Source organism: Phodopus roborovskii, unplaced genomic scaffold (assembly GCF_943737965.1).
Source record: "Phodopus roborovskii unplaced genomic scaffold, PHOROB, whole genome shotgun sequence".
In the NCBI taxonomy this organism is placed as follows: Eukaryota; Metazoa; Chordata; class Mammalia; order Rodentia; family Cricetidae; genus Phodopus; species Phodopus roborovskii.
The window spans coordinates 5,882,796-5,954,063 of NW_026126541.1; the positions used below are offsets into that span (position 1 = coordinate 5,882,796).

Below are 71,268 nucleotides of genomic sequence, written 5' to 3' on the forward strand. Positions count from 1 at the left end.
GTGACCCCTAAGATGCTCAGTGTAGCTGCCCCCATAGAGAATGGGCTATTGAGCTCTGAGCTTCACTCCCTGGTTAGGAAATCCCCACCAGTTGAGGCCAAGGAGACACCCAACCCCCCACCCCGCCCCCGTGCAGCATCATTAAATTATAACAAGCCCTAAAACTGGCTCCAGAAGCTGGGTCTGCCTCTTCTCATGCTCTCAAGCTTGCGATTGGCTGATCAAGCTCAGCCTAGCAGGCCTTATCTCTGGCTGGTTATTATTTGATGAAAGGGCCTCCTCTTCCTTCTGCTATTGCAAAACTAGCCTGGGAGTGTTGGCTGCTGCCTGCGGTGCTTTTCTGGGGTTACTGCCCTGCACCCAAAGGCCTCCGGCCTCCAGCCACACAAATAGTCCCCTGGAGGAGCTTTTTCATCACCCACGCTCAAGGCTGTCTTCTTCTGAAGCCGTCTGGGACAGCTTTGCTAGTCAACTGACTGGAAATAATTCCTCAAACACCACATCAAGGATACAGGTACCTGAGCAACTGGGAACATGGGGGCCAGTTTCTTGGTACAATGGCTTTGAACATGGGGATAGGATGAGTCTGGGAAGGAAATGAAGTGGAACACAGAACAAGTAGATAAGGGTGGACAAAGCGAGTCTAGGAAGAGAGAGCTGGGAGTCGTGGCACTCTGTGGAAAAGCATCACGCTTGGGCAGCAGATGTCTGCAGCTTGGGTGACTGAAGTGCAGGGGTGTTGCTAATATAGCTGTTGCATGAGTTTGTCTGTACCCCAAAGAAATTCTTCTTGAGGTCTGCATACCCTTTAGACATCTGCCATCTGTCACCCTGGCTCAGGGGAAAACCCAATTGCTTTCACTTGAAGCATCCTTCAATCCGAGGTGCAGTTGGGACATGACCTTCAAGTGTGCTGCTGAGGGATAAGAATCCAAGTCCTTGTATCCATACTCAGGGGAAATAAAAGAACAAAGGAGACGCTCTGAGCTTAGCATTTGGTGTCCGACTTAGCTTCCCAGTTTGACGGAGATCTGTGTGGGATGCGCCACCACTGTCCCAATGGTGTTTTCTGAGCTGGTGTCTGGCCTAGTGCTCTGTGATTGACACATCTCCTACAGATGAGAGCTGGGCTCCAGGGGGGACAGAAGACACATGCGGGGACCTGTTATGTCAGACGTGGAGGTGGCTAAGGAGGAGAGGATATGGTGTTAAACAAAGAAAGCCCTTTTACTTTAGTGGTTGAATGGGAAAGAATTCTCTCATGCTACTATGGGGTTTTTGGTTGTTTCTTTGCTTGAGACAGGGTCTCATCGCTGGCTGGCCTCAGACTCACAGAGATCTGCTTGCCTCTGCCTCCCGAGTGCTGGGATTCAAGGCGTGTGTCACCGTGCCCAGCTACTTTGGGTTTCTTAAGTCTATCCCCAGTGCCCACCCGCAAGTCACAGGGTAGGGACTAACCACACAGATAGCCTTTCTTGGTCACTATCTTTATTCCCAGGTGTGTCTCTCCCATTGTCACAGTTCTTAAATGTTTGGATACAGACTGTCTCTGCTCTGCTGTCCGTGGTGGAAGGGAAGGAGAGGATAGCTATGTTGCGTAGACTTCTATTCAGATGGAGGTCTGTCCTTGCCCTCTGCTCTGTGGGTTCCTAGCAGCTGCTTTTGTGGGCCCCGGTGGCCTTTCTTGGAACAACAGTCAGGTCTGGGGGTGCTCACCAGAGTGAACCCTACTCTTGTTCACTTAAGGGGCAGGTGGGGTGGAGGACAAAGGCTTTATTGCCTACATCTCTGCTGTTCGGGGAACATTTCCTCTTCCCATGGCCTGGCTGACCTGGGTTTGCTCGCTCCGCTGGCCTCCTTCGGTCCTTCCCTTCTCTGTCTTGCTAAAGGGACGACACTCAAGCCCTGTGATCCTCCAGACACAGACCGCATCACATTTAGTACCCCAAAGCACCCTTGCTCTGCCAGTGATCGTGGGTCAGGCCAAGTTAAAGGGCTACTATGTCGGCTTCTGTCTGTTGGGTGTGTCCACCCAACAAGTCGGGAGTCGATGAACTTCCTTTCCTGGACTTCTCCAGGTTGTCTTGTGAGTGCTAGTTTCTGATCTATGGCTGGTGCCAGATGGACAGCTCTGCCCCCACATCGAGCGGGCTTAGCATGGTAGCCAGGCCCCGGGGCTCCACAGTTACTGACACGCGGCATTCTTACCGCTCATAACATCTGACACGGACGGAGAAGCTTCTGTGTGCTGCACACTGCACACACCTCACTTCAAGTGCTGTGTAATTGACTGACTCAGTCTTCAGAACGAACAAGCCGGGGACGGAATGTGCCAAGGCATTGCGGGCGTGAGCAGACTGTAAGTTAAGGAATGTGCCTAAGTTTGTACAGTCGGTGTAGATTACAGAGTCCATGTCTTCACAGCGCAGTGACATGGAGCAGAGGAAGGAAACAGCACACGATGACAGCAGGCAGAGCGCGGCAAGGGCCCTGCGTGTCCCCTGAGACCCTTTCATGCCTGTGAGCTGAGGGCACCGAGTGTGTGTCAGCGTGTGAGCTTGGCTGTGAGATGGTGTTTCCGTGGGTGCAGGCCTCCAAATGAAATGCTTTCGGGGGGCCAAGCTTCCCCCTCTGTCAAGATCTGCCTCCCCCATTAGCCACCCTCCTGCTTACCCATCCCAGCATCGCACTTCCTTCTACAGACCGGGGGAGATTTCACACCGGGCTTTGAAGCAAACTAGCCAGCAATGCGAAAGAAGGCTCTGTGTCTCCTGCACTGTGCTTTGTCTTGGAGAATCTCATTTATCTCCTGCAGAGAGTGGGGTGCCATCACCCTGCCACTCTGTGCTTCAGCACGGGTGGGGTGCCGTCGCCCTGTGCTGTCACCCTGGACTTGAGCATGGCCACTGACAAGAGCTGGAGCTCGGACCACACATCAGGCAGGTCTAGACGCAGCCTGGAACTTTGTCACCCAACGTGAGCATTCGTTGGACCCTTGGCTTTGGGCTCATGGAACTCTACTGCCTGGCCTCTGGAATCTGCCTGCCAGGCAGATAATCTGGCCCTGTCTCCCTCCCTGTCACTGGAGGATTCTCCACATAGAGGGTCCTCAGCCTTCCCTTTCTTCCTAGGGCCTGGGATCTAGCACCTGCTTAGGCCACTAATATTTGTGGCCCTTACTATTACCTAAAACAACCCCCTCTGAATTGCCCCCCTCAGTCTTAAAGGGACCAGGCTCCCCCTCCTCTACTTTCAAAGAATGTTCTTTGTGTATTTGCTTTTATGTGAAGGGCCTCAACTTAAGAAGCTGCTCTGGTTAGGTTAATCTTATTAGAATCATAGTAAGATACATTGGAAGTAACTGAATCTTATGTTTCTCGTTTGCATTTAAACCTTAGTTTCCCTGTCTGTAAAATGAGCACAATATTTTGTTCATGAAATGATATTATGCTCTGTGCTTACCGTGTTTTTTGTACATGGAAAAAGAGTGGAGAGTAAAAGGAGTTGACCTTGCAGACCCTAGGGTTAAATGGGGCATGGAGTATTAAAAGCAGCATTAAATGAACAGGCCATTTATAACTGTGGCGAGGACAAAGGACTGGACCTAGAAGGGAGTGGGAACCAGTCAGGAAAGGGCTATTTGGCATTTGCACACCTTACTTCAGGGGACCTGCATGGGCCAGGGACCTGCTCGGTTTGGGGCTCAGAGTCTGTGAACAGAGGACAAAGCTTGGCTGAGTGTTCATGGTGACATCCCAGATACTCTTGACCCTTATCCAAGCATACAGCAAGAGAGAGCCATGTGAGTCTCTCCTGGCACCTTTCCGTCCCATTTCTCTGATGTTCAGGCTGTTCCAGAAGGAGGGACTGGTCCACTTCATCTCCAGGAAGTCCCTCTCCAGCATCTATTCCTACCTCCCAGCTGCAGTGGCAAGTACTTCCTTTTTACCCCATCCCAGGGGCTATGTTCCTCTTTCACCCCAAGTCCTACAGGTGCAGCTTGGGTGATAAACCCACCCAGAGTGCTGCTCTCTGCTGGGGGAGTTCTGAGAACAGGAGCCTTGGGGGTGACCTGGGAACTGAAGATCTGGAGATGAGCTCTTAGTCTCTCCCTTGAGAGTCCATGCATGTCCCAAAGCTGCCCATTTGGGCCGCCCCAGGGGAACCATGTGCCTGCGCCCACCATCTTTTATGAACTCGGGCCAGGACGTTAGAGACAGTACTTATAAAAGTTGGTTAGCTTATTTTCTAGACAAGCCCAATGGCTAGGGAGGGGTTGGGAGGTGAGCAACAAGGAGACTGCTAGCATTAGGCCCCTGCACAATGGTGAAGGAAGCTTCTTTAACTCCCTCCCACCTTTCCTTTTAAGGTCTGCCCCCATGGTCTCTGGCAGCATACCCTCTTCCTTTCCTTACCAGAGCCTTGCCTTTATCAGTCTGTGAGCCAATCCCTGCCCATTGCTTCCTGGGTATAAGGTGAAAAGGGACCTCCCAGGGGCCGGGATGTTTTAGCCAAAGATGCCCCAAGGAAACAATCGCTGGGTGGATGGACCAGGGCTGTGATTTGAGGCGCAGGACACTCTGCACTTGTATTCTGGGTTTTTAAAGTCCTCATTGGATGGGGCACTCTGAGGACTGGATGCTGAGAAAGCAACAAAGATGCGATGTGGAGAAACATTACACCAAGAGTATTTCCAAAGGCATTTCACCAGTACATAATACTCCAAGGCAACCCGCGCGCCTCTCCCTGCACTCAGGGGGGTCCATTGTCAACATTCGCTTCCCAGAACCTGATCACCCCACATCAGTGACATCCAGCTCTTCAATTGCCTGCAGCATGACACCTGGGGTTCTGGGTGTCATGCTGGGTGTGATAATGAAAGTACTCAGTCACCAGTCCTGGGGCCTCAGCAGAAGACCCTGCTGCAGCAGCTGCAACAGCCCTGGGTTCCTGCTTTCCTACCCACCGTGCAGCCTCACTGCACTTGATTAGGAAACTTAGCTTTGTCTCCATCCAGAATGGGGGTGTGGCTTCAAGTCTCCTGCCACAAACCAAGGCAGTCAACCCCCCCAAACCAAAGCAACAACAAAAATCCTAAAACAAACAAACAAAAACCCTAACCAAGCTAAACAAAACAAACCAATCCCATGAGCTGCTCCACCTGAGTCTTGAAAGGCCAGGGCATTCTTTTCCCTGTGGCCACAAACCTGACTTCTCTTCGGGGGTAGGTGACTATGGATGGGAACTCTTGACCACTGCTGCCAACACTGTGTATTTTGAATCAATTCCAGATAGCAACTTGGAAGAACTAGGGCCTGGGGAATTGGGAACTTTAGCCTTGCCCATAGAAAGTGGAGGACGAGGCCTCAGCAGAAGGCTGGCTCCCTCTCCCCTGGAGATGCCCCTCAGGGACTTGCAGCAGACGCTGACATTTCGTTTACAAGCACCTTGCAGCAGTCCCCTCAAATCCCATGCAATTATCTCGTTCACTGATATCTTGTTTGTGGCTTAGGGTGAGCCAGCCGAACAGGGTGGGGGTACCCCCAGACCAGGCAGCCGAGCGGCACCCGTAGATAAGCATCACGCTCCGTCCTTCCTACATTGTTTCTTCAGAACCCCTTTGGAAGGCCAGCATTCCTGAGCCACCTCTAATTAGTCCTGGACTCAGCAACAAGGCAGAGTCACCCCACTTAAGGAAGCCACAGCACAGAAGAGGGGACAGGTTATTAACAGGAACCGGGATGTGACATAGTTGTGTGTGTGTGTGTGTGTGTGTGTGAGAGAGTGTGTGTGTTACAATGTGCATGTGTAGATGTGTAGACCAGAGCACAACCTCAGATGTTGTTCAGGCTGTATCCACCTAGTTTCTGAGGCGGAGTCTTTCGTTAGGACATAGGGATTGCTAATTAGGCAAGACTGGCTGGACAGTGAACTTCAAGGACCCACCCGTCTCTGCCACCCTGGTGGCAGAATTACAAGTGAGACCCACCATACCCAGCTTTTGACTTGAGTGCTGCCGATAGACCTCAGGCCCTCATGAGGTGGCAATATTCTACTGACAGCTGTATCCCAACCCCAACTTCCCCTAATTGTAGGTTTTAATACAGGTATACATATTCAATTTAAGGACTCTGTCTTTCTGAGAGTCTGTCTTTCATGCTTGTTGGAGTAGGAAAACATTCTCTCTCTCTTTTTTTTTTATAGACCACGGTGCTTGTCCCTTGACCAATGTCCAAACCCACGCAGAGCCACTGGGGTGTATCTCACAGTGTCTGAGTCACAAACTGTCTGAATGGCAGGGACACAGTTGAATTTTATCACTTCCTAAGATGCTCAGCCAGTTGTGGCAGTCAGACCTTAAATAGAATATACTGTGTTCTTAGTGTCCCAGGCTCCTGTATGTTTAATGCCTTGAGTATCTGCTTTCTGGGCCAAACTCATGAAATTCTAAAAGGGATTTATCCATCTCAGACAGCAGTTGCAATGGAAATAAAAGCCATTGGCTCACTGTGTTAGCAGGCTGCTCAATGTTTCATTGGTTTCAAGATAAAAGGGGTTGTGTTAACCTAGGTTATCACTTCCTTTTAGATGTGCTTAGTCTATTGTAAACGCTGCCAGGACCCTGGCCTAGGCTCCTCTGTCCACCTGCTGGGTTTGGGGAGTCATGGGATCACTAGATCTACTCTGGGTACACAAGGGGTCAGAAGGCATATGGCTACCTTGATATTTTCAGAATAGTCAAGAGCATTGGCAACCCCCTCAGCAGGTAACTCAAATTCCAGTAATCACAGTAGTAGTGTCCAAGTAATTGGGTTTCTGGGTTTGATGTTTAAAATAAGCAGGTCTCGCTCAGCTTAGGTGTCGATCTGTAAGGTGGGTTTGGCCACATCCAACTGCACAGAAAAAGCTCATGCTCGACAGATTGCTGCCTGGAGTGAGCCTAGTGCATCATATCAATAGAAGCTTTCATTTCCCTGTCTGCCACGTTTCTTAGGGACTCAACACATCTCTTTGCATGTACCATAGCGCAAAAAAAAAAAAAAAAAAAAAAAAAAAAAAAAAAAGTTCACACTGTTGGGGATAATGCTAATGTAATTGACTAACTAATCTATTTTAGAGACAACTACTTTCTGGACGTTTCTACCTTAATCTATGTGACCCTTGACTGCTACTATTTTTAACTTGCCCGATTAGCTATTAAAAGTTTTCTTTGACTTCATCACTGTGGCTGATCAGCACACAAGCCCAGGAAGGTGTGGGAGTGTGGAGAGCAAGGATCAGCAACAGCCGGCAGGTCAGTGTGGATGCTGGGTTGCTGTCTTCTGGAACCTTCCTTGGATGCTTATTCCCGAGTTGTCCAGACTGGAGCGTGGTGGAAGGCATCAGTGGAGTTCTCACTGTGGTCTCCATCAACCAGTGTGTGTGCAGAGCAAGGGTCTGTCTTCATTTATTTATTTTTGTAGTTAAGAAATTCTAGCATCTCTATACTTTGAAAACTTCACACATGTGTACAATGTATCTTGAGCATAACCCCCATACACCTTCCTGCTGACCATCTCCCTCCCCAACACAACTATCTCCATACCAACTGCATGTCTTTTCAAAATAATCTATAACCCTTGAGTCCTGCTAGAGCCTCCCATATGCAAGTGGGTGTGGGGTCATCATCTTTTGGGATCCTACCCAGAGGAAAGTGATTTACCCTGCCCCGGTCACCAACAGGAGCTCCTCCTGGCTGAGTGCTGGAATTTCAATTAATTAATTAACTAATTAATTTTGAGACAGGGTCTCATTATGTATCTCTGGTTGCTCTGGAACTCATTTGTGCAGTAGAAGAATGGCTTAGAACTCACAGAGATCTGCCACGCATGCAAATGATGAGGGGCCAAGTCAGGGAGCCTCAGGGTACAGATGCACGAGCCTGTGTGCTTCTCTCTCCATTGTGGGCTCCCGAGACCTTCTGGAGAAAGAAGCTCTTGCCAGAATAAGCTCTCACTCCAACCTCAGTAGTGCCAACTACCACTTGGCTCATCTTGGGGAACTCAGGTCTTCCAGAATCTCAACTGTCCATCAGAACTGAGAAGCCCCGGGCAGGGTCCATCCTAGCTTGGAAAACTGTGAAATAATATTACATATGGAGAGCACACACACAGGCGATACCATGGTCCTGTTGGTACCAACTACTGAATGGAAATCCAGTGTCAGTAAAATGTACCATTTTTCTTTATTGAAAAAAAGTTTCATACAATACATATTCTGACCATGCCCCCCCCTTCCCCAACTTTTCTCAGGTCCCCTCCACCCCTCTGCCTCCGTGCCGACCTCTAGGCCTTTATATTAATGTGGTGGATTGGATGAGAACGGCCCCCATGGACTCACGTTTGAATACTTGGTCCCATTTGGTAGAATTTTTTTTAGGTGGGATTAGGAGGGGGTCACTGGGTTAGAGGATCAGGCTTTGAGGGTTCAAAAGACCCTGCAGTTTCCAGTCATCTCTTCTGCCTCATGGTTGAGGTCAAGATGAGTGACCTTTGCCCCGTCATCACGGACTCTGAACAACAGAAAAGTAACTAAGACAACTACCTGCAGGGATAAAGACTTGACAAACATGGAGAAAAGCTCAGGAGAAGTGGATGAAAAGGTAAGCGACAGGACTTGGGACTCGGGACTCGGGACTGATCAGAAAAGGAGCCCTGGGCTCTGAGCGGAGATCAGCAGCTGGCACAGCTGACTTCTCTCTCACCCATTCCTTCCCCCTTGCAGAGGCTGCTTTCTTGTTCAAATGTTGAAAGCCTGTGTTTAGGAAACTGTACAAAAGTTGAGGAAAATAAAGCCAAGAGCCACACTCACATGTAGTCTATGGAGAGCTTGCTTTGTTGTAGTGGGAGAATTCCTTCAGGGTTAGGAAAATTATTGCTTCCTCTACTATGTCTCTAATTACATAGGGTTAACCTAGGGAGGGAATCTAATTCTCCATCTTAGCAGGGAGAAGAGACTAAGTACTACACATGCTCACATACACAGAGACACACTGACACATACACAGGCACACACACCCACACATATAAATGTCACATATGCATGCCACACAAATACACCACGCACAGAAATACACATATCACAATACATTATAAATGCATACTACCTGCCTCATACACATATAGACTATGCATACCATGTGGAAGTCATAAATATCACCTTATACACAGGACATATATCACACACACATCGTATTTATACACATACACACCGCATACCACATATATATCACATGTGCCATCATACTACTTACACACCACACATCATTTATATACCATGTACACACAATACATATCACACATATCACATACACCACATACCACATACACACCACATATATACCATATACACAACATGAATACGCTATACATGCACCATACACACCACATCCGCACCACCATACACACCATGTACATATCACACGTGTACACCACATATATACCACAGATGAATCCAACACATTTCACACACACATAGACCACACACACACACACAAGCACATGCACACGCATATATTACAAAATATGCACATTCTTCCCCAGCACTGCCCACTCCCTTTCTGCATGCCACATGTACTTTATGCGTACATGTGAATGTGCACGTTCAATCTCATACATTAGTTGCCTCTCAGAGCAGAGTGCCCAGGGACAGGCCCTTTAGATCCCATCCCACAGCTGTGTTGCCTATGCACAGCCAGCACTGTAAAACTCATCCTTTGTCCCTCGCTCACGCCATCTCAACACAGAGCCAAAGGACTGGCAGATGTGTCTGTGCTTGCTGTAAAGCTGACACTCAGGGCTGAGGCCAAACAACCAAACACAAACAACACTCATCTTGTCAGTGAGATGGCAAGAGATCGCTCTGGGCTGGCTCAGAGCTACGGTCCTCACTTTACCTGTGACCTGTCGTCTATCACTCCTAAGTCTGCTTGCTGGGAAAACTCCAAAATGTCCAGGCTTGGTTGGGAAAGGCAGCATTTAGCACAGTGACTTCATGCATGCTTTCCTTCGATGGATGGTGACTCCTGGTGAGGATGTGCACGCGGGTGTTTGTGGGTGTTGGCAGGTGAGTCATGTCTCACTACAATATGAATGAATCCTTGGTCAAAGGATGTAAGCCGCGCTAACCTCCACTGTGATCCTAAAGGTGAAGACCATAGTCAAGTACAGTCAAGGGTTCAGCACAGCCCTGTTTCCCGTCAGAGCCCCGCCTCTGTTTAACCTTCCCGGCTGACGTTTACCTGTCTGCTGTCTTCCCTGTCTGGAGAGACTCGCCGGGCACAGACCACGTGCTTACTGCCTTTCTTACACCCCGTCTGCTCCTGTCTCTGTCTCTCTCTCCTCTCCCTGTGTGTGTACATGTGTAGTCTATGTGTTCACGAGTATGAGCAGGAGCATGTGCATAGCTGAGTGGAAGGTCAGGTGTTTTTCTCTATTGTTCTTCACCTTGATGTTTGAGACAAGGTCTTCTCCTAAACTTGAGTTTGCCAATTCAGCCAGACTGGTTGGCCGGCACAGGCCAGGAATCCTCTCCCCACCTTCACGGCACTGGGACTGCAGGCGTGTGTTACTGTGCCATGCTTTTCATGGGCACCTGGGATTGAACTCAGGTCACCGCGTTTGTGTGGCAAGCCGAGACAGCACATTGCCCACTGAGCCACCTCCCAAGTGTCTTCCACCATTTCCTTCAGTTTCTTTCTAGAATTGCATAGAATGAGGTCTTCAGAAGGGATGGTTAGTCGTAGCCCATGGGCCACTTCCTGCCCACCGCCTGCTTGGTAAATAAAGTTGTGCTGGCACACAGCCCCATTGATTTGATCATGTATTTTCTGTGGATTGGTTAGCAAAGCCCAAAATACTGACGAGTTAGCTCATTAAAAAAAATAATGACTTATAGTGTTGGTGTTGGAGTCAGTCATGCTGGTATTCAAATAGAGTTTTGGTTTCTTGTTAGCTGTGACATTGGGGAAGGGCTCTGTGAAACCGGCATCCACTCAATGGGGATAAGAGACTGCTTTGGGAGCTCAGGAGGGAATTGAGTGAGACTGTTTATAGAAACCCACACCATGTGCCTCGCATTAAGTTAGTGCTCTCATGGCCATTCACTCCCACATCAAGCAAGCAAGCGTGAGCGCGGATGAGCAGGCATCCTTCTGCACGGCAAATGTGTCTCAGACTGTATGGCTAATACACCTATAAACTAAAGTTAATTTCAGACAGTGGTAAGTGCTGTAAACAAAACAGAGCGACATAGAATAAAGTGGCAAGCCTGGGTCAGACAGTGCAAATGGAGCCAAGAGCTGAAAGTAAGGATGAATCGGCAATTCAAAACACTCAAGAAAGCCTGTTCCTGGCAGGAGGAACCAGAAACAGAGGCCCTGAGCTTAGACTGGTTCCAGAAGAAAGAGGTGGCCGCGGGGACTCTGGCTTTGAGGGAGAGAAGGGTGGCAAAGGGCAGAAGCAGGTGAGAGCCTGTGCCCCCCGGTGAAGGGGTTCAGCTCAGAATCAGGGAAATCTGTGACAGGGACGGACAGAGTGAAGCTGGCCTGCGGGCGCATTCTTCATCCTCTGTAGCAAGTACGATGCTGGCAGTGGTCACCACTGGAATGAGCATAGGGATGGGCAGGGGGCCTCCTCCCAGGCCCTGCCTCCTGCTGTGAAAATCTGCTCAAACCACCTTGCTGAGCTCAGCCATCTCCTGGGGCCCTAACTCACCTGAGAAATCTTTAGGCTCAGGCCAGTAGCTCTTTAAAATCGCCCATTTTCAAAGATCAAAGTGCTTCTCTAGGTAGAGCACTTAAGGGACTAATCAGTGAATGTAAGCTCAAGGCTTCCAGTAGTTTCCAGCAACAGAAGACCACCAGATAAGCATTCATGGCCCTGGTCCCCATAATTAGCATTTCTCTTTTGTCTGAACCCTGGGCGGGCGTGAAGGGCCTGCGTGATGACGATATTTTACCTGTTTGAGGCTTAGTGAAAGCCTCAGATACCATCAGTCACCCCAGCTGCCCCCACAACTGCTAATAATAGCCACACAGTAGCCACAGCGAGGAAGCGCAACTGTATACTCCACTTGGAAGTGACGGTACACTTTTAGATTGCCTACTGTATCCGTTACTCTTCTTGTTGCCATGACACAATGCCTCACAGGCTCGCAGGGACAGGGGCTGTGTAGGTTCACAGTTCACCCTGAGGGGGCAGCGGTGGTGTTTGGGGGGCTCAGTCCGGGTGACAGCGGTGCTGGCACAGCCCAGTCATGTGTCGGTGGATCAGGAAATAGAAGTCTCAGTGGCAGAAAGAGGCTGGGCTAGACATCTGAAGGCCCCTCCGGTGGCTTACATCTAACAGCTAGCCCCTCTGTGCCAGTGGTCCCAGAACATTCCGCAAAGCACCGCCAGCTGGGATCAAGCGTTTGAATACACGACCCTTGTAAACGGAGGCAGAGCTTTCAATTCATGGACCGCACAGTCTCAAATAACCGCAAAGAGACTTAATAATAATTATAAATGCTCAGCTGAGACCTCAGGCTTATTACTAAATAGCCATTACATTTCAGTTAATCCACTTCTATTAATCTATGCATTGCCACATGGCCGTGGCTTCTACCAGTCTACTGGCACGTTGTTTCTTGCGCAGCTGCTTGCATCTCTTTCTTTTTCCACTGCTCCTCATCCAAGTCCTCGGTGTAATTGTTCCTCCTGACCCTATCCTGCCTGGCTATTGATCAAACAGCCTTTATTATCCACCAATGAGAGCAACAAATATTCACAGTGCATGGAAGGGTTATCCCACAGCAGACCCTACCTTCTGACTTAGATAACGCCTCTTCTTCTTTTTTTTTTATCATCTCCATCCTTGTCTCCATCACCTTCATCACCCTCAAAGTAACCCTTTACTGAAGTATGAACAGTGAGCATTTTGTCACAAAACCCACGGCAGGCTAACTTAACAAAAAAAAAGAGATCTATATATTCAAAGTTCTGGAGGTGTAAGGTTGAGGGGCCACATATGGTGATGACATTCTTGCTGACAGAGTCCTGTGGTATCACATGGCCAGAAACACGGAGGCTATGTGTGTATCTGTAATTCCTCCCTACTTCTTATAAAACTGTCAGGGTCAAAGCGTGGGCTCCCTTCTTGCTGCCGTATAACCCCATTCACTTCTCAGAGGCCCTACTTCTTTGATCTAGCTACCTATTTATTTATTCTTATTTTACATATCGATCCCAGTTCCCTCCCACCTCATCCCCCCCAACACTCCACAGGGAGGGATCAAGAAAATCTGTCAAGTCATTTGGAGTAGGGCCTAGGCCCTCCCTCCTGGAAAGGCCCTACTTCTAAATATCACACTTGGACTAAGTTCCTGTTCTTATTGCCTTTCACATGTGACTCTGCTGATTAAGCTTCTCTGTGAGCGCTGGGGTGATGGTAGCTCAGTAGCAAAGCACTTGCCCAGCATGTACAAGGGCCTGGGTTCAACCCAGCATAGGTCCTCCCTACCACACAGACACACACAGACACACACAGACACACACAGACACACACAGACACACACAGACACACAGAAACAAACACACACACACACACACACACACACGTGCATGCATGCACGTGCACCATATCTTATATTAGAAGTATTGTGCAAATGTGTGTTTCAAGAAAACACATCTTTGTTTCATACATGTAGCTTTCTGGTTTATTTATTCTTTCATTCATTTATTTACTTATTTGCTTGTTTATTTTTAATTTCAATGCAGAGCCTCGTGTAGCCCAGGCTGGCCTCAAGCTGAGACTGGCCTTGAACTGCTGATCCCCCTGGTCCCACCTCCTAAGTGCTGGGTCTCTGGAATGTATCACCATACCCAACATGTGGCAGTTTTGGTTGTGAGTGTTTAAAATCTACTCTCTCAGCAGCTTTCAGATATAGCATTTCCTATTACCTGTCTCCTCTGCCAGCCTGGGTCACTACTGTTATACTCGCTGCTTCTTTGAACCCAACATGGTCATAGTCTGATGGGAGATGCCATTCTGTAAATATGTTTCTCTTATTGGTCAATGAATAAAGCACTGTTGGCCAATAGGAAAGCAAGATAGGCGGGACTAGAGGGATTCTGGGAGTTGTAGTAGGAGATGCAAGGTATAGAGTCTTGAAAAAGGAAGAGGTCCAGACCCTCTCTCCAGTAAGATAAGACCATGTGGAAATACTTAGGTTAATAGAAATGGGTTAATAAGCCAATAGGAACGCTAGTAACAGGCCAACAGCTTTATATCGAATACAGTGTCTCTATGTGTTATTTGGGGCTGGTGCAGCTGTGGGACCAGGCTGGTGGGAAAACTGCTCATAACAATAGTCAATGTCAACTTGAAGTTATAGAGTATTTGATTTTCAATGCCTGGCTTATAATGCTTACTATAGTACATTCCAGGTTTACCACTGTCTTCACAAATCATGGGATTTATTTTCTTTTTTTTGTTTTTCAAAGCTGACTAGTTTTCTTTGTGTATATGTGTTTTATATATCCATCCATCAGTAGATGTTTAGGTTTATCCCATATTTTGGCTATCGTGAATAATGATCTAATAAACTCTCTTCAACACACTGATTTCATTTTCTGTTGATTTACAGCCAGAAGTGGGGTGGGTCATATCGTAGTCCTGTTTTTAAAAACTTAAAGGAACCTAACACTGTTTTGTATGATAGTCATACTATAGGCACATATTCTTAAGTACAGGGCCCACGGATGACCTTAGAAATTACTGTGAACTGGCTGAGAAGAAATGAAAGCATTGACACACTTAGTTTTCCAGAGGAAATGCCTGAAGTTCCATCATTACTTTCATGTCACAAAGTTAGGAATTACTGCTTTACAAACTCTGTCAATAGTACAGTTACCAACCCCCTCAAACGAAGCCTCTAAGTTTATAATCAGAAAAGGGAAATGGTCTGGGTTTGAAGACGGGGAAGCTTATAGTTGACAGTTGTGATCCCTGAAAGCGACTGGGACTGATTCCTGGGTCACTTTTCCAGCTCGCTTGAAGGTACACACGGTACATTTTAACTCTAAACCAGTGTCACAGTATAAAGTCAGCATTACTATAAGCTGTGTTGTGTGGATGCAAACAAGGGGGAGGGGGAGGGAAGCTTGACAGTTATATGATAGAAAGATGATAGAGAAAATGAAAAGCAAATGCATAATTGCATTTACATCAGCATTCCTTTATAAAATATGGATATGTGACTGGTCAGGCTTAAGTATGTGTTCATAATAATTATGCTTTTGGACATGTCTGAGCAGTAGCTATACCTTGCTGTAATCCCAAAGCACATTCCTAACTAATAACAGGATACATATATGTGCCACCATGGTTTTAGGATAATAAAAGTTTGCCTGTCACATGTTGAGGGCGGGCAATTGATTGTTCTGCTTAATTACGGTTTGTCTGAGAGTCACTCTGGCTAAATACATAGGGTTAATTAGATACACAGGACACTTTATTTTAGGTACTACGATCACTATTTAAAATTCACATAGTGTATATGGGCATGCCCCAACTCTGCAGAGCTAAGAATCGAGGAAGTCTTATCTCTGAGAAGCTAAAATTCCCTTCATTCCAGCATTTGATCAATTGCCGAGGCCTTAGATAATCATTAATTCTTGGTGTAGGTTGTATTTGTTTAGTAGTTAATGAGCAAGTGTCCTAGAGATTTAGGTGGACTACTCTTAAGCACTTCAAACTTTTATTATCCTAAAACCAGGGGTTCTCAACTTGTGCTATGAGACCCCTTTGGCAAAATGTTGTCTCCAAAAATATTTATGCTACGATTCACAACAGTAGCAATGTCGCAACAGAAATAATTTTGTGGTTGGACGGGGGAGTCACTACAACATGAGGAACTGTATTAAAGGGTCAGGCATTAGGAGGTTGAGAGCCACTGTTCTGGTCCATGGCCCTCAGCCCCTCACCTTGTGTAGTTGCTCACTTATGGGGACCTAGCACCTTCTCTCTTTTGTACTTACATTGCTCCTTTAACCCTGACCCCAATGTGGGTGGGGGTGTGGAGCGGACTGAAACCCATCGTCATTCCCCCTTGTAAGAAGCACAGTGTGCTCAGGGAAGGGCAGCTGTGTCTTGAGGAACTGAAAGAACTTGTATGAGTTGTTTTTCTGTTGCTGAGACGAAACGCCAGAGCTGAGGCAGCTTACAGAAGAAAGCGTTTGTTTGGGATTGCCATTCCAGGGGGATACGGGGTCCATCACGGTAGGGATGACAGCCAGAGCAGGGAGCTGAGAGCTCGAATCCTCAACCACAGCCGTGACACTGAGTGAGTGAGCTGGAAGTGACAAAAGGCTCGTTACCCGTGAGGGGCTTCCTCTAGCAAGGCTGCAGCTGCTAAGATGCCCAAAATGATGCCACCATTTGGGGACACAATGTGCACACGCCCAAGACTGTGCGGCCATTTCTAGTTCAAATTAACACTAGAGGCCAAGGTGGCTAAATTCAGAGAAAGGTAGGGAGTTAGGTAAAGGCAAACTTTGACAGGCAGTGGAGAATCTGTTGAAGACATTCAAGACAGTGAATAGGAGGTAACTGAACACATTTTAATCAGTTGCAGCAGGGACAAGTGTTTGACATGGCCTGTGGCCTGTGCTGTGGTTTTCAATTTTGTTTAAGGGACTAGAGAAGTTCCTTTGGAGGGATTCTGGTCTCCTGAGCTTCCTCTGGGAGAGCAGATGCCTAGTCCCCCTTCTGCATCTTACTTTCTCCAGGTAGCTTACACAGTACCGTTCCAGAACAAAAGACAAGGCCTAGTTACCAGGCTATGTATGAATAATATGAATAATGGGCACATGTTCTGGAGTCAGACAGCTAAATTCATGTGAGGGTTCTGCCACTTAACTAAATTCACTTGGCCTTCTAGCCTGTGGGGTTGTGGGAAGGACAGGTCCCCCATTTCCCTTTTTGACATCAGATCATTTCCTGCCTTTCTCCCTGCTCTTCCTCATGAGGAAATGATGGGCTAGGCTTCCCTGAAGCTTGTATTTTGCTCATAGGAAGGCCAGCCAGTGTTCAGGGTGCTGGGAGGGAAAGGCAGGCTCTGGTCATCTTACTGGGCAGTGTCTCTGTTCGTCCTACTGGGCAGTGTCTCCTCTTGGCAGTCTGCTTCCTGTGTCCCAGGTGGCTGTCTCTTCAGACTTTGGGAGCGTGGTGATTTGTGTTCCTGTTAATCTCTGGGTTGCCTCCCACAGCAATTCCAGGTCTTTCTAAGCTGTTCTCTGTGTGGAAGTCCCCACTCTTGAGCCCCCTGGCACGGACTGTTTTCCTGGTTTCTCCTTGTCTGAGAGTCTAGCTTGATACAGTGCCTACGGTGTGCTCAGAACTGTGCTTGGCATGTAGCAAGTGCTGGATAAAGAGAGCCTACAAAATGAACCTACTGCCCACTGGTTCCCGCCTGCACTGCCAACTTGCCCCAGGCAGGCTCCTGGGAACACCGAAGCTCCTGAGCCTCTGCCCACTCCCTCCAGATTGCTTGCCTCTTTAGACTTGTCTGTTGGCTCTTACCTAATCTAACAAGGTGGGGGAGATGCAAACTCCACGGCATTCATATCACATGTCCTGATTGTACTTGTAAGTTTTCAAACTTTCTGCGGCTTACTGCACCGTGCTTTACCCGGCTCTGACTTTCTTCCAGCCCTCTCCTGTGACTCCATTCTACTTCAACCTCATTGGCCTTGGCTCAGCTCGCCAGCTCTGTCTTCACTCTGGGCTCTGGAATGTCTCTTTGGCTCCTGGTCAGCTATCCTCTGTGATCCTTCTACTGGGAGGTCATTTTCACCCCGGGTAAGTGTGCAGCCCTCTACCCAGAAACGCTCTCTGAACGATGCTAGGGTTTCTGGCTCCCCTGGGTTCTCAGCTCTGTGATATTCATTATGTGAATTTAGATGAGGCAGAGTATGGTATAGAAGGTAAGCAAAGGTGATTCTAGTACAGGCGGCATTCTCAAGGCTGAGAGTGAACAATGACCAGAGAGACCATCGAGGAAGGAAAGGCTCTCCCTGGGGTGCGGGGTGGTGGTGGTGGACGATGGTCACAGATGCTTGTTTAGGAAAATGCTTTCATTCCACAAGAGTAGGCACTGGCCATATTAACCCTTATGTTGACCCATTTGTTTAGATAGACTCTCTCCATTTCTTGAAGTTTCAGGAATAGGTATCTTCCCAAATGGTGTTTTTCTATCCAGGTCATTGGCAGGTTGACAGGCCCATTTGTACTAGCTTTTCTTTCTTTTCTTTTCTTGAGATAGGGTTTCAGCTGTGTAACTAAGGGTGACAGTGAGTTCCCCAGTCCTTCCGCCTCTACCTCCTGAGTGCTGAGGGCACATAATGATCTTTCAGCCTACTACCATCTAGTTAGAGACCTACCATGGCCGTCACAAGGCTGCTCTCCTCACCGTCCTGTGACAGGGACTCATGATATCCCATATTTCATCTTTCCTATCATATTTGTTCATTGCCTCTCATCCTTCTTCCCAGCTCTGTGTGTCCAGGTCTATTATCCTCTCCTCTTACCAGGACCAGAGCCATGGCCGGCATTTTCATTTGTCTACACCAACACTCAGCAAGACGACCGCTACAAAACAGACTCCGAGTGGGGTCTGCGTGAGTGTACGTTGACTAACCCGTCTTTAAGCCATTCCTCAGACTTCAGCAGTGTTCATCTTTAGCAGTCTGCCCCTGTCCCTTACCTGGGTATACAGGCTGCATGAGGAACCATGCAAAACCCCTGACTCACTTTTGCTGGGTCTTTGCAATCCTTGCCTGGGCCCTGAATGGTTCTCAGAACTCCATTCCTTCTGTGACAAGCTCCACCCTCTGGGCCTTCCCCAAGGCTCCAAAGACTCGCTTCACCATCAAGGGCCTGCTGCCTCCAGCACTCTGCACTGTGAGAGGGATCTCCCAACTGAATGACCGTTAGGTCTCTCAACTCTGTCCCCCTCTTCAGTGTCTGGGCTATGCGGAATTCTGACCCTTGCAGACAACTTTTCTCTCTCACTGTTTCTGGCTGAACAGTTTCTAGATGAACTTCCAGTGAGAAGCTAAAGCTCTCTTGAGTTCATCTTGTCAAGAGACCAGGCAGGCGGCTTCTCATTCTCTTCACGGTCTATCACAGACTGCAACTGCTTGGCCTCCCTGACAGGAAAATGTAGGAAAGCCTGGTTACACTTCAGAGCAGAGGAAATATCATTCATTCCACAAGAGTGAGCTAGCTTGGCTCTTTAAAGACATACTAGCTAATTTGTCTAATACCTAATTGCTCACCCTGCCCACCTACATATAGACAGTTTCTCTTTTAAAGCTAATTTGCTACCCCGAGGCATAGCTAGTGGCTTGGAATCCACTAGTTTCTGCCTTGTTTTCTTCCAGAAAAGTTTAGCCTTGTCCCTCTCCCTCACGCTATCAGCTAGGCACCAGACTATGCCAGGACAGGGCTCCCTGAAGTCTGATAATTTCTGGTGGACTTCAGGGCTACCCTGTTGCTTCAACGAACCCAAAGCTATTATGTAGACACAGCCGTTTTCAGCCAACACTGTCCTTAACATGGAAATCCTCCTTTGAGTTTATTTGGAGCTTAATCCATGTGTCCATTCACTGCTGAAGCAACTTCCGGTGAAAGTGAGGTCCTAGGAGTGTGCTCAGAGGGAGGCAAGAATGTTCAGTCCCCTGTGGCCTGAGGGCATTTCTGAAACATGGAGTCCTCTCCTTTCACCGCTACCCCTCAGCCTGTTACCAAGGCCCATCTCCAAAGCCCTTCTCTTTATTTGTTTATTCTTTCCGGTGGTTGAGTCACCCCTGCAGCAAGAACCGGGCGTGCGCATGTGCGTGGCACTGTTAAAGTCAAAGCAGATGCGCCTCTGCCTGAGAGGTACGGAATTCTGTCAAATCTCAGTGCTTCAAGTAGGTGGGGATCCGACACAGTCGAGACTGTTCGATCCAGGGGTAGGCAGGGAAGCAGGAATGCCCGCGGTGTCCCTTTAACTGGGAGAGCAAAGCTGGGCAGTCCTCACAGCTGCTTTTCTCTTAGGTCACATTGCCCCCCCCCACTAAGTCACGTGACCATCTTGGCTGCAGCAACAGTTGCAATATTCGGGAATGAGATTATCATAATTGGCTTAGACACCTTGTGTCATTCTTTTCTCAGAGCCTGGCAAAAGATCGCCATGAACAAAATCAGAGGGAAAGGACAGATAGATGTTAGACCAGCAGCTCTCTCAGGGAGAGCAACTAGCTCTCCACAAGCCAGAGCTAAAGCGGAGCTTTGAATCTTTTGGGGAGCAATGACTGACAGGAGTTGAGTAAGTACACCAAACTCTAGAGAGAAGAGAGAGCACTGTCTTGTTAAAGCTATATTTACAGTGGAGTTCCTGGCATAAAGGAGAGGCTCTGTAAATATTTATTGAATACTTGAATGCCCCAAAGGATCCTGGAGGAAAGTACATGGAGAGAGAGAGAGAGAGAGAGAGAGAGAGAGAGAGAGAGAGAGAGAGAGAGAGAGAGAGAGAGAGAGAGAAATAGGTTTCTTCATCTTCAACTGATTTCTTCCACTAGAATTTTCTAGAATAATTGTTATATTTTAGACAAGGGGTGCATGCTTACTGCATGATTGGATTTTGAAAACTCAGCTAATACCATTCTCTTTTGGAGAAGTGTACATTTGAAGGTGGACGGGCAATAAATGGAACAAATGTACTCAGGTTCCTTTTGATCACCAGGGGAAGCATTTGGGAGAGGAACCGTTACATGGGCAGTGTAAATATTTGAAAAAATATAGAGCTTAGTGTGAGAAAGGCTTGAGTTCTGGTCCCTTCTCCATTACCTCCTGTCTTTGTGGGGTTGGACTCCCTGTTAGTTATACATGCTATAAACTCCACAGTATATTATTTTTATTTTCGTTGTAAGTAGTTACCTTTTAAAGAGACTTTAATAAGAACATTCCTCGGGGGTCCTTAAGGTCTTGCAATTCCTTTGTGTAGATTCAGGTTTCAATATGTAGCATTTTCCTGTCTTTTTTTTTTTTTTTTTTTAACCAGTAACATTTCTTATAGCCTGGGCCTTCTAGAGATGAATCTTCCAGTGTTTCCCTTTCCCCTTTCCTTCAGGGACACCAGCGGCAAGCGCCTCAGGTCCCTGGTGTCCTGCTCATTATTTATTTCCATTTCCTCACTGCTGCATTCTGCATAGTTCTGACCAAGTGTTTTAAAGTAATTCATTTTATTCTTCAGTAACAATTAACCTGCTCTTAATTCATCACAAGTGTGCATATTTATGCTTTTAAAAATCTCGATGGTTTATTTTAGTTTTTTTGAGATAGGGTCTCTTGAAGCATTGAACTCACCTTGTAGTGGAGGATGATTTAGAACTCTGATCCTTTGCCTCTACTCCCTAAGTGCTGGAATTAAAGGTCTATGTCACCGCACCTGCTCTTATGTGGCACTATCTACGGAATACATGACTTCACGCATGCTCCCTAGGCAAGCAATCCACCAACTGAGCTGCGTCCGCTCTCCCAGCCTAGATTTGGATTAAATTCTCTCCCATGCCTCTAGTCTCCACTCTAGCTGCTTTTAACCTACTACCTCCGGGCGTCTCGGATTTATGGGTTTTCCCATTTCTGTTATTCAGAGCTCTTCTCTGCTTCTCCTTCCCTCCCTTTTTTTTCAACCTAATAATTTCAATTTGACAAAACTGAGAATTTTGCTCTGAGGTACAGAGTATTTTCTATTCCCTGTAAGTATTCTTGGCTTTTTTATTTTTTTGGCAGTTGACTAGGGGGTTGTGGGTACAGCTGGAATTTAAGATTTGTTAAATAGGACCATAATAGACTTTATTGTAGGGCTAGTTTTGCTCTGCTGCTGAGGTGAGATCATTTATATCATGAATTCAGACTCTGTGAAGATGAGGCATCTTAGAGTCTTGAATGACCACAAGTTAGTCCCCTAACTTGTGCAAGCCACAGCAAGTGTTCTTTCCTGCCTTCATATGCTTATGTGTTCTTCCCTGTACCCGGACAGCTTCCGGACATGTGCAGGCTAACGAGCCAAAGACTGGACTGAAGCCTTCAGCTCTTCATGGCTCCCTGTACCACGTACCTTTCTCCTCTCTGGCTCTCTGCTCCAGCTCCCACCCTCACAGTCTCTGAGGGTGTCCCTTTTGTACTAAAGCCTGATACCTTTCTAGGTGATGCAGCAGCACAATTATAGGGCTTAGCTCATTTGCTTCTCAACCCCTGGGCCTGTCCATCTCAGGTACATGATGCTTGATGGATGAATGTCATTTTTTTTTTTTTTTTAAATGCCTGCCTGTTTGGCTTTTGTTGTGTTAAAGGAGGCAGTGAATTCACTCATTGCTCCATCTTGACTGGCTGAACCGGTTACTGTTGATAGAATAGATTGCTTAGGGTGTCACCTGTTTCCAAAACAGTTTTCATTAGTAACCCTGACTTCTTGGTATGGCAGCCAACATTTACAGACACAGTCACCCTTGTGCAAGAGTCCACACAACCGAGTTTTATGTAAGAACACTTTCCCCTCTGGCTTACATTTTAGGGTTCCTCTGGTGTTAGTCTTTCTACTTCATGTTGTTTTCTTTTTCTCTCTCTAAGGCTTTTCCTTTTTCTCTTTTTTCTTTCTTCCTTCCATGTTTTGTTGTTAGGGTCCAGTATCCTATGCACAAAATTTCACGTTTTGGGATAAGAATTACTCTTTGTAATCATATACAGCATTCCAGGACTTTAGTGAAGTGTGTTTGCTTCTTGCTCAGGTACACACGGGACTAAATAAAGGCAGGGTCTTTGACTTCAAGGAGGCCTATATGGCTTCTTCTACGAATACCCACTTCCACTCTCTGGGGTTGTTTTCCAACAGGGAACATTTGCTTCTTAGGATGGGTTATAAAGAGAAGTAGGAAGTTCCAGTTAAGAAACTCCTGTTTCCCTTGTCCCTCAGCTTCCAGTGTTTATGGGGAGCTCATTATAGCATGGCACCGAGCGTTGACTAGGACTCTGGTGCAAGGCCCTGCCTGCCTTCATGAGTTTGTAACCTTGTGGAATCCTGACACAGATTGATAAGGACCTGAGGCATGGTCCCAGTGTTAACCTTTGAGATGTCACCAGAGAATTCGATGAATAAGAACAGGAGTGGACAGGGAAAGCCTGAAGAACCAGTTTAGGGACTAAGGAGTAGTGGGAGGAGTAGCATTGCATGCCCCAGGACCAGGGTAGGGACAAGTGCTGGCAGAGAGTGGCAAGAGAGAGGCCTCACTCACTGTTTGTAGGCCTGATGTGCTGGGCCCAGGAGTTTCAATACTAGGAGCTCTGGGTAAGTTAAGTTTTTATTGGGTTATTCTTGCACAAAGATTTACTGGAGCATTCGACGTGGACAAGAACCAATCAATAGCAGCTATCCAAGGACAGAGGCCATGTCTTAATCATCTCCACGCTCCCAGATTCTGGCTCATATTTAATTGTGTTGAGTGGTATATCTTTTTCATTTTAATTGCAAATGCTTTTGGTAACCATCAGCCTTGTCCATAGCTTCGGCAAATATTGCAAAAGAGCCCCTTCCTGCCCACTGTTCTTTTGTTTAAATGGCTCAAGTGAGGCAGAGTTTGACCCGTACTTCTTCAAGCTGTTTTTAAAAAAGATATTTTTAATTGTAAATTTATATACAATAGTTTATACAAGCGTACACACATATATAGGAAACAAAGTGCTTTAACGATTTATGAATACAATGCAAAGTAACTAAGTTGAGCTAATTAGCATTCCATTATTTCAAACACTTAGCAGTTTTTGTGTGAGGACATTTGAAATGTACATTTCAACACCCCTAGGAAGTCAAAACACGGCCATTTAGCACAATCACCGCATACACTGTTTTGCGAAATATACCTCAAAGGAAAAAGCCCGACTCTTCCTTCCTGGGCGGCTGGCTTTGTACCTTTCAAGCCTTACCTTATCATTTTTTTCCCCCTCCTTTGAGGCTCAGCCACTCACAGATAGTTCAGAACGCCGCCTTCCGCAACCCCCCTGCCTCCACATTCTTAATAAGTTCAGCTGACTCTCACACATCTCATAAAAGGGCAAGATCACGCTTAGGGACCTGAACCCACACAGCCCAGCCAGTCAGTCCAGGGCAGGGTCCGGCGCTGGTGCGAGCACCCAGGTCAACTGAGGTCACCCAAGGAAGGCGACAGACAGGCAGACAGACAGACAGACAGGCAGGCAGGCAGACAGACAGGCAGACAGACAGGCAGGCAGGCAGACAGACAGACAGACAGGCAGGCAGGCAGGCAGACAGACAGACAGACAGACAGGCAGACAGGCAGGCCGACCCACGCACGAAGCATGCAGCACGGGCGGTGTGGCCCTCAGGCTCACTGGCCACGCTGGGCGCCTCGCCTGCAGCCAGCCTTGCGCTTTCTGCAAGGCGCAGCGGCCAGCATCCCCCCCCCCCGCCCCCGGCATCACTGCCGCGCGCCGCCCGCGTCATCACGGCGCGCCGCTGCAGCAGGCACAGGGCTGGAGCGCTGGCAGCTGCGGGCGGGCGCCCAGGCGCGAGCTGCCGGGCGGGCGGAGCGTGGCGCGGGCTGCGGCTGCGGGGCGCCGCGGGGACAGGTGCGTGGGCACCGCTCTCCCGGGGCCGCCCGAGGCTTTGCAAGGGTCCCGGGGCGGGGAGGGCTCCGGGAAGGGTGGGCGCGCACGGCCGTGCCCGAGGGGACCCGGCTGCGGTGGCAGCGCCGGCCGGGCTGTGGTCCCCGATCCCCGGGGACACCGAGGCTGCAGGGCGCTCGGCGAGCAGCTGGCTCCGGGGGCCGCTGGCTGACAGCTGCCACGCGTGGAGGGACTGACGGGGCCCCCCGTGCTGCAGACCCCTGCCCTCCCTGCAGCCAGACAGGCGAGTCGGACGGTTTGCTGTCATTTTCCAGATGGGAAGAGCAAGGCGTAGCAGTTAACTAGCCGGTCCCGATTCACACGCGGCGTGTGCGTGTGCAGCCGGGGCTTTGAACTGCAGAGGGGCCTGCTCGCCCCCGTCCGGGTCCGACTGCCAGATTTTTGTTTTGTTTTGTGCACTGCTCTGCACAGCTCTCTGGACTCTTTCGGATTTTAGTTTCTTTTCTTTTTTTTCTCCTCGTCTTAGGGGGAAAAAAAAAATCTGCCTTGACCTCGGGTAAACCCTGTGGGGCGGGAGGAGCAAGGCGTGGACTTCTCTTGGCACTAACCTCCCTTTCCTCCTCGGGTCTCCTGTTTCTTTTTCCCAGGCAGCAGCGAGCTCCCCCTGTTGTGTGGCCATTCTGGACCGGAAGTTGGTAGCTGAGGGCCAATCTTTATGACCCAGAAGAGCTTTCCCCCCAGGTGAGATGCTTTAAGGGTCTCTTCTGTCAGCTGACTGTTAATGCAGATGCAGGCGATTTGAGGCTTAACAGTTGCTGTTGTAAAAAGTCCACGTGTTCCCTTTAGAGAGCGCTGTTTACTGAAGGTGCTCTAATGCTGGGTGAGAAGTAGCCTACAGATAAAATAATTTAACATTGCATGAGAAAGTTTTTTTAAAAAATTATAAAGAAACCCCATTCCTCATACATATAAAGTGTATTACACTAAGCAACCTTTGCTGCAGTTGGAGAGATGGGTCAGTGGTTAAGCATGCTTGCTGATCTTTCAGAAGACCAGAGTTTGGTTCCCAGCATCTGCTTCAAGTGCCTCACCTGTAACTCTAGCTGCAGGGGGTCTGGCCTCCTCAGGCATTCATATGCACATTCATGCACACACATTCATAAATAAATAATAATAGATGTATGTCTTCATTCTCTCAGGAATTACAGGGTTATTAGCCAAATGCAGTAATTTGTTGCATGCCGGCATTAAGCCTTTCGTTCTTAGAAGTGTCTCTTCATGGCCGCTTTTCTCAGGGATCTGAAGGGTACAGATGTATTCTTGGATGCTCAGGAAATACTGGTATACAAATGTTGAGTTTTTCCTCTGTGGCTAGGGTGGCTTAACAGAAACGTCAGGCCAGGTAAGCATTGTACTACCAACCTGGAGTTTTTAATGCAGCATCTAACTGAACTAGAAATCTGTCAGTTCAGTATATATCCTGATACTGACCAGAATCCTGCAGACAGCAAGCAGTATTTTCAGACTCAGCATTAAGTTTCTGGATGCTTCCTTGAGTGGTACCTCCTATTTCTTACAGTATATGATCTGGGACATCCACATTGTGACATGGACGAGTCTTCAGTGACGCTTGGTACAATAGACGTTTCCTACCTGCCCAGTTCATCAGAGTACAGCCTGGGCCGATGTAAACACACCAGTGAGGACTGGGTAAGCCTAAGAAAAGTCTTTGGAACGTTGACAAGAAAAATTGGATGGAAAATTTCAAAATAGTGATTATATTAAAAAGCAAATTCCTTGTCTGGAGGCATAAACAGTAGCCGTTGTTTTGGGTAGTATGCTCATAAACTCTTTTCCCTTCAGCATCTACTCCACAACTTAGGTTTTAGTTAGCATGGATTTTATAATGGAAATGAACTCTAAAATCATTAAAAAATGGGAAACTTGCTTATTAATTGAAAAAGCGTGCGTTTTCTTGTGTTACTATCTCAAATTACATGGAATGTTTAAAATACCTTGACACAAGTTTGTAACAGTATTTGGCTAATTTTAAGACTCATATCAGGGAGATGGGAATAATAAACAAACCCGAAGTTAAAGGGAAATCTGAGCACAGTGGGACAGGGTTTGTCTCCAGCCAAACTGTCTCTGCTTTAAGTCCCAGCCTTTCAGCGCCCCTGCTAAGAGAACGCCGTTAAGCACACTTGAGTGTTCTATAAAGTGTTGTAAGAGCGCCTGCTTGCGTGTCAGGCTTTCCTGCAAGGCTGATTGGAAGGGTGTGAGGCTGACTGAGCACAGGGATTCAGCAGTCTGATTCCCTATCCCACCGTCAGAAGTCCCTTTGACTTTTGAACTTCCGTTACTCTTCTTCTCTGTTTCTGTGAGGTCAGCATTTTCAGATGGCATGTGTAAGCCTTTGTGTGCCTGGCTATTGTTAACATAATGAACCCCAGGCTTCTTTGGGTTTCCTCCCTTTCTGTGGCTGAGTACTATTCCACTGGGTAATCTGTATGCCAGGTTTTTACCCATCGGCCCTCTGGTGAACATCAGAACAGTGATAAAACCTGAGAACGCTGTGTGAAGCCTGTTGCAACTGTTACAAACTATGTTTTTAGGGAATCAACTTTTCCTCATGTAACAAACTTTTTTCCAAGTGATGATTGTGGAACAAGGTTACTTTACCTAAGAACACCCAAGACACATATACTGCCCAAAGAAAGAAACAGCATAATTTTCTCTTTTATTTGAAGTATGTTAGTTTTAAGAGACGGAGAGGATGAGAACAATTCTCTGCCATTGAGACACAATTTCTGCCTTACATTTATCAGGGTGACTGTGGGTTCAAAACTACCTTCTTCAGATCTGCAACATTAAAATGGAAGGAGAGCCTCATGAGCCGGAAGAGACCCTTCGTGGGAAGGTGCTGCTACTCATGCACGCCACAGAGCTGGGTAAGAACTCTTCTGCCTACCACAGAGCCTTGTGGATTTTGTTGTTAGGTCTTAGTGGATTTGATTCCTTCAGAACCAAGACCCCTGCTTGTAAGTCAAAAGTTTCAGGTAAAGAAATGGACTTCATTCATTTACTCAGTAATATTGGTTTACAGTTGGGGGAGAGTAGGTTTTACTTTGAGTTAACATCCAAAGAGTTGATTGGATGCTCAATATCTGTTTGCGCTGACTTTTAGCCTAGGAGAATGCCCTTGGCTTTTGTTATTTTGTTGAGAAATAAACATGCCCACAGCTTCCTAATTCCCAGAGAAGAGCCGACTGGGTGAAAGGTGAGCCGCTAATGGCATTTGGTAGTGGGGTGAGTTAGCAATGGGAGAATTTCCTTCCCCACTGTTCTAAGGCAAAAGCTATATTTTGAAAGGTTGTGTTAGTTGCTAAGCTGTCCTTGGGATGGACCAAATATTTAGGAATCAGAAACCGTTGTGTACAGAGGTTGTTTATAATTTGTGTGAATTCTCCTCTGGAGGCTGTCTTGGCAGGAGGTGCATTTCTGAGCCTGGCATAAAGGAGTTTATTAACATTGGTGACATTTAGGCAGAGCCCGAGCAGTTCTAATTCAGGGTTCATGTCTGCTCAAGAATGGCTTGTTAGAGATGCTGCTTTTAAACAGTAAGTGCCTTCATGCAGGGATTTGTTACAACTGAAGGAGCATGAAGATTGCCAGCCCAGGAGCAAGGCCAGTTGAGATTTAGAGGTCAGTGGAAACAGAACTTTAAGTGGAAGGCCATGTGGCTTTTCTTTTTAGACTGACCTCTCACCTAATTCTAATTTTGAATGCAAGATAATACCTTAGCTCTAATTTTGAATGCAAGAGGATACCTTAACTGTAGTTTTACCCCAAACAGTATTACCACCTCAGTGCTACATTGTATTATCAGCCAGAGCTCCACACAAATTATTGGAGGTGGTGAGGCTATGGCCTGGGGTTGGGTGGCTATATTGTAACAGGCTGATGCTTTCTGTGTAGAGGTAGTAATGGATGGAACAACATTCATCTTGAATTTCTTCCATGCTCAGTTAAAATAATTTGTTAGTAAATTTTTTATAGTTCTTGATATTTGACAGCCATTCTTTGAAACCCTAGTGGTTTTTTTTTAAATTTTTTTTAATAAAGAATTTCATTGAAGTAATTTTTACATCTTATTGACACATGTTTTTGAATTTATTTCTTGGACTTTTACTGTTTTGCTCACATTGTTAAAGGGGTAGACTGTCTTTTCAAGGTCTCCTATAAAGAGAGTGACCAGTAAATGTACCTTTAGGTGACCATTAGATAGATGTTTTAGGGAATGGAAATGTCTGAATGCTCAAATTTTGGTGGCCTTAGTTTTCTTATCCATATAATGGGTAATTTTCATGTGTCTTGTGGACGGAGGGTTTAACTTAGCAGTAACTGGTATTCAGGATAATAGTTTGCATTTGAGTAATACTGCAATCTGTGACTTTGAGACTGAAGCTGATTGCTGGTCCTTGCTCTGTAGGGGAGGGGCTGGTGGTGGGGAAGGGTTACCATGGCCTTTGGTTTTAGGGTTTCACAGTTAAACCTGAGTGTGTGACTATCTTTAAAGTATGAAAAGTACTGTTTAATAAAACATGTATTTTCTTCACTCTAAGTTTTGAAGCAGCAATTCCTCCTGTTATGCTTGAATTTTGAATGTCTTCTGGAGTCATTACCGGGGTTGGCGACCACCAGTCCAGCTGTGAATTGATGTCTGCACTCATTTTGTCCTTACAGGAAAGGTTTTTCAACCCCAGTATCCCATCTCTGGGTTTGCGGAATGTTATTTACATCAACGAAACTCACACAAGGTAAAAAGACATTTTCTATCCTTCTAATAAGTGTTAGAAGTAAAAGTCTGTAACGCTAATTAGCTACGTTAAGGTGTACTCGAGGTTTCTAGAGTCGATAGAGTGTGAGCCTTTGAATCAAGCAAGTTCGTCTAAAGATTAGAAGCAGGACAGACAGACAGCCGCCGGAGGCCTGTCACGGCTACTGCTGCTCTGCTGTCGGGCTTACAGTGGGAAATTGAGTAGTGAGATATCCAAAAGATGAATGGCTTTGAGTCAATTAGCTTTTAATTCAATTTGAGACTCTGTGCTTGTCTTGGAAGGATGCTTTAATACAAAAAATAGCCCTTTGTGTTGGAGGAGATCTCCCAGTTTCCCGTCTGTAGCCTAACGCTGTGGCTCTAAGCTGTACACACCTCTGTCTACCTGCTCATACACAGCTGATGGCTCACGTCCCACTCGCTGTCTCTGTAATGATACTGAGAAAGTTACATTTTTCTTGTTTTTAAATTTGGATTACTATTCAGAAAGAAAGAAAAAAAAAAGGACAATTTAAGCATTGATAAACAATTTCCAAGTTTTAGTTTTACCTGAGAGTATACCAAAGCAATTATGAGTCAAAATGTCTGCATAGCATCCTGACCTCTAGGACCAAAGCTCTCTCTGTGGATGGGAAATCACCGTGGTGGGGTGTGCTGGAGGACTTGCTGAGAAGGTTGCGGGTGTGTTGCAGGCACCGGGGATGGCTGGCAAGACGTCTTTCTTACATCCTTTTTGTTCAAGAGCGGGATGTCCATAAGGGCATGTTTGCCACCAGTGTCACTGAAAACGTTCTGAACAGCAGCAGGTGAGTGGGACACTGCGGGTGAGCCGGGGACAGGCTGGGTGTGTGTCTGTAGATTTCTCTGCTTTTCTCTAGGGAAACGCTTGCATTTCTGAACAGTAAGCGTTAAGCCGCAAAGAGATGTGGAGGGAAGTCGGGAGAGGTGGGTGCGGTGAGGAGTGTGATGTAGGCGGATAGGCCTGTTTATGGACTGTGTCCTGAGTAGTCTTGCAGAGTTTGAAAGGCAAGTCATGAGCTACTGTTGGAGATATGTGCACACGCGCCCCATCGGTTTTCTATGGGGACAAACCCTTTTCTGTTTTCACAGCCCGAAGAGAAGTTCTTGGTATTTTGTCTAATGGCTACTGAGAACTTAAGTCCAAGTCCTTGTAGTAGGAAGCCACTGCTACAATTCTTTGCTCACCGATAAAATGTTAATCTGTCAAGGAGGCTGACCTCAGCAGACTGCAAAGGAAAAGAATCACGCACCTTCAGTAATGTGGACCAGCCTCCAGCAGAGCCGCTGCCTAATGCATGGAGAAACCGGAGTCCTTGCAGGGGGAAGGGGAACAAGGCCCTGTAGGAGTTTAGGGTGTGCACACTGCAGGGGCTTATGAGTGAGCTAAGGAAAACAGTAGTAGGGACAGCGTTCTCTTCTCTGAGCAAGAGATGAGACATGGAACTTCACCAGGGACAGAATGATTAGATCGCCCAGGTAGCTAGAAGCTTTTCTCAGAGGGCTAGTGACATCACCTAACCTTGCCCAGAAGCCTCCCTACCCGCTGACAAGGATTCCAGGAGTTGCGGAACTCTTGCCTCTTGGGGAGAAGTTTCTTTCAAATAGGGAGTTCCAGAGAGGCCCTCCCAGTGCCTTAGACCAGGGGAGACCACAGGGAGGTAGGAAGTCTGAGGCAGTTTCAGGACCTTCCGATTACCTTGAATTTAAAGTTCAGCTTGCTCCATACTTTTCGAGGTGGTTTTCTGATCCCCTAGCTGTGGGAGCTTGGGTGGGAGTTTTCCTGCTTTGCCTCTTGGGTGTGACTGGAGCTGGAGACCGGGTGACTGAAAACTGTAATTCATACGGTTTGTCAGAGTTGTAGCTCCAACCCGATAGTGCCTGGTTCATAGTAAGTACTTAGAAGGACGTGTTAAATGAATTGCTGAGTAGCTGACTGTGGAGATATCATTGGAAACCCAGAGAAACATGCTAGGCCCATGCAGTAAATGCTGTCTAGAGAACCTTCAGGTCACTAGGGTGGTAGAAATGTTCTAAGTCAAGAGAAGAGCTGTCTGACTGGGGTGAGCTTTTTCTTCACACATTTCTTACTGCTGTGTTCATTTTTTTTCCTGAACCCTGCCTTGGTAAAATGACTGGTTCAATTGGACAAGAGAAAAAGTAAATAGTTATGTCCATTTTTAATGCTTCTCAGAGAGTTTTACATATAATTCTAGTGTTGTGACAATAACAATAAATGACGAATTATGATTTCTAAAGAAAATCATATACTCCTTTGACTTTTTTTTGTGGCAGTTTGTTTTACTTTATTATACTAGATCGCATGAAGCTGTTTTTCACAAAGTTTGCATCCACCTTGAGTGTGTTCTCCATTGTGGGTTAGGTACACAGGATTAACAGTCTTTTTCCTTTGCTAAAGTGTGACATGACCGGCATTCAAGTTCCATAGAAATCACTCAGTGAATCTGAGTAAAAATCATTAGGTCTGTCCAGCTCTGTAAGGGATTGTTCTTTTATATGTTGTTATCTGTTCAGGAGGCCAGAGGGCTGCCAATCCATTGGAGCTGGAATTACAGGCAGTTGTGAGCTGCCGGGTGTGGGTCCTGAGAATCAAATTCAGGTCCTCTGCAAGAGCAGTGTGCACTCTTAACCACTGAGCCATCTCTTCAGCCCCTGGCCATCAGTCTTGACAGGCAACAAGGGCTAATGGTCAGGGGGTTTCTCTTTTGCTACTATATTACTTCAAGAGAACATGCACTTTCTTCCTATTAAAGACAATGGATGTTTTATTCTGTTTTCCCACCCTATTCACTTGGCATAGTTTAGAAAATACTGAATATATCCGGTAACACAGAATCAGTTTTACTGTCTGACTTTTACTTTCAAATCAGAGTTCAGGAGGCAATTGCTCAAGTGGCTGCTGAGATGAACCCGGATGGATCTGCCCAGCAACAGTCTAAAGCCATCCAGAAGGTGAAGAAGAAAGCCCGGAAGATCCTGCAGGAAATGGTTGCTACTGTCTCCCCAGGCATGATCAGGTAGTAAAGGGATGGATGGCTTGAGGTGTGTTTCCATCAAGTAGATTAGATCTGTTGGGTCTTCCTTTCTGAGCTCAGGGAAAAGATGTGAACAAAAGACAGTGGTATGTTTCAGGGTTAAATCCACCCCTCAAATGGGAATTGCACAGCGGAGGCTTGGATCTATCTGCCTTAGTCCACACTGATTGGTAGCAGCCGCTCTCTTGTGGATGTGGTCTGCTGTCCTCAAATGGCTGAGTCTAGAGTCTTACAGGCAGTGGTTCGTCACTAATGTAGCTTGGCCATTCACCTTTGAAGGAGTAAGTGCTAGCAGAGGAAAGCGTGTTCGCAGTCCACAGCGAGGAGATACTTCTGTGAGCGGTGTCTGTTTTACATCGGAACACCCATTGCTCAGTCCAGATACCTACATGTACACACGTGAAGTCATTTACAAATGCTGTAGGCTGTAGGCTCAGAGGCTGCGTGAGGCAAAAGTGAACTGGATGCAGATTTATAATATAGACACGGTTGGTTGTCTGTGTTCATATAGACTCAGATGTTTTTTATTTCTTCAGGCTGACTGGCTGGGTGCTGCTAAAGCTATTCAACAGCTTCTTCTGGAACATTCAGATTCACAAGGGTCAGCTTGAGATGGTCAAAGCCGCAACAGAGGTAAGGGTCTCATCACTCCGTTTGCCCTGAGTGTGTGCTGTGCTGTTAGAGTCTCCTCAGTGCGGTTAGGGATTTGCAGCCTTGCGGAGGCCTCCTACTCTGTGACAGCCGCAGCAGCATTTCTGGAGAGGAGCAGTGTCTATCAAAAGTGCACAGAATTCAAGTCACCTCAGAACAGCCCCGAACACCAAGTCACGCATTGCCGGTTTTATACACAGCGAAATAGAAGAGTAGGTAGACGGGAAACATGGGCCCAGGTCACAGACAGGAAACGTTTTTCTCCATGTTTTAAACCAAGTCTGGCTCCAAAACCCTCTGCTCTTTTTTCATAATGAAGGGTGCCTCCCGGAAGAGGTGTGGTCACCCTGACCTCTAGCTGTTCTCCCCACACTAGTTGCTCTTGTAGTAGTGGATCTTATATCTAGACATGTAGGCACTGAAGAATTATTGGAGCATTTTTTAAAATCATATTTTATTTTAAAACAGTCTTTTCTCATCCTACATACCAATTCTGCTTCCCACTCCCTCCCCTCATCCTGCTCCTCCCACCCCTCACCACTCTTCAGAGAGAGTCAAGGAATTCTGGCACATCACTTTGAGGCAGGACCAAGCCCCTCCCTCCCCTTGTCTGCTGAGCAAGGCTTCCCTCCAAAGAGAATGGGCTCCAGGAAGCCAGTTCACGCACCAGGGATGAATCCTGGCCCCCACTGCCAGCGGCCCCACAGATTGCCCAAGCCACACTGCTGTCACCCACATTCAGAGGGCCTAGTTGGGTCCTATGCAGGTTCCCCGCTGTCACGCCACAGTCAGTGCGCTCCCACGTGCTCAGGTCAGCCCTTCCTGTGGGTGTCCCCAAGATCATCCTGACCCCTTTGCTCGTAGTATCAAACCTCCCTCTCTTCAACTGGACTCTGGGAGCTCGGCCCAGTGCTCGGCTGTACATCTCTGCTCCCATCAGATACTGAATGAAGGTTCTATGACGCTAACTAGGGCGGCCCCCAGTCTGATGGAAGGGGGAGTCTGGTCCAGGCACCCTCTGCACCGATGCTTAGGATCTTGGCTGGGGCCCTCCTTGTGGACCCCTGGGAGGTTCCCTAGTGCCGGGCGCCACACTAGCTCCTTGGCTCCCTCCCTCTATCCGGTGTCTCTCTCTTTGCGCTCCCTCTCTGTTCTTGCCCCAGCTCGACCTTCCTGTTCCCTGGCGTTCTCCGCCCCCTCCCCTCTGCCCTCCCGTATAGAGAGTGAGTCATTGTTGAGCCGGTGGTGAGTGACTGTAACCAAAATGCAGGGGCAGAGTGGGGCTGAACATTAACCCGAGCTTTCACGGTCGCACCTTCCTCTGCCCTAGACGAACCTGCCGCTCTTGTTTCTGCCGGTGCATAGATCCCATATCGACTATCTGTTGCTCACCTTCATCCTCTTCTGCCATAACATCAAGGCCCCGTACATCGCCTCGGGCAACAATCTCAACATCCCCATCTTCAGGTGAGGTCAGCTGTGTTTGAAATTCAAGGTATTAAAATGAGCGTTTTGTCAGACATGTTGGACACACCTTTAATCACAGTATTGGAGAAGCTGAGGCGGGTGGATCTCTGTGAATTCTAGGCCATCTTGGTCCACACTACAAGTTCCTGGTCTGTCAGGGCTATATTGTGAGTCTCTGTTATAAAAACAAAAAGATTGTTTCGAGTTTGGGATTTGTGTTTGTTATATTTTGATGTTATAAAAATGACATTAGCCTTTTTTTATTAAAAAAATAATGTTTCATTGTGGAACCTTTGGCTACTACACAAAACAAAGCGATGTTCATCACCATATTTCTGTATTTGATACATGATGGACATCGGTTAGGTAAACTTGACGGACTGTTTATCAGGTGGATGGAAGGTTATTAAAAAGCAATGAAGTAAGATGTGGTACCAGATCTGTGAAAGGAAGGTGAGGTACTGGGCCCATGGTAGATAAAGGTTGGTAAGAGTATATAACTGCTCTTACCTTGTCCTGGTGATGGAGAGAATCCAGTCAGCACAAATGGTTTGCTAGCATTTCCAGAGGATGCTGTGTATCTGCTCAAAGGGAACAGTGTGTTCAAAGGCAGAGACTCAAGAGCATGGTGGTAGGAAAGTGATGGTCAGGTAGGACTATCAGGGAAAGACCAGAGGCTGGAAGTGGCAGACACACAGATATTAAGGGCCAGATCAAAAGCACTCTAAGCTAGGACTGGCATCTGTCCTGGCTTTGACACTGATGGGCTCAGAACTTCTGGCCTTGAAGAAATTAACCCTGACTCTGTTGAGAGTTCAGGCAAGTGACTACATCAGAAGAATAGAATAGCCATGTTCTCGGGGAGGAGGCAGACTGGAAAGGAATTAGTGAGCTAAGTCCCTGAGAGTCAGTGCTTGCCCAGGTGTGAGCCCAGCAGAGGTGTCGGAGCCTGGATCTACTGTCTACTAACTAAGCCTGGTCACCGAGGAGCCAGTAGGGACTGGGCGGAGCTGAGACACGCCGCTCTCAACTCCAGGTAGCACAGAGCACTGAGGTCAGCTCTGTGACCCGACGTGAGTTAGGGCAGACAGAGAAACTGCAGGAAGCACCTGCTGTCCAGCAGCGGGGCCTCCCACAGTGGCGTCCAAAGTCCTGGCCTCAGCCTCATGGGGCAGGACTCTCCGTCCTGGCCGCAGAGTGCCGCAGCAGAGGTCAGTGGGATTTGTCCTGATGAGCTTCAAGCACACGTGGGCAAGACACATAGATTGTCATGTAACGGGAGCACAGACAAACAGCTGGCACAGTGGTGGAGGCCTACAGGACAGATATGCTTTCCCAGGGACGAGGACACGCATGTCACACTACAGGGACGAGGACACGCATGTCATACTCAGGGATGAGGACACACATGTCACACTCAGGGATGAGGACATGCGTGTCACACTCTGGGGATGAGGACACGCATGTCACACTCTGGGGACGAGGACACACATGTCACACTACAGGGACTAGGGCATGCGTGTCACACTCCGGGGATGAGGACACACATGTCACACTACAGGGACTAGGGCACACATGTCACACTCAGGGACTAGGACACACATGTCACACTCAGGGATGAGGACACACATGTCGCACTCTGGGGACTAGGACATACATGTCACACTATAGGGATTAGGGCACACATGTCACACTCAGGGACGAGGACTGCGTGTCACACTCCGGGGATGAGGACACATATGTCACATTCAGGGACTAGGACACGCATGTTACACTCCGGGATGAGGACATGCATGTCACACTCCGGGGATGAGGACACGCATGTCATACTCCGGGGATGAGGACACGCATGTCACACTCTGGGGATGAGGACATGCATGTCACACTCTGGGGATTGGGGACGAGGACACGCATGTCACACTTAGGGACGAAGACACACATGTCACACTCAGGGACGAGGACACGCGTGTCACACTCAGGGACGAGGACACGCGTGTCACACTCTGGGGATGAGGACACGCGTGTCACACTCTGGGGATGAGGACACGCATGTCACACTACAGGGACTAGGGCATGCGTGTCACACTCCGGGGATGAGGACACGCATGTCACACTACAGGGACTAGGGCACACATGTCACACTCCAGGGATGAGGACACACATGTCACACTCAGGAACTAGGACACACATGTTACACTCTGGGATGAGGACACACATGTCACACTCTGGGGACGAGGACACGCATGTCACACTCTGGGGATGAGGACACACATGTCACACTCTGGGGATTGGGGACGAGGACACACATGTCACACTCAGGGACTAGGGCACACATGTTACACTCCGGGACGAGGACATGCATGTCACACTCCGGGGACGAGGACACACATGTCACACTCTGGGGCATCTTTTCCCAGCACCAAGGAACAGAGAAGCTAAGTTAGAAAATTGTCAGAAAGGTTGGCAGGGGAGATGGTGCAGTTGGTAAACTGCTTGTTAGGCTGGAGGTCCTGGGGTGAGAAAGTGTGGGTGTGTGGTGTCTGCTTGTGACCCTAATGTTGGGAAGGCAGAGACAGCTGGAGCCTCCGGCCTCTTTGGCCAGCCAGCCTATCCTGTTTGTCAAGTTCCAGGCCAGTTAGGGACCTGGTCTCAAAATGCAGATAGGTCTTAATGAATGACACTTGTGGTTATGCTCTGGTCATATGTGAACACACAAACATGCACGCACACACACTCACACACTCACATACACACGGAGAGAGAGAGAGACAGAGACAGACAAGTGGCTTTTCTCTGGTGCTCTCCTGTGGTCAGAGAGCTCATATATTCATTCCCTTCTGATCTAGTTTTTGGTGAGGCTTTTTGTTAAGTGCCAGATGTTTATAATCTCTCATAATCGAGCATTTATTTTCAGGAACTCATGGAAGCCATTGCTTAGCTTGCCTTTGCTTCAGATAAGAGCGGACTGCAGACAAACTTGTCTGTTTGGAGTTTTCCTTTATCACGTTTAAGTCTCCACAGTGACAAACATATCTTATCCTTCACGCAATGCATTTATTCTGAAGAATTTCAGAGTGGCTCTACCCTTCACCCACATCTCACCCTGACTGCTATGTTAACGTTTTAATATAGCGTTGCTACTTACAACAGTGAGATATTAATTTGAAAGTATTATTTGAAATATTATTTGAAGACAGTTACTCCACTTGAAAAGCCCAGGAAGAGGTGTGAATTGGGGAAGTCTGACTCCCAGACACTTCTAACTTCATATCCAGGGTTACCAGTGGTACAGAAGAGACTTGGGGTGGGAAGCAGAATAGTTTCATTCCTGTGAATGCTGTCAATGAACCTAGTTTTTGTTTTTCTAAGTACACAGGCCAGAAGAGGGGATCTGACCCCGTGGAATTAGAGTTACAGAGCTTTCTAAGCTGTCACAGGGGTGCTGGGCATTGAACCTGGGTCCTCTGGGAGAGCATCAGTGCCCTTAGCTGCGGAGCCATCTCTCCAGCTCCTGTTTCCTGTTTTGTAAAGACACTTAGATTTGATTTCAGTTAGATAAAATTATTCTCATCATAGGGACCCTTTTTTAAGCATTAGTTATTTGAGAGTGTTTTCCTCAAAGAATATTTATTCACCTTACAAATTAGCCATGGGCCATTGTCTATTTGTGTGAGACTCAGTGTCTGGAGAGCATGGACAGAGTTTTGTGTTAAAGTTTTTTCTTTTAATCTTTCTTTTCCGTTTCTGAGAGGCAGTTGGTTTTACTCTGCAGTTCTGGCTGGCCAGCAATGTAAACCAGGCTGGACATGAAAACCCTGTTGCCTCTGCTTCCTGAGTGCTGAGAGTAAAGGCGTGCACCACCATGCTCCGCCTCGGATTTTGATTTTGACATTTTCATAGACGTGTGTGGTGTACTCTGATTATTCTCTTCCTCTTGCTTCTCCTGTCTCTCTCATCCCTGCTAACCCCGCCCCATCCCTACCAGTCAGACCTTCTCAAACTCATGCCTTTTACGTTTTATTTTGTGTGTGTGACCCCATTTATGCTTAATTTTTTAAAAGAAGATTTATTTTTTTCGTATGCGTGAATGTTTTGCCTGCCTGGTGCCCAAGGAATTCAGAAGAGCATGTCATATCCCCCAGAACTGGAGCTATAGATGGTTGGTGGTGGGACTTGAACCAGCATCCTCAGCGAGCAGCCAGTATTATCTCCTGTACCATCTGTCCAGGCTGTGAGCCATTTAGTTTAGCCAGGGCCACCCATCTGTGTGACCCCTGCACGGAGCTGTCCATAGAGCCTGGAGGGCCCACCGGTGGATACAGAACTGAAGGCAGCGGCTCTTTTTTTAAATTTAGAAGCATTCTAAAATCTTCAAAACTGTCAAAATCTTTGCAGATGACATCACCTCAGAACTCCCTTTTGGCTTAGAAGTTTGGCAGCCATACTGCAAAGGCTGAGGAGTGGGTGGGGCATATCGTTAACGTGGGAGATGAGCATCTGCATCTCCATGGTCAACATTAGCATGACATACGGATTTCTGTCTGAATGGAATATGCTTTGGAGTATGTGACATTTGAGTCTTTTTACATTTTCCTTATAAATAATTCATGTATTCTCTCATTTGTAGTACGTTGATTCATAAGCTTGGGGGCTTTTTCATAAGAAGGAGGCTCGACGAGACCCCAGATGGACGCAAAGATGTTCTCTATAGAGCCTTGCTTCATGGGGTGCGTATGGCCTTTAGTAATCCTCAACACCATAGTGCTAGCTGCACAGGAGAGCAATAGAGACGTGCTCGAACTAAGATTCTTACAAATTTGTTCCTTGATTTGGGAGATGACTGCATAGATCGGAGTGATCATTTTTTTGTAATCTCCCAAGTGGGGTGCTCTGCAGTTTCGGATACGGGGAGCGTTTACTCAGTCGTGAAGTACTCCCCTGTGTTTTGTTTGAAGTTAACCTGTTCTGACCCCGTCTGGATTGCACGGTCTTAGTCCATGTCTAATTCTCTCCTGCCTCAGCACATAGTCGAACTTCTCCAGCAGCAGCAGTTCCTGGAGATCTTCCTGGAAGGCACCCGCTCCCGGAGCGGGAAGACCTCCTGTGCTCGGGCAGGGCTGTTGTCAGTGGTAGTGGACACGCTGTCTTCCAACACCATCCCTGACATCCTCGTCATCCCGGTGGGCATCTCCTACGATCGGATAATCGAAGGTCACTACAACGGTGAACAGTTGGTAAGCCGCCAGCCTGCACAAGGCCTCCCTCGCCTTCCAAGCTTTGCTTTTGTATCTGATGGTTAGCGTTGGATTCAGTGGCATTTTGCTGACATGGTTATTCTTGTTGCCTATCTGAAACCTTCCTGAGTGGGCACGGTGAGCTGCCTTCATCTTGTCTGCCAGTCCGTGAGTGAGTCTCCTGTGCTTCTCTGGGCTTGGAGAAGCAGGTGAGCTCATGAGTCAGTGCTGGCCTTGACCATGGCATTGAGGTGGAAAGCCACTTGTCAGTGAGTGTGATCTTCACCATGATGGGAGGTCATCCATGCTTTGCTCTCTCTGAGGACGGTGCATTAATCAAGAGTAAATTTCAGTGAAGCCTGGAGCCTGGCTGGGTTGTGTTGGCAAAGCAACTGCAAACTAATATGAGAAATGGGAGTAAGTTTTTCAGGACCTCAGAAACCTTCCCCACACCCTTCCCGGTAGCTCCCTCCAGGAGAGCCACTTGTCTACCCTCTTTTAGAAAGATTGCTTTTCTCCATTGCTGAACCTTATAATAATAACAATGACAGCAACAATGTGGTTCTTTTGACTCTGATCACCTGTGTAAGCACAGCCTTGTTGCTGAAATGCAGTTCAGAATCCCGGGGGCAGTTTCCATGGTGGGAATAAGTTACACACATAGCTCTTTAGTCTCCGCACATCTCTCGTGGAGCCCTTTGGGTTTACTTTGGTGTGTGGAGTAAGGAAGGGAGGCGAGAGCTGTAAGTCTGCAAGTACTCAGTTCCTAAGCGATGCCCTATAGGCGGGCACAGCCCTCTTTGGCTTTGCTAGCTGAGCAGTCTGAGGAAGCCCAGTTTTACTGACTCAGTGTGGAAGCCTTGGGCACAGTATGTACTTCAAAGACCGTTTCCAGTGTGTCAGAACTTCTACGTAAGGGCTGGACCTGCAATTTTAGCAGGCTGATGGCTCTTGACAATTTGTGCCCTTACCATGTGTGTCCTGTGGGATGACTTGTTATACAAACATACCACGAGGCTGGCTGGCTGGCGCCCTCCCCTCTGTTCTTCTTTCAATCTTAGTACTTAAGAGCAGTTCCCAGGACGTTATGTTGTTATTCCTTCACTGTCCTGGAGCTGCATCTTTGTGGATTGAGGAATCCAGACTAAATGCACCAGCATTACCTGCTTCTCTTTGATCAGTTTCCTCCCATGAATGACAAGGCTGTTTCCTGTGTGCATCTTTGCATACCAGGCATTGCCTGGCAGGTTTCAGTTGAAGCAGTCAGGCCTGTCCAGTCTGTCCTGTGGGCCACATGACCCCAGGGTAGCTGTGAGTGTGGCCCGGCCCACTCAGAGTCAGAAGGTGGACAGCCCTGGCGCCCAGTCACTCACTGTCCCTTCTTTATGTATCATTGTCCTTTTTTTTTTTTAATCAAGACAGAACTCAAGTTTCTACTAAGAAATTATTGTAAGCCAGGCATAGTGTCTCATGGCTGTCTCTGGGCAGTTGAGGGGGCTGTAGGATTGCAGATTTGAGTAGCGCAGTGAGACCTCTCAGGAGAAACACCGTCACAGCAGAGCACCTTCCCCTTCACTGCTGTTGTAGGGCAAGCCCAAGAAGGACGAGAGTCTTTGGAGTGTGGCGAGAGGGGTTATCAGAATGCTGCGGAAAAACTACGGCTATGTCAGAGTGGATTTTGCACAACCATTTTCCTTGAAGGTGAGAGACTGTTAAAGCTCTGGCCTGAAGCTTGTATCATCAACAGTTCCTTTTCACTGTTGAAAATCGAAATGTAGTGTGTATGCTGTTATGAAGGGTTTTCTTTCTTTCCCTCTCTTTTAATTTTGCCAGGAATATTTAGAAAGCCAATGCCAGAGACCTGCATCTGCTCCCCTTTCTCTGCAGCAAGCACTGGTACCGATCATCCTTCCTACAAGGTAGGGTGTGCGGCCCCCTGCGGGCTCCACCCCCACCCCCACCGTGCAGTTACCCCCTCCCCCCTCCCCACTGCACGGCGGTGGGTGGGTTAGCGGGAGCGGGAGCATGCTCCTTCCTGTTCCCCTCCTCAGTGCAGTGACAGCCCTCTCGATTGGATAAAGGGTGTGGGAATGCATACACACGCACGCACACACACGCATGCACGCACACACACACTCTCTCTCTCCCTCTCTCTGCAGACCTCTTTGATTTTGTGAATCTTGTCAGATTATTTGATTTATGCTTTTGAATATCTGAACTGAATTTATTCGGGGGTAGCTTGGGTTGTGCATATTGTGAGTGAGATTCATAAAAGACTGATAGTAATTGAATTTTCCAGAACTGAAAATTCATTGTAATTTAGAGCCTTCCTTTATAGTAGATAAAACGTTGTTTTCAGATGTTCTAAAACATGATGTCTTGCATCCTGCATTCTTTGTATCAGTAAGTTTAGAAGTGATGTATTAATAGACTACTATCATTAATAGATACAGTATTCTGTCTGAAGAATGGCATATTAGGCTCTATATTGTAGAGGAAAACGACCCAGAGAAATGATCTAATTCATAATTTAAAGTATGTGGTGATCAGAGCTATTCATACATTTAGAAATTAGCCCTATATTGTGAGTTAGGGCTAGGTGTGGTACATGTATGGACCGCAGCAGCTGGAACACAGGAGGAGTGTGCTACAAGCTTGAGGCGGGCCTTGTCTCTATAGGGAATTTTAGCTAGCCTGGGCAACAGAGTGAGATGCTATCTCCAAACAAAACAAATCAAAACAAAAAAACCAAAGTAGAAATAAAGCTGAAGCGTGAGGCTATGGAAGGCTGACTTGACAAATCTTTTTAGGCCTAATGATGCTGCTGAAAGTGAAGACACACCCAGCAATGAGCCCAGAAATACAGCAGACGAAGCCTTCCGAAGAAGGCTGATTGCCAACCTGGCCGAGCACATTCTCTTCAGTGAGTAGAGCTCCATGCTTGCTTGCCACACGCTGCGCACTGCATGTGGAGCAGTGTAGGCCATGCAGGCTGGAATCTGCTCAACTTAGCTGAGTCCCTCACCTGTTCAAAGGTTGAGTAGGCAAGTTCCTGGCGGGAAAGTGATACCCAGAGGGTGTCTGTCTGACAGGAGCAGCCCCGTGCAGCAATTCTCCTGCTTCTTCAAACATACTGTGTCAGGGTGATTTGTAGATTCCTTTGGCTTATGAATATGTGCCTGATCTGTTGGGTGATGTGCTGTCTGGGCTTATAGTTGGGTATCTCTTTCTCCACTAGCCCGGTGCATATGTACATTCAGTAAATACTGAGTGGCTACCCATCCGAAAGCTGTTTTAGCTGTGGTTCTGCACTCCAGCAGCTTCTGCTTTTGTCCTGGAATACTTGTGCACAAACAGTGCGTCGACACTAGCCCCAAGCAGAGGTTGGGCCCACCACCAAGCTGCCCCTACATTCCAGGTTGCAGCTTGGTGCATTGCAGTGGCCCTTGAGGACCTGCACCTTGCACTGTGGTGCCCCGGGCTCAGCCCTGGTTGGCTGTGATCCTTTCCATTTCCTGGGCCACTCTGGTCGGAGTCTCATCACGGCCCGTGCACTGTCGTAGAGGGTCCCTTCCTTCAGCTTGTATCTCCCATTGTCCCTCTATGGCTGCTGCTTTTCCCGCTTGACTCCTGCCCAGAGGATACTCTGTGTGTGTGTGTGTGTGTGTGTGCGCGCGCGTGTGTGCGTGTGTGTGTGTGTGCGCGCGTGTGTGCGTGTGTGCATGCATGCACGCGGTATGTGTGGTGTGTGTGTATGTGTGTGTGTGCGTGTGTGCACGCGGTATGTGTGGTGTGTGTGTGTGATTGTGGGCCTCATACATTCTAAGCAGGTGTCCAGGCCCCCAGCCCAGAGAACTCTTCCTTAAGAATTTATGATTGTGTCTCCCACACCTCAGATATGGGTACCAAAGTTGATCCTTCCTAATTGTCAAAGGTTTGGAAAATAGAAGTGAGATAAAGGAAGAGCCGCTTCCTGACAGTCAGTGGTGTTACTCTCTCTGGTCTCTAAAAATACTTTGTGGCTGTGAATTGTTTTCTATTTACTACATATTTATTGGTGTGTTTAAGTTTTTCATAAATACTTTTCCTAGTGGCTGTAAAATGGTGCTGGATACTTTTCAAACCCTGGAGACAGCTTTAATTGCAAGTGAAGTTTTTCTAAATTCACTGTCATTTCAAAAGACTCACAAGTGGCATTTCCATTTCATATTTCTCTATATGATGATAATTTTCTACAAATTCAAAGTGCTGGGCTCCAAAGCATAGGCGTTCTAAATGTCCTCGTCTTCCCTCCCTGCTTCTCTGGACCACACTGAAAAGAGAAAATGCAAGTGGACTGAGTGTCCACCAAGCAGCCAGCCTATTTCCTGCTTAGAAACGGATGCTATGGAGTTTGTGAATTCATTCCGAGTCATGACACTAATCAGTGTAGAAGTTAGAATTTGAGCGTGACTTCATAAGACTGCAGCCCACAGCTTGCCAAGGCCCACAATGGAGGGGCCCTTAGAGTTCCAGAGTGTGCCTGCATTTTGGTCTTGGGTCTTGGTGTTCCAGTAAAGACATCCATTTGGTGACTTGATCTCATCCATCTGGATCGAAGGTGCACCTGTCATAGAATGTGGTCTCATGGCTAGTGATTGCTGTGAGACTCAGTTGTGTTTCCATTGTTATGGAAATATGGTAGGAGACCTGGTAGCCCTACAGCGCCTGCCTGCAGCCGAGCAACAGCTCCTGCCTGCACCCGAGCACGGTCTCTTATGTCAGATCGAGGCCAGCTATAATGCTCTGTTTCCTTACAGCTGCGAGCAAGTCCTGTGCTGTCATGTCTACCCACATTGTGGCTTGCCTGCTCCTCTACAGACACAGGCAGGTACGTCTGGTGCTCCTGGAGGTCCAGTAGGAAGCCCGAGTGTCAGTCAGCCTGTTGCAGGCTGAGGCTGTGAGATGGACAGTGAACCTAGCTCCCTGCCCAGAGTTTACCAGCCCAGTGAGGGAAGAAGGTTGTTAGAGCCTGAGCCAGAATGTAAACACATAACGCAGAAGGATGCTGCTCTGTGTAGTTAAGGTGTATTTCAGTGACACACAATATGCATTCTTCTGGAGAAAGTTTCCAGGAAATTTTATTTGTATGTCAGAGCCCCAGCTGCCCTCCCGCAACACGCGTGTGTAACCTTGCCGTGGGAGAGGCGGTGCCTTTCATGTTCACTGTTGTGCTCTTGATACCAGACGAAGGGTCTGTGTATAGACACCAAATAAACACTGGGGGAGGGGCTCGCGATGGGCCCCACTGAACACTCAGCACGACTGTCAGACTGTCCTGTCTCCTTCCCTTTGTGTTCCCTTGTGCTCAGGTTTTGTGGTGTGACATCTGCCTGCGACATTCCTGGGGAGCAGCTTTTGAGTGCCTTGTTTTCTGCTCTAGGTGCTGGTCTGGCTGGGTTTGTTTCTGTGTGTGCCAGCAGAAACAGCCTCAGCAGGAAGAAAATGGGGAAGCAGGCTCTGTGTCACAGTCTCTTTTGTCTCTGTAGGGAATCCACCTCTCCACATTGGTGGAGGACTTCTTCGTGATGAAGGAGGAAGTCCTAGCTCGTGACTTTGACCTCGGATTCTCAGGGAATTCGGAAGACGTAGTCATGCACGCTATTCAGCTTCTGGGAAACTGTGTCACAATCACCCACACTAGCAGGAAAGACGAATTTTTTATCACCCCCAGCACAACTGTCCCATCAGTCTTTGAACTCAACTTCTACAGCAACGGGGTACTTCATGTCTTCATCATGGAAGCCATCATAGGTACGTGAGGGCCTGAAACATTCCCGGAGATTTTCCTGATGCTACCCGGGACACAGGGTGCCTGGTCGGTTTAGATGCCAGCACCTTGCTTGAGGGAGTGTACCACTGTTGTTCGTCTGCAGTGGAGATGGTGCCTACCGAGACACCTCCACAGCACGTGTTTTCTTCCGTGGAGGTGAGTTAGCTCTGTGGGGAGGACAGAGGCCCTGAGCTGCTTACAGAAGGGGATGCTGGGGGTTTAAAATTCCTCCAGCTACTGCAGACTGTTACTGTTTAATTTGTTGATGGGCTGTAATGTAAGAGTCACCCAGCACTCCACTGTTCTTGTTTCCCCAGCCTGCAGCCTGTATGCAGTTCTGAATAAGCGGGGCTCCGGAGCGTCTGCTGGTGGCCCTGGTAGCTTGATCAGCCAGGAGCAGCTGGTGCGGAAGGCGGCCAGCCTGTGTTACCTCCTTTCCAACGAAGGCACCATCTCTCTGGTGAGCGAGGTTCCTCCATGCTTAATTGTTTGCATGAAAGTGTGAGATACCTTTACTTTTCTCTTAGAGGATGCTTGTCCTGTCCCTGCCATTTTCTGTCCCACTGTGGAATTTCAGAGACTACTTTCCTAGTCTTGGCCTTGACTGTCTTGGTTCCTGTCTGGCTCAGTGCCCAGTGTCCTGTGCCCTGGCTCTGAGGCGTGAGAAACCCCTGGGAGTTCTCAGTCAGACCCCAAGTTCCTGCAGTGACTGTGCAGAGGGTACCGAGCTGGTTGTCGGTAACCAGCTCACGCACTTGTGGATGTTGGAACCCAGATTATAAGTGGATAAGCCAGAAGTGAGCTGTTCCACACCTCCTCGGCTTACACACTCAGAGGCTCAGTAGTGTGTTCACTACATCGTGTCCCTACACTAGCTGACGTTTAAAACGAGGCCTGCGTAGGAAGCAGACTTTGGATACTCAAAACCAAGTGGAGTCTGTTTGCACTGTACTGACTTTTTTCTCACGTGGCTGATTATTGGGACATTCATGAGTGTGTACGTTTTGCATGTGGTCTTCTTGAACATGCTCTCTGTGTGTGGTTGGCACTTGGAGGGGGGGGGAGGGCAGAATCGGGAGGGGTGTGGGAAGATAGGGCTCCTAAAGTGGGCCTCGTGTTTTTTATGGGTCTTTTTGAGTTATTGGGGTGTTGGTTTCTTGTTCATTACTTGTGTGAACTATCTTCACCGTGAGAGAGCTCCTGCATGGAGTTCATCATAAAACTAAAGAGGGAAACTGCTCTTTGTAGGGTTGTCCTACTCAGGGCACTGGGGTCGGGAGCTCTCTCCATGGTTGGGACCACATGCGTGCACTACCGTCCCTGGGAAAGGACTCTTCTCTGGCCTTGTCGTGACCGTTTGCTAAGACGGTGGAGCTCAGCTCATGGTGGAGCTCAGCTCATAGGGCGTCCTGGGCATGGGTGAGGTGGAGGGAGGGGAAGGAAAGGACTAAGAGCTGCAGGAGGCCGACTCCCCTGTAAATGACTTCTCTTTAGCCCTGCCAGACTTTTCACCAAGTTTGTCATGAGACGGTAGGGAAGTTCATCCAGTACGGCATTCTCACCGTGGCAGAGGTAAGAGAACATGCCTGCCTTTATTTCTTATGTAGTTGCTTGTTCTTCATCTTCTTTTCCTACCGGTTATTTATTTAAACCAGAGTTTCTACCAGTTGTCCCAACCAATGAAATGTGTTTGCTGTGTCTCTGTACCCAGATGACAGAAGCGGACAGTGAGCATGAGGGCACGCGTGCCTTAGGATTGCTTAGTATTTTGGATTCTTTTGTAAATGTTATTTCCTAGATTAAAACATACCTTGATTTGATTCTCTGGCACCCAGAGACCCTGGGATGGGACACGAATAATGTCAGGGTTCTTGGAGCTTATGCGTGACGAGCTTTTGTCTCCTGGGGCCCCAAATCTGGCCCAGTAGATTTGGTGTAGTTCAGGGGGACTGGGGAAGCAGCTATTCGTTGAGAAGATCTGAAGGTTCCATCTTGCAGCTCTCCCTCGACCTGTCCCTAGGTCCTGCCCTGCACACACCCCCCCCCCCCGAGTGGTTTAGAGTTTGGAAAAGGCTGAAAGTTAGCCTGAGGGATGTGGCGGAGAAGGTACAGGCAGACTGAGAAGACGATGGCTTGTCAGGGTCGGTTGGTGGTTGGTTGTGTGCCCAGGCATACCTATTTACTGTCGGCCGTCTTCCTGGAATAGCAAGATGACCAGGAAGATGTCAGTCCTGGTCTTGCAGAACAACCCTGGGACAAGAAGCTTCCAGAACCTCTGAACTGGAGAAGTGATGAAGAAGATGAAGACAGTGATTTTGGTGAGGAGCAGCGAGATTGCTGTCTGAAGGTACTTTGGTGAGGGGCTCGGGGTGTGTAACAGTGAAGCGTTACGTTTACGTGGCAGCCGGGTAACGGGGGCCAGTGACTTGCAAAGCTAGGAAGAAGAAAGGAGGTGACTTTGAGCACGTCTGAGAGATGCTCAGGGGGCACCTGGTACCCGCTGGTACCCACTCTCCACAGGGCAGTGATTGTGTTTCCCAAATGACACTCAGGAGCTCCCTCTGTTTCTGTTTGGGTGTGACTGGTTTCCCATTGGACGGTGGTCGTGCATCATGCACTTGAATATATAATTGCTGTTCCCTGCTTTTCGGATACGTGAGTGACTGTTATATTTGAGCTGTGAGCCCTGGAGCTGTCAGCCCTAGACCAGCTGTTTTCGGTGATGAGGATTTGTCACACTTCTGTCAGTCAATTGGGATGATGTCCTCTAGCTGACTGCTGAATGCCGACAGCCCGCAGGTCCTGTGGAAGTGAACGATTGCATGGAAGAGCTCTCTGATCTCAGCTGCTCTTTCCTAGTTAGCCATTGCCGGAGCCGCAGGCTGCTTTCATGCCGTGCTATGGGGGGGGGGGGGGAGACCACCTTAACTCTTCTCTCCAGCTCGCCCAGCGCTCACCCAGCAGCTGGCCCTGCTTCCCCTCCTTCCCTGGGACCTCACTTCCTCTCTCCACTCTAAGGTGAGCCAATCCAAGGAGCATCAGCAGTTCATCACCTTTCTTCAGAGGCTGCTGGGGCCCCTGTTAGAGGCCTACAGCTCTGCCGCCATCTTTGCCCACAACTTCAGTGGCCCAGTTCCCGAGCCTGAGTACCTGCAGAAGCTGCACAGATACCTTATCAGCAGGACCGAAAGGAATGTCGCGGTGTATGGTATGTGACGTTCTCCGTACGATATAAACCTGTTAGTTTTGGGAAGTTGGGAAAAATGCAGACTTGTGCTGACCTCTCATTCCATAGATCTGCCATGGTATGTCATGTAAACGGAGTGGTACAGTTATGTAGCCTGTGTCTGCCTTTTTGCAGTTAGCATGATGACTGAGATTCATACATGTTCCATGTGGTTCTGTGTGCTCTGTAGTCTTTCACTGAACAAGTTACCGCTTCTCTTGACGTTTTGCTGCTGCTGAGTATCGAGCCGTTGGCAGCACAGAGGCTCCTTTAGGGAGTCCCACTCCGTGCCACTCTGCATCCAGGTGGTGGGTCACCAGGCTGAGCGTGTGCCCTTGACATGTGCATAGGTCAGTCAGCTTTCAGAGCCAGAAGACATGTAGAGATGATTAACTGCCCCAGGCCCTTGACTAATTTAGTGGCAAACATGGGCTAGAACTCGTTTCCCGACCTCTAAACTTGAGCTTCATGTGTGGACACGGGCCTAAGAAGCATCTCTGCATCACTGTCCAGTTTTCAGACTCTTTACACACCATTTTGTTTGATTCTCACAAACCCTGCAAGACAGATGTTGTGTGTATCTTCCTCCTCTTGTTTTTGTTAGTACATGATAGAATCGGTTTATAGAGCTAGCAGTACATTTGAAGGAGGCTGTGGTAGTTGCCAGTAGCAGTAGGGAACTCGCTCCAATCTGGACTCCTGTGTTCCCTTTGGAGCCTCCGATGTAGAGGCTTGCGTGTGTGGAGCCTGAACACTGACCAGCCTTGTCTCTCTGCAGCCGAGAGCGCCACGTACTGTCTTGTGAAGAGCGCTGTGAAAATGTTTAAGGATATCGGGGTACGTGTCCATGACTGTGCTGGCCTTTGTTTCATGTGGCTCTAATCAGTTGCTCTGCCTTTTTGGGGTCTAGAAGAGGCATTTTCTGCTGGGCTAATTGGAATGGATTTCCCAGGGTGAGGGTTGGCAGGGCCTGTTTGAATGTATCAGGACTCTATGGGTTTCACTTCTTCCCAAACTATAAATAACAGCCACTGGGCAACTATTTCATATTCTCTTACTTTCTTGCATGTTTGCTAGCATTTCTAGAATTACATCAGTTTTCTTTACCTTCATGTATGATGCTCTCCGCGGAGCTGCATGTGACCTGCTATAAGGGCCTGTTTCTGGGTTTATTCTCAGTTGTGAACCCCAAGGCTCTGTCTGAATTCCCCGAGACACCCCATCTCACGCCTCCATGCTCGCTCAGACCCCCACACCTACCGTGCTAGCCTCGGACGCACACACCTCCAGCCACATTTATGTAAAGCTTTCTGTCTTTACTGTTAGCAAAGGGTCAGTCTTTCTGGGTCTTGGACATACGTCTAGGGCTGCAAACAAAAGCACGTCTCTACCCCGTTAGTTTTTTGACTTGTATTTTCTCTCACATCTCTCTTCAGGTTTTCAAAGAGACCAAGCAAAAGAGAGTCTCTGTTTTAGAACTGAGCAGTACTTTCCTACCTCAGTGCAACCGGCAGAAACTCCTGGAGTATATTCTGAGTTTTGTGGTGCTGTAGGGATCTCTTAGCACCCATGGCGAGGGAGGGGCTGTAGATGAGTCCCTCTCAGGCTCCAGTCTGACCCAGAGTGGCAGGTGTCCTGGTGTGGCCCAGCCTGCCTTACCCCGAGGAGACCTCCAGGAAGATGCGTGCCTTCTGCCCACCCCCGCGGACCTGCCTAACCCCGCGGATCTGCGCTCTCCCAACACAATCGCAGTGGCCTGTGCAGAGCACTGGGGGCCAGTGCCGTCTGTGATTCATGATCACTAGGTCACTAGGTGAAATCTCAGTAAGTTATTTTGGAGTTGATTAAAGATTCACATTTTAAGTTTGACCTTTAAGGACTAGTTACTGTGATGGACGTAGAGGTGTATGTAGGACTGACTCTTGTATAGTATGTGACAACGTTTCCTTTAAAATAATCGGGCCATCCGCTCTCCATCTTCATCTCATCGCTGTCAACAGAGCTATGGTTGTGTGAGAGCCCTTGCGTCTCAAGTGCTTTACTAAGGAATGACTCTGCCCGGGGCTGGCAATCTCAAAGTGTGTTTGAATAGCTGCCCGAAAGCAGACGATCCTGTGTGGGGCAGGAAGCGAGATGCTGTGAGAAAAGAGCCGGCATCAGAAGGTGAATCTGGCTGGCGAGGGCGAAACCACGCTTGGCCAGGAAAGTGGACCCGGAGGCTTTGCCTGCGTGACAGAGTGACGTTGCGTTGTGATGCCCACGAGTGTTTAGAATCGCCTGCTGTTTGGTGGCTGTCCCCTTCCTGACCTTTAAGGGCATGCATCTGCTGCTGCTTGGGGCCCTCCAACCAGTCCGTGTCTGTGCGGGTTGGTAGCTCAGCCAGAGGGATTGCTGGCCCATAGCACTCTGGGTGCTGCACCCGAGCCTGGATGACCTGGACTTGAGCGGTGCCCTGTGCAGCCTTGTGGCATGCACAGTGACCCTACCGAGTGGCAGGCGGTTGCAGGCCTTTACGGGTTTTCAGCCCTGAGAAGGATCCTTGGTTCCTTGGACGTTTGTTTGTATGGGCTACATACCCAAACTCCATTGCCACTCGAAGGCAAATAATTATGAAATTTTGTTTTCAATGGGGTAGGTGCCTTTTTGTGAACAAGGAACATAAATGTTAGTTATTTGTGGTAGTTATGGCAGTTTCTTAATTATCATGTGACAGTTCAGTTTCTAACATTCTGTTGTCCATATCTCTGTCATTTTATGGAATTAGGAATTCCTCTGATGAGTGTTCCATAGATGATTTGAATTTATAGAAGTTTTAGGGATGAGTTTTGTACTTCCCCGCTTGAACTTTAAACACTAATAGTCTCCAGTGAGAGGTGTGTGTTCAGGGAGGGTAGGGTCCTGCCTGGCATCTTACAGTGCATGAAATGCCTGGTTCGGAGCTCATGGCAATAATGCTTTCTCTGGTGGCCTCCACCCTTCCCGGTTTGCATGACAGATCTCCTTTTCCTCTGCAACAGTTCACTGTCAACTGTAGAGACTTGGGCGTGGAGTGAGATGTTCACCCTTTTCCTTCTGTATTGTTAACAGGGTAGAGCTGCCCTTCCCTTGACTGTACTTGGGGGGTGCGCAGGGAGTCTGGCTTACTCCCTTGGGACACCCTTCTGGGCATTTTGTTAGTCTTCTTTACCCTTTAAATGGAAACTGAAGGTGGCTCCCGCTGTCAGGTGGCTGCAAAGCCTCGGACCTGATACCCCAGTGGGTGCTGCTGCCCCGCCTGTCCCCTGAGAATAATGGCCACCTCTGTAGCCTGAGCAGAGAAACATGCCCTTCCCTTGCTGGGCTCCTTCCTTTTGTCTTGTTCATTTTAGGGACTGCCCTTCGTTCACTTGCTGTGGCCAGACACTAGCTCACTGTGAGGATTAGTCCGCATGCTTTTTGTAATTAACTGGTGCTTTGAGACCAAATCTCAACCAAAGTTATGCGCATCCCGACAAGCTGACCCTTGAGTTAATTTAGCACAACTCATTCTTCAGTGCCTCCTGAGAAGAGGGAGAAACAGAAGGCGGCACAGTAAGGGTTGCAGGTAGCCCTGCTCGCTAATAGAGACATTCCCCTCGTTTCCAGCAGTGGGTGTCGTCCTCGGAATTAAACAAACTAGGTGCTTGTATATAACTTACTACAGTTTACTGCATTTCTGTCAAACCGAAATGCATGCCCTTCAGGGGAGACTGTGAGACAAGTGAAAGCAAATAAAACCCTAATAATAAGCAATATGAAGCCGCACTCTTTTTAAATGAGGCTAACCCAGGTAACTCAGAGAGGGGAAGACTATTTGCTTTTCTAGCCCTAAGGAGAAATGAAGGCACACACAAGTGTTAAGGTGAGCATACCCACGGATGTGCTGTCCCCGTCTTGGCTGTAAAACCTTGGAACTCTTGAGGGTGGGTACAGAAGTTAGATCCGGGATGGCAGCGAAGGGAAGCTCAGACAGGAGTTTCCTGCACCCTCGTTTCCCATAGTTTGTCTCTGAGGTGGGTGCTCTGAGATGTGTTTCTGGGCTCTGGGGAAAGGCTGGGATGAGCAGTACCTAGCAGTGCTGAAAGGGCTCTACACTGGGCAGGACACAGGCCTGTGGAACCTGGAGTTCCCAGACTGCTTTGACCTCAGGGCCTTTCTCCCCTCTGGGACACCTCACTGCATTGCCATGGAAACTACATTAATTAGTTCTTTGAGCAGACCCAATGGTCACAGTGGCGCTGAGGCAGAATTTGCATGCTTTTGTATTGACCCTGATGCACCGAGTGGATGGACGTTATTATTCCTTGCTGGGAAGAGTAAGCACAGGACATTGGCTGGATGCTTTCCTTTGATGGAAAGCAGCTACCCACGGCCCTGGCCTTTTAAAACTGAAAGTAGCAGAGTTAATACAAGGATTAATTGGGGGTAAATAATGAAGGTTTTAATATAGATCTTAAAGAAAACGCTGCACAATTGAATGCAGATTTTTATCCATAGACAACTGTAGTGTTTTGCAATGATAGACCCTATCTTTGAAGTTTATAAGACTTACTATGGAATGTAAATCTGTTTTTTAAAAACACTTTTTAGGAGCTTGAGAGTTGCCATCTGGCATTTAGTTTAGCACAACCAATGGCTGCTTCTGGAGGCTCTTGACCTTACTTCCAACAGCTAAAGGGCTAACCGTCTCTATGAGGTGTTTGTTACAGTATTTGCCCATTGTACAGAATACACTAGATTGTTGTAAAAAGACTTCTACTGTAGAATAGCACTGTATCATTTTATGAGTGACACTGCTTTGGAAATGTTGGCTGATTTTTATGCCTGATGATGGTGTACCGCGAGAAGCATGGAAATGGGGTTTTGTTTTAATAAATCAGAACCAAAAAAAAAACCAACCTGTTGTAGAATTATTTTAACTGTGTAAAGGTGTGATACATTTGTTTCTGCTGCTTTTGTTAACAATGCAAAGACACGTTACATTTGCGTGATTAAATAAAATTAACCTGGCTTCAGGAGGTTGAGTCAGCAACTGGCTGACAGGAAGTGGTAGGGAGGAACTAAGTGTAGGGAGGGTTCTTAACTGGGGGCTGAGCAGAAGGACGGACCCCCTTTTTGGAGATTCAAAAAAGGAGAGAAGAGAGAAGGAAGGGGGAGGAGAGAAGGCTGTGCAGGGCCCTGCTGCACAACCAGGCATGGAGTAAGAAGGGAGAGAGATATAGAATAAAGACAGGTAAAAAGCCCAGAGGCAAAGTGTAGGAGAAAAATGGATGAATCTAAGTTAGAAAATCTGGCTACAAATAAGCCAAGCTAAGGCTGAGCTTTGGGAAATGGATGGTGGGCCCCCAAAGAGTAAAACAACAAAAAATGAAAAATCAAAGAACCAAGGACATTTTGCATACCGATATGAAGCTCAAATAACCATGTAGGGCCTGAAAACACTGGTTGTGGGGGGAGCAGGGAGAAAAAGGACCCACCTCCTTTAAGAGTCCCTGCTGTTTAGCTGGCAGTGCTAAATAGAAACGGCAAACTAAATTTTAAAAAATTCTTGCAAGAGCACAAGCACCGGCCTCCCACAGCTGGAAGGTTAAAAGCAGCTCCCAGTCATGGCAAGTACCTTCAACCTGTCTCACTCTCAGAGATCCAGAAGTGGGCGGAGCCAGCCGCCAAAGCTGTCGGTCCTGGCTACACCACTTAGCAGTTTAAAGGCTCATGTGCTCAGAAAAGGATGGAGATATGCAGTAAAGATAGATTCAGATGAAAAACAAAAAAGCCTCTAACAAAGGTTACAATGTTTAACAATGTGTGTAGGCTTAAGAAAAAGGGTACAGTCATAGAAAGAAATAAATAGCTTAAAAATAATTAAGTTTTTAAAGAGAGTAGAAGTAACATAAAAGAAAAAGCCACATAACAGAATACTCACAGGGAGTCTGGACCCTGACTGTGAAGTGTTTTTATTGCCGATAAGGAAAGGACAGCTGCTGAGACACAGGATTGAAAGTAAGCCAGCCTAGATATTTTAAAAATGCCCTAACTTTAAAACAGAGGTCGACAGCTGTCTTTGTCAAATGGAAGTCAAAAGTGCTTTGGGGAAGAGGGTTTGCTTTTGTTTCTAGAGGAAACAAGGGGCTGTGGATTCCTTCAGGGTTAATACAGATCAGGTTTGATTGGGAGAGACCTCCTGACTCTTGACAGGTGATGTATATCAACAGGAGTGACAGCTGGTCTTCCCAGGACTTGGTCAATATCTCTGTTTTCTCAGGGACCCCTAACCATAAAGATGCCTTTGCTCATAGACAACAGGAAACAGTCTAGAGAAAACGGTGCCCACACATTCCCAAGAAGAATGTATGGTCTTTGGCTATTTGGTGGGTTATGGATGTTTGTTATCATTTAGGGGGATATATGATAAAAAGACAACTATTAATCTCAGCTATTTTGCATCAGCATGGATTTTGGCATAGTGATACAAATCGAAAGTTATTTTTGTTTCATTGTATATATGTTTCTACTCTGGGGTATTGTGCTTATGACACATTTAAAATGTGATGTATATTTAAGAAATGAGGTTAGTAGTTAATGTATACATAGTAGTCACATTAGGTATGTTTTCGAGATTAAACAGGTATACTTTAGGTAGATGATTTTTAAACACTTCAAAGACCTACAGAATGTGGTATTTAACATATTTAATAACCTAAGACTTTTCATGACAATGAGACACGTCTGCTATTGGCAGCACAAATTTACTTCATATAAGGATGATGGGCAATGAAGACCCTCCATGTTGAGTTTGCTTTCAATGTAGCAAGGATGGCCATTTGGCAAGAAACAGCTCTTGCCTTGACTGCCGACAGTACGCTATACATACTGGACAATTGAGGCATAGGGAAAAGACTGTTGAACTTTGCTAAGACAAGGCAGGATAGTCCTTTGAAATTCCTGCTTTACAGAAGAGTCTGCCAGATATTTTGTAGGACATAGAAGAAAGTGACTGACAAACGATCAATATAAGGCCAGGGCAGTCCTTCAAATTTCCTGCTTCACTGAAAAGTCTGTCAGATATTCTAGGCCTGTAGGCTGAAGATGGATGCCCCAACTTTGCTGAGGAACTTCGGGTGACTGTCCAGGCAGCCAGATGTCTCTGTTGTTAGGTAATATTTTACATTCTTCTGGGGTCTTTGATGGAGTTGAAGACTAGATAGTTAATAGTCACAGTTTTCCTTAGTTATGATAGAAAGTAAATTAGCTATAAAACTTTGGATCCACTAAGATAGGATAGATAATGGACTGGACATTATGGATATAATCCTTATTTGATAATTGTTCTAATTGTAGATAGACTTAATATGTTTAAGCTGAAACCCTTTTTATCTAGACAAAAGGGGGAAATGTGGAATGTTATTTTAACTGTTATATTTGTTTCTACTGTTTTTGTTAACAATGCAAAGACACGTTACATTTGCTTGATTAAACGAAATTAACCTGGTTTCAGGAGGTTGAGTCAGCAACTAGCTGACAGGAAGTGGTAGGGAGGAACTAAGTGTAGGAATTAGATGGGGGCTGAGTAGAAGGACAGACCCCCTTTTTATGGAAAATGTGAGCAAGAAGAGAAGGTTAGCTATTTGCTATTCAGCCTCTAGGGAATAAAATAATATTCCACAACCTTTGAGTTCTACAGAAGTATGGAGATTTATGTAGTTTCCCTCTAGCGACTGTGAGACTGTGATAGAGCCGGTGCTTGAGGGAAAAGAATTCCCACCTGGATGTCGCCTAAGCAGCCAAACATGCTGGTAGCTGTAGAGTTGCAATTGCCGGCTGATACAGCAATTGCTGAAGGTGCATCCATTTTATTGAATGCAAGCAACGACAACCAAAAACAAAAAACAAACAAACAAAAACCAACTTTTTTAATGTACTTGTTATTAAGAGTTTCATGTTACTCATTTTATCATGCTTGTTTGGCTTCATATAGAACTTTATTAAAATACTTAGTTTGTAACCTGAGATCAACTTGTGAACAACAAAGTCTTAGGTTTCTCCCTAGTTTGACACACACACACACACACACACACACACACACACACACACACATATTTAAGAATGAAGGATTTCTTTTATGAGAGTGCAGACACTTTGTAGCTCCCTTGAGTGCCCCCAGATATCTGGAGATGGTGACAGACACAGGAGTGACTGCAATGAGCCTCCCTTTTGAGTGCCTAATGTGGCTTCCAACGCTGGGCTCCGAAGCTATTTAGCATCTGCAGTCACCTTCCAGCCTCATTTGTGTCGTTTGTGTTCCTGCATGGATGTTCTCCTCCACAGAAGACATGGAGTTGACTTATTTTGGGAACATATGCCTAAATGGACAATGGAACATACCCACTGTGGTTAGGGTGGAATTCAATTTTTTATTTCCAGCATCTTTGCATTTGGGTGTATCTCTGCTGTAAGAATGCATTTTGCTTTTCTCATGTGTTCACTGGGGGGGGGGGTCACCTTCTGTATGGGTTTCTAGTCGCTGTTTTAGTAATAGAATCTTAGCACCCAGAGATAATTTTACAAAATGTTGAGGCTGAAGGTAATAGAAATATCACTTTGCGGGAAGAGAAATCAATCAATGGGTAACATATGTCTCCTTTTTTGGTACTACCTGGGAAGAGGGAGCCTGTGTAGTGAGAAGTCACCTTGTCCATGCCCATGGGGGTGGAGACAGGGCTGGACGTGACCTGGGGGAACTAGGTCTGAGGAAGGGGCTCGGAGAGCTCTCTTGCTTGCAGCATGGGGACAGGAGCACTTCCGGAAGCATCCTTGGGAGCAGGAACCTGCTGGTGTTCTCTATGTTTGTGAGTGATTTCTCCCTGAATAAACATCTGTTCAGCCTAATTGTTTATCCAGATCCTTATTAAACTGCAATATCTGGTGTCATGCAAGCCTGGACTGAAGAACTGCCTCTCCCAGATTAGCCTGAGGAATTGTCTTGAATGAGGATCGATGAGGGAGAGGGCCCCGCCCACTGTAGGTGGCATTGTGCCTATGTATGTGGTCCTGGGCTTTTCCAGAAAGCTAGGAAGGAAACAAGCCAATCAGAGCGCTAGTAAGCGGCCTTTATGTATGATTTCCACCTTCAGTTCCTGCCCCGACTTCCCTCAGCCATGGACGGTGAATTGGAAGTATAAGCTGAAAGAAACCCTTTCTTCTCCAATTGCTTGCTGTGTAAACATGGGGGGGGGTTCTGAGTTGGGATCTCAGCACTGACGTGAAAAAGCAGGCATGGATGGAAATGCTGTGACCCCAGTGTGTAGAGGGCAGAGACAGGAAGATCTCTAAGGCTTGCTGGCTTCCAGCCGAGCTCCGGGTTGGTGGACAGAGATCCTCCCCTGTCTTCTTCATCTACACATACACCATACACCATACATGTACACCACATGCATGGACACTGACCATGGGGTCTCTGTAGCCAAACGCAGTGCTACAGACCGGGTGCTGTCAATAAACTGATGTAAACATTACAAAATAGGACAGAGTGCTTTGCTACGTAAGGTAATTTCCTGGCAAGGTCTTTTATAATACAACTTCAACAAGTATGCAAATTAGAGTTAGATAATTGCTTATGTGACTTTGGGCATATGCTTGAATTCACCCTTTTATAAACTGGGGCTAATAAAAGTAACTGCTATATGAGACCATTGATGTGTTCTGGAAATATAATTTATTCTCAGCTTGAAGATGGCTTCTTTATTGTACTGGCTTTTCCTGAAGCGTGTGTGTGTGTGTGTGTGTGTGTGTGTGTGTGTGTGTGTTTCAGCGAATTTAGAAGGCCTCTGACCTCTCTCTGCTTGGCTGCCATGACAGTCACCCATGGGAGCTCCTGTACCCATCTCTTCCTGAATCTGCCCAGAGTGCTGGTGGGGTCAATCAGTGACTCACAACCTCTGCTTGTAGCTTCTTTGCCTCTCAGGAACATTCGGAGGGGCCTGGTGCTAGCAGGCTGTTGCCAATGGCAGTGAGCCCCTCGCCAACACTCCTTTCTCGTTTCCCCTCTCTGTCTCCTTTGCAGCCCTTCCTGGTGGCAGCTGGCACATGGGTTACTCGCTGCTGAACTAACCAGGTGAAGAGAGTATTCTTTACTTTTCCTTAGACAACGCTCAGCTGTGAACCTATGTCAAGAGTTGGCATTTCCAAAGACCGAAGTTGGATATTTTATGCGTGTGTGTGTGTGTGTGTGTGTGTGTGTGTGTGTGTTTGTGTGTGTGTGAGTATATTTCTGCACCATGTCTGAAGTGCCCTTGGAAGCTAGAACAGGGTGTTGCATCACCCGGGACAGGGGTCACCAACAGGTGTGAGCCACTGTGTGGGCGCTGGGAAACGGTCCTGGGCCCTCTAGATCAGCCAGTGCTCTTAAACACCGAGTCATCTTTCCAGCACCCCCGGGTGAGCAACAGGAGAACTCCCTAGAGGATAGTGATGGAGCTCCCATTAGTTTCTTCCAGAAAGGTCTCCTTACAATGGTTGACAATGTCAAAATTGAGAGGTAAGTGTCCAGGAAGTGCTAGCCAGCCTCTAGAGTATGTGGAAATCACACAAGTGACAAGTAACTCCTGCCCTCACCCCAGGGCAGCACTGTGTCTCCCAGAGGACACGTCCCGCACCCGAGAAAAATTTCCTAAGGACACTGCAACTGGATGAGGTAGTTCTGGAGCCTGCCGGGCTGCTGTGATGGGAGCGTGGCTGTGGGGCTCTCATCCAACAGACACCCTTTCACCCTTTCACTGGGTCTTAAGGAAGGGGAAGGACAGATAGCTTAGATGGGGACCTTTCAAAATTTCACCGGGGAATTCAACTGGACGAACTACTGGGTGGTTACATACAGGGTCTATATGTTGTCACCCCATCCACTCAGGTGACTTAGAGGCTTCAGGCTGATGTGATTGCACTTGACTTTCAAAGCAAGTGAAATACATTTCCTAAGCTGTTGGAAGGTATTTTGGGTTTTTGTTTGTTTTTTGTTTTCATGTAAACCTCTGGCTGTGGTTAAAGTTGTTAGACCGACACTCCTGCCTGGACTTGGAGGTTGATGGGGAAAAGAGAAATATTTCTTTCTACTACTACTACTGCATTTGTCCATGCCCTGTGCCAAGGGCCATTTGATCACTGGGCCTGTGTAGCAGGGTTTTTTGTTTGTTTTTGGTTTGGTTTTTCAAGATAGGGTTTCCCTGTGTAGCTTTGGAGCCTGTCCTGGAACTAGTTGTTGTAGTAGACCAGGCTGGTCTCGAACTCACAGAGTTCCGCCTGCTGGGACTAAAGGCATGTGCCACCACCTCCTGGCTGTTTTGTTTTCTAAAATAGACAGTGATGTCTCTGAATGCACACATCTTTGAAATGGAGGACAGCAGGCCGTTTGAATCTTCAAATGGAGCTATTTGATTTTTCGGAGCAGAAACTGACAGCCAATCGCCGAGCTACCGGCTGTGAGGGCAGGGGCAGCAGCTTCTCACTGTATAGATGGAAAAGTAGAGACAGTTGGTAGAATCCTCCAACAGAAACTCTTCAGTTCTTCAGGGAAGCTGCCAGCTAGGAGGCCAAACCTCAGATTTCTTCATTCTTGGCTGCCTTTGCGGATCTTCGAATTTCCGGGCTCTGGTGTAAATCTCATCTGTGGTGGGGAGTAGGGGCGGTAGAATGGAGAAGCACTAGGAAATAGAAAGTTATCATGTCTTCCAAAATGTGAAGCCCCACGTTACAACCCATCCCAGGGCAAAGGGGCTGCAGAGGTGACTGTGTGCAGGCATGGTGTGTGCAGGTGGTGGCCAGAGTCACATTGTATGTGATGAGCAGCCAACCTCACCTTTGGGACCAGGGTGAGTTGGAGCGGGGGGGGGGGGGGAAGATGACCACTGCATGGGAGGTTATGGGTGAGTGGCTTTTTGGGGGGCAGATTTCATATTTAAATGCAATATTCCTGAGGCCAAAATGGAGAAACCTCATTTCAAGGTATGAACACAAAGGAAATAAAATCAACCAACACAGAGTTATCAGCACTCCCATACCCATATTCACTAGCGTTATTCCCGAGAGCAACACAGAGGATCATGTAGAGACCAGACAGGACAATGTTGCCTGCTCCCCAGCTCATAGAAGCAGGGTAGAATGGTGGTCACCAGAAGTTGTTTGGGGGCTGGCGGTACCTTTTTTATTGCTTTCTTTTGGCACGGAACCTAACTTGCCAACACATTTGAGCCCATATCAGTTGGTTCCAGAATCTGGAGACACCTCCCTGTGCACAGCAGCTTCCGGTGTAACAGCCTTTGTTTGCATGATCCTGTGACCAAAGCTTTGCTACCCAGTTCAAGTCCCAGCTCCGCACCTAGCAACCACTGGATCTCGAGTCTGTTTTCTGATGACCTGCCTTTATCTAACAGGTGACAACGTGAAGGCAGGAACTTGCTAGAAGCACTCTGTCCCAGCCTGGCCCATTATGATGACTGCTTCATAAATGTTAGCTCAGCTCAGGGAGCTGTCACTTCAGATAATCGAGCAAATTCAGTTTTCTCCTGGCTGCACACTCCTTTCTTGGCCAGCGTTTGACAGACACCAGCCTTAGCCTCTACATAACAGGCTTTGGGATTCTCCAACCTCATTATGTCTTAAAGTCACACATTAATTTTCATTTCCTTCAAACGGGCCCACCTGTACCAGGACGCTGGGTGTGGCCTTGACGCAGTTTTGGATCTGTCCACTAGGTGGCAATAGAACTTCATCAAGGGGTTCTTAGCCACAGACCTAGGTAGATTGGGGAGGAGGGTGGGGTGGGGGAGCATGGCCGAGGCCACCCAGACAACTAGGGTGGGTGCGGCTCCGAATATTCCTTAACAGTGTTGCTTGTCACAGACAACCAAAGTTAGAACCCAGAACGGCTTCCTCAAACGAAGGCAGGATAGGGAAAGCAACCGAGACCCCGCTTGAGCATGGGGCGTGGCAGAGGGCTTAGCTCGGGCAGCTCCACGTCCACGGGAAGCTGGAGGCTCCTGTGGCTGCGGGACACCCCTAGGGATGAATGTCTGCAAGGGCTTCAGGAGCTGAGGGATGGGGTAGGTCTTGCTTCTCTCCCCAGCTCAGGGCCGTCTTACTCCCCGTTGTGGTCCACCTTTGCACTATCCGAAAGCAGGGTGCAAATAATGCCCCATGAGGTAGCGAGCGACTCCTGGCCTCCAGGAAATGCCCCTTTGGTGCGCAAACACAGGGTGGGAACTTGATTCAGCCTAGACTTTGCCCACCCGGTGTAAGCGACTTTCTCGGGACTCCCATTTTATCTCCTTTATTCACCACAGTGTGAGTTTTATGTGAGAGCAAAGGAGCAGGCTTGGGAGGGGAAGGGGCTGTCGGGAAGGTGTGAGTTTGGATCTGTTCTGTGTGAAAATTGGGGGACCGCTGAGGAGGAGCGAGGGAAGGGGTCTGGCGCTGGAGACTAGGGTAAGGAGAGCCACAGGGGGGTTGTTGTTGGTTGTCCCTTGCTGGGTCCTCTCCACTGAAGGAAGGGGGCCTCTGGAGCCATTAAGACAGTGGGCGTCTGTCCACTAGAAGGCGCACGCGTCCTTCAGTTTAGCCTGGAGTTGGCGTCTGCTTGGAAGTGTGTGAGGCTTGGGGAGTTGTCTCCCAAAAACCTGGTATCAGGCTACTTTCTTGCTTCCCGTTAGGTCCCTCAACAGTTAAGGCTTAAACCCGTTCTTGCTCAAGTGTGCCTGTTCTTTCCTCGGGCATCTTATGCTCAGACCTGGTTCACTCCTTTGCTGGAGTGAACTCTGGGGAGGGTGGCTTTTGGTGGGGACCTGGGGACTTGGGCTGCTGTGGGAACATCCTAGGGACTCAGACAGCCCTCACAGGCATAGCTGAGTTGGCTTTCCCAGGAGCTAGCTCCACACTATGGCTGTCTCTTATGTACGAGCTTCCTGGACACGAGGCACCTTTAGCATGTTCTCTTTGAATTGGATTTTTATTTAGTGTTAGGGGGGCAGGGGGCATGGAGGCCAGAAGACAGTTCTATCCTTTCATTGGGTCCCAGGGATGGAATTCAGGTGCAGGTTGGCAGCAAGCGACTTTACTGGCCAGAGCCACGCTGTTGGTATGTTTGATCTTCTTTCTCCCCTTCAGGCCTGGCTTGAGCCATCACATGGATCTCGCTGACTCTACCAGGCCAGGGTGTTCTGGAATCAGACAATGAACAGATAATGATGGCTCTCCCCAGCTTCCAGCTTCCTGAGCCCTTTCCCTCCCTTCTGATAAGCTGCTCTAGGCCATGGAACTAGACTCCTACCCTATTGCAGCATGGCCTTCAGCTGTCCTCTGCCGAGCTTTTTGGGGAGCCAGGGATACCAGTCACTAGCAGCTGCCAGGCTACTCAGCTGCAGCCTTACTGGCTGTTCCACTGGGTCCTGGGAAGTGTTGATGGTGGCAGGTACAGGTGCCCAGCACTGTGCAGACCCAGGCTGGCAGGACTCTTGAGGACCAATTGATTCCACACAGGCTGTCCTGTATGCCGGGCTGCACCGTGGTTTTATATGAGTCTCGAGCATGTGTCCCTGGACTTGCAGGCAGACCTGCTTGTCAAGCCAAACCTGCCAAGGAGGATTTTCTTTTGCCTCCTACAGTGGGGCACCCTGTTCCTTGGAGAGACTCTCCCTCTCTAACAATCCCTCATTGGGTTGGCTGTGTAGTGGGTTTGTCTCAAATGCTGATACACTTGTTCTATATTGACATTGGGGGATGCTTGCCATTACAAGAACCTTAGTGGTGAAACTTGCCCAGGACATGAAGTCTGTGCAGACCCCTCGATGGACTCCAGGGAGCAAGTTCCAAGGAGACAGAAGGCTAGAGGGCTGGCACCTCTGAAGCCGAGGGCCACTGGGGACACCTACGGAGCTGCTTCGTGTGTGGGGACCTGGGTAGTTCCCACCAGTGCAGGTCTCCTGTCCTCCTGAGGAACAGCAACAGAAGGCCATGCTTGAAACCAGCATGCAGGAGGCAAGCAGTTGGTGTGATTTATAAGATGGGAAACTCAGAGAGGTTAAGATTCTTGCCCATAGCCATACATCAAGGAAGAGATAGAGGCAGAGTTGTTGTTGTTTTTAATTATAACATGCACAATTCTGTCTGCAGATGGTAACCTGAGGGCCCAGAGTACAGTGTTCATTTATCTACTCCAACAATATTGTGGACACTTAATGCAGGCTAGAGGCAGAGGAGATAACTCAAGGGGATGCCCAGGCAACATGACAAATCTATGCATAATGTCAGGGTGACCCAAAGGAGAGGCCTACATCCTGGGCAGGAAGTCAACAAATAGTAAGCCATGACCTCGATGATGACCTCATTAGTTGTTTGTCTTAGGAAGCAGGACTCCTTGCTTTTGAGACAGAGACTTGGAGAGAGTTGGGATGTTCTGATCAGGTAGCCTTCCTGGGCTTTTTAACCCCCTCCTTAAAGAAGCAAAAATTCCTGCCCATCATGGGACATTCCAAAGACTTAGCGAAGTGGTAAGAGCAGAGTGTCACTGTTGGGTCCCACATTCCAGTCATGGGCTCCAACTATTGTCAACCCAGAGACAACTTCCTCCCAGCCTTGTCCCCTCTCTCTTCTACCCCGGACTGTTTCCAAGAAAATCTCCCACAGCCTATGATTTCATCCATAAATATTCCCACAGACAGCTGGAGAGGATACTGAGGCACTGTAAGAAAAAAAAATCAGAATCCAATGACACACTTAAAACACCAGCATTAATTCCAGCCAGTGTTCATTACCTTCTCCTACTCTTCCTCCTCCTCCTTTTTGAGATTTATTTAGTTTTCTGTGGTGCATTGCCTGCATATATGTCTGTGTGAGGGTGCCAGACACCCCACAGCTGTGAGCTGCTATGTGGGTGCTGGGAATTGAACCCAGATCCTCTGGAAGAGCAGCTGATGCTTTTAACTGATGAACCATCTCTCTAGGCTTCGTCTCCGTCCTCTTTTTCTTCTTGGTCCAAGTGAGGATCCAAACCAGTGCCACATGCAGTTAAGTCTTAGGGTTTCTTCTGAACTGCATTCTCTCCCACTTTGTTTCCCCTGTAATGATTTGTTTAGGAAACCTGGTTGGGTCTTGGGAAGCTTCCCATACCTCGTGCTTACTTTCTGTGTCGTGGCATCTGGTCTAGCAAGATGCCAGGGCCCTGTGTTTTCCTGGAAGCATGTGTGTGTGACCCTGGAAGCATGAACAATTCAGGTTTGACATTTTGGAGTATGGCATCTGGGAAAGCACAAGTCAAAAGGCAGCCTGCTGAGTGCCGTGTGTGTGTGTGTGTGTGTGTGTGTGTGTGTGTGTGTGTGTGTTTGCATGCATGTATGTGTGTGTATGCATGTATGTGTGTGTATGCATGCATGTGTGTGTATGCATGTGTGTGTGTGCGCGCATGTATGTATGTGTGTGGGGGGGTTGTGTGTACGCATAGACTCGTGTTTGTGGGTGACTCTTCCCATCTCAGGTCATTTCGGGAAGCCTTTGTTGTGGTGCCCATAGGGTCTTCTAGGCTTCTTGTCAGGCAGGCAAGGAGTAAATCAAATGTGCCTCAGAAGCTCCTGGAAAACTTGAGGGAAAAGGAGGGTGGGCCTTAGTCAGCAGGTAGAATTCTATGGGGAGGGGGTACCCCCAATCAGACAAAATCAGAGCATTCCAGCCTTGGGTTGTATTTGGAGATGACAGGCAGAAGAAAGGGGGTTAGGCTTAAAAGCAATCGCAAAGAGTGTGGAGTTGAAAATGCAGGAGAAAGGCCAAGCAGAGGCATGCTGGGTAATCTCCACAATTAGCTCCCCTCGAGAATTATGTGAGACACATTGCAAGGCTGTTTCCAGAGAGATTCAACTGAGAAAGGAAGACCTATGAACGCGAGTGAGTGTCCCACCCCATGAGCTGTGACCCCAAAATGAGTAAAAAGAGAGAGAGAGATACCGAGGATGGCATCCCCTTACTCTTCTTTCTGACTAGGGACACAATGGGACACCCACTTCATACCTTCCCCAATAATGGACCATAGTCCTCTAGACAGAGGGGGGAAGGGAGGGAGAGAGAGAGAGGGAGGAAAGAGAGAGAGAGGGAGGGAGGGAGAGAGATGGAGAGAGAGAGGGAGGGAGAGAGGGAGGGAAAGAGAGAGAGGGAGGGAGAGAGAGGGAGAGGAAGGAGGAAGAGAGAGAGGGAAAGAGAGAGGGAGGGAGGAAGAGAGGGAGAGGGAGAGGGAGAGAGGGAGGAAAGAGAGAGGGAGGGAGGAAGGAAGAGAGATGGAGAGAGAGAGGGAGGGAGAGAGGGAGGGAAAGAGAGAGAGGGAGGGAGAGAGAGGGAGAGAGAGAGGGAGGGAAAGAGAGAGAGGGAGGAAGGGAAAGAGAGAGAGAGAGGGAGGGAGGGAGGGAGGGAAAGAGAGAGAGGGAGGGAGAGAGAGGGAGATGAAGGAAGGAAGAGAGAGAGGGAGAGAGAGAGGGAGAGAGTCCCTAATTGCCACACAACTGCTGTAGCCCAGCCGGTGGGTTCCAGAGGGGAAAATGACGACCTATATGTCATGTCCTGTTGACAGGACAGATGGCAACCAGGAGAAGCCACCTGCAGCTGGCTTTGCGGAAAATCTGGCACCAGAGTGTGGGCAATTCATCTAGGGGATCATTGAGCTGTGAACTTGCTAAACTGTGTCTGCTGGAGGCCCGAGCTCGGCTGACATGGCAGTGTGACAGGCAACTGAGCCAGATGGCACAAATGGTAGCTATGCATCCGGGGTCTCCTTAAAGCGAAACACAGCATGGCAAACGCCTGGGAGGCCTGAAGTCCTACGGGCACTTCCTAACTGCACATTCTTAGTGCGTGGCGTGCCCCTCACTCCAGTGTCCACTTTGCTCCGTCCAGCAAAGGTTCTGAGGGATCCTGGTGCTTCTATGGCCCCCTGCCTGTCTGATTGAGCTCTGTCCTCTTTAGTAATGGAGGTTGCTGATGTGGGAGGGGACCAATGGTGTGGCACAGAGGATTCCAGAACTCTGGATCCACTTGGGTGTGGCTCTTAGTCTCCACTCCATTCTAACTAGGATTTGGGGGCAAAAGGTAATAACTCAGAAATTCTGACCCTCAGTTAGCTCTTTTGTCAAATGAGGGTGTGTACCTCATACAAATGGCTTCCAGGGTTACAAGGGCTAATGCAGAGAGAAGACACCTAGGACACACTTCCTCACCGCAAGCAAGCAAGCAAGCACAGTGAATCTTGCATAGCCCATGTCGTATACAAGCTGGATGGTGTCCCGGCCCAGAGCCACAGAAGGGACGTGTAGCGTGTAGACCCCGGGACCAGCCTTTTACACTCTCCTTTCCTACTCCTGGAATGCACTTCCTTTCACTTCCCTCAGTCCCCGCTGCTCGCCATCGTGAATGCTGGCCCTTCCACACAGAATTGTATTAGAGGTTTCCATTTCCTGAATCCCTGTCTGTTTCTAATTACTGTACCTACCCGTAATTAGATGAATGTGAACTGAAAGAATGGGAGCCACCTGGCCTCGCTGGGTTGGCGTGGAAACTTTCAGCATCCTTAACAAACATTTTGGTGATGAACTTTTGACCGCAGGATGCATCTTTGCCCCCACAAGTGTCCTTTGCTCCAAGGCTGCATGAGTCTGGAGGAGAGGTGGCATTCAGGTCCTCCGTCAAGACTGAGATGTTTTTCTGAGCCGCATCTGTAAAGTGAGAGCTTTGGACTCCGCACGTTCCCCGGGGTTATTTCATTACTTCACTGAACTTGGATGCTCGTGGAAGAAACTTAGGTCTAGAGTTAGCTGCCAGGCCTTCACTACCCTTAGGCTTTGGAAGTTGTTCCTCTGAGGTTAACTGTGAGCAGGTGGTAAGGTCCTGTGGCCTTTCAGGAGGGAGAATGCTGAGCAACGACTGGCTGCATGGGCAGATTGTGTGAAGGCATGCTTGCATTTCAAAGATCTTCTCTTCAGGGTTTTACAGCACTTTGAAGTTGTACTGATCTGGTTATCTGGACCTTTTCAGCATGTGATGCTCAGGTTGTACCTTGGAACAATTGCAAGGGACTTCTGGGCAGTAGGGGTGACGCATCAAAGTTCTGTAAAGATCACCCATGCGATCCAGTGTGAGGACAGCATGGGCCACCAGCTATACAATGGCATGTCTCCAATATCCCAGGGTTCAGCTATGGCCAGGGACCCGGGAAGGTGATGACTCAGCTTGAATTGGCAATCTGTTCAATGACAGTCTCATCCCTAACAGTGACTTTTAACTTTTTGAAACTTGGGTTTACTGATAAATATCACATACTAAATAAATCACAGGGGTGAGCATTAGGTAGCACTCTTTAATAACACGTTTTAATGGTTCTTTAAGAACTCCATCATCTAGCAAGTGGCTTCTATGATTTCTTATAATGCATGGTGATTCATACAAATTTCAGGGTCAGGGAGGCTCTTGAAAGGTGAGGAGGGTGGACACACAGCTTGTGCTCTTGAGCAGTGGTCACGATCACATCCATGGTGACAGCCGATTTGCAGCATCAGCAGCTACAGGTTAACACTAAGCATAACCATCTGTTTACAGACACGTTCCTGTGATCCGATCTGCAAGGTTAACCTAGATCCTCCCTGGGGCTATTCACAAGACTACATTTTGGTCTTCCCAATTCCCATTTTTCTTGTCATTTTGAAAATCGAGTGCCTATTTAAGTAGGGCTTTGGACTGACCCTCTCTGATTGGGAGAATTTTTTGTTTCTTTCTTTTTGAAATCCCAATAATATGAACATATTCTATCCACCATTGCATCATTAATGGCCCCCTCTAGTCACCTATGGGGCTTTCAAGTGCCACTGATACCAAAGGGGCCCAATAGTTCTTATGGTTTCATATTGATAAGTTCTCAGAAAACAGCTTCTCATTTCAATATAGGGGGAAATACACCCCAGAACTGTAGGCATCAAAAAGCCATGAGATTAGCCAACAGGAAAATTCACATCAACACCACAGGGAGGTATCACTTCATTCACAGTGGGATAGTTAACAACAAAAAGATGGAAACTCACCAGTGTTGAAGGGTAGAAAGAAAATGCAAAGCCTATATGTTTCTTGGAGGAATTACAAAGAGTTCAGCGCTTTGGGAGACAGTCTCAAAGTTCCTCAGAAGGCTAAATAATAGCAGGGTTCTGGCATGAGAACAGACAAGCTGAAGGATGGAAGAGAAGATCCTAGCAGGAAATTCACACGTTTACGGTCAGTTGATCTCCACGGCTTTCAAGAGAACACGAGGAGAAAGGACTGTAGCGATGGGGAAACTGAGGCAAAGGCAATCTGTGGGGCATGAGAAGATGGCTGCCAGCTGTGATACCGGGTTTGCATTCAAACAAAAAGAAGCTCAATGGAAAGACTGGGCATGAGCTGGCTTATCACCCAGCAATTCAGAACTAGGTATCGATAGATAGGCAAGATATACTTACAGATGAATGCTCATGGTTGTTTTGAGTAGTTTTCCCTGCCGGTCTGGTCCCACTGCCAGACCAGCCCCGATTAATACACAGAGACACTGTATTTGATATAAAGCTGTTGGCCAGGTACTAGTTTCTCATCAGCTAGCTCTGTCTTAAATATTAACCCATTTCTATTAATCTAAATATTTCCACATGGTCTTATCTTACCGGAGAGAGGGTCCAGACCTCTGTTCTCTCTGTCTTTCATCTTGAATCTCCTTCCTACTACTTCCTCTCTCCTCCTAGTCTCCTAGTCCCACCTATCTTGCTTTCCCACTGGCCAACAGTGCTTTATTTATTAACCAATAAGAGAAACATATTTACAGAATGACATCTCCCATCACATGGTAACATTATTCATCATAATTTGAAGGAGGAAATAACTCCACCATGAATGAATCAACACAATGTGCTCTATCTGTGCAATGGAATAATAGGTAGCCATTGTAAGAAAGTATTGATAGCCTCTATAACATTGGTAAACTTTAAATCTATTATTCTCTGTAATTGTAAAACCTAGTGAACAGGACAAATGAAAGGTAGGATTCTATCTATATGAGGGATATTCTCACCAAGTTTTCACACGAGGGAGGGAGGTGATGCTGCTGTATGTCTGTATTTATGTTTATGCAGCTACAACTGGACTAAGCAAGCCTGATGAGGACAAGCTCATCTTACATCTTTACCCTTCAGTGCCTAGAACAGAGGTGGAGAAAGAGTAGACTTATAATTGGTCCACAGTTCACTGTTGTGTCTCAATGCGTCTTTGAGACCGATGAAGCTGCTGCCCATGGATGGTGTGAGGGAGTGACTGGGGAATGATCTGGGTCTCAGTGCAGTAATGGAGGGCGGAAGCATGGGCTGCTGGGCGCACCCACAGTAATGGGGGCCGGGAGCATGGGCTGCTGGGCACATCTAAGTTCTCAGTTCCTTGGAATGTTATGCTGGAAGGGATCTTGACTGTACTTATTTTATGCAAAACAGCTAAATAATAATGTTATAAAATTTAAAAAGCCAGTCCTTTAATAATTGAAACACACATTCAAGAAATGTGTGTAGTACAGAGTGCACAGGCTCTTGTCTTATTGAAAGCTCTTGTTTTCAGCTCAGTGTGGTTGTGCCCACCTGTAACGGCAGTGTGTGGGAGACTGAGGCAGGAGGATTGCATAACAAGGGTCTGTATAACAGGATCTCATCTCAAATAAAGGAGGAAGTGTCACCATTCAGCTTGTTATCAGAGCACTTGGTGACTGCAGCAGTGACTTCTCTAAAGGCTGGCCAGTCAGAAGCGGACCTTTCAGCAACATTAGCACTCACTCCATCACGGCTGTAAGCGAAATGTAAACAGCGTGACCCTTTTCAGTGGAGCTGTAAATTTAGCCAGAAGAAGACAAATGCTTCCTTTTCTGGAAATGACAACATCTCTCTTTTGTAAATGTCACTGGCATCTGTCTTTGAGTTTGGAGGAATATGTGTTAAGAGCAAATGCGAGCCTTGTAGAACGCCATCATTAAACGAAGTTTTCCTGATTTATTTTTTTAAGTCATAATTTATAGTAGAAATCCACAATGTTTTGCCCAGCACCAACCCTCAATCGATTGTCTTTTTAGAAACAAAGAGCATTCTTTATGTAGTACTTTCTATTCCTTTTCTTTCTTAGGAGAAAAATTCCCTTATTTAGCTTGTGGTATCATAGTGGGGACAA

At 47.6% G+C, this 71,268-nt stretch overlaps 1 protein-coding gene across 1 annotated transcript; it reads left to right on the forward strand.

Annotated features, from left to right (window-relative positions):
- Positions 1 to 348: 348 nt before the first annotated feature.
- On the forward strand, positions 349 to 53,607 carry Gpam (glycerol-3-phosphate acyltransferase, mitochondrial). The gene is made up of 22 exons (XM_051200015.1): positions 349 to 514; positions 25,355 to 25,448; positions 26,287 to 26,417; positions 27,536 to 27,658; positions 29,454 to 29,527; positions 30,240 to 30,353; positions 32,457 to 32,603; positions 33,158 to 33,254; positions 34,603 to 34,739; positions 39,367 to 39,466; positions 39,761 to 39,973; positions 41,561 to 41,674; positions 41,807 to 41,892; positions 42,784 to 42,896; positions 44,773 to 44,843; positions 45,502 to 45,766; positions 46,103 to 46,245; positions 47,280 to 47,357; positions 47,992 to 48,132; positions 48,804 to 48,993; positions 49,790 to 49,848; positions 50,448 to 53,607. Exons 3-22 carry the CDS (start codon positions 26,316 to 26,318, stop codon positions 50,562 to 50,564), a joined length of 2,484 nt encoding a protein of 827 aa, XP_051055972.1. The 5' UTR covers positions 349 to 514; positions 25,355 to 25,448; positions 26,287 to 26,315; the 3' UTR covers positions 50,565 to 53,607.
- The last annotated feature ends 17,661 nt before the right edge of the window (positions 53,608 to 71,268 follow it).

Coding starts and splice junctions, on each gene's coding strand:
- Gpam (XM_051200015.1), top strand. CDS start 26,316: ATGGACGAGTCTTCAGTGACGCTTGGTACAATAGACGTTTCCTACCTG. Junction 44,844..45,501: donor TCCTCTACAGACACAGGCAG/GTACGTCTGGTG, acceptor TTGTCTCTGTAG/GGAATCCACCTCTCCACATT. Junction 46,246..47,279: donor ACGAAGGCACCATCTCTCTG/GTGAGCGAGGTT, acceptor ACTTCTCTTTAG/CCCTGCCAGACTTTTCACCA.